Genomic DNA, 71,072 nt, shown 5'->3' with positions numbered 1-71,072 from the left:
TGAATAGTGTATTTAGGTCAAGTTGTGTATTTCTGGATTGGATGGGATCCTTTCCTCAATGAAGGTTGAGGAGTATTTATAGACTTCACCTTTTGTCACGTAGTGGCCAAGTGGCTAGCAGGTGGAAAGACTGATCTACCCCTCGGCCGAGGGACCTATGGCTGGCCGGCGGGCCCTGGTGACCCGCCGCCGAGGGGTCTTGGATATGAGTACGCGGATATGTGTCCCGGCTGGCAGGTTATCATGCCGGGACCTAGGTTGGCAGGCCGATGGGCCGCATCGGCTAGGCTGTCTAAGTCGTTGACTTGCTGTGGACATCTTTGACCTTGCTCAATATGTTGACTTGGTCAGCGGTGCAGAATATGCCCCATCAATACTGTTTCTTTGAATTTGTTTAAACCCTAATATGGGGAATTGGGGGTTTTGTTGTAGATAATGATTGGTAGTGGTTATGTGTATGTATGATAGGAGGAGGATTTGTAGAAGAGGCTTTTTGATACAACTGTTGAGACCGTCTGATTGTTGTGCTTTCCAGGTAGGATTTCCTACTCAGTATTAGTCCCATAATGGGATGATTGTTGATGTGTTGAGATTGATTGTTTGATATAGTAATTGAATTATGATTGTGATTGTGATTGTGATTGTTGTCTATGAATCTCGAGGCGTGTCCTCGACTGAGTGGGGTCACTTGCGGGAGTGGCTTCACGCCCTAGTTTCGCCCTTCGTGGAACCCGCCACGGAAAGGGATATGCACATTAATGGACAGGGTTATCGCTCACTATGTGGAGCGGGGATTTGGTGGGTACGGCCGCGTCCCCCATCGGCGGCTGGTCGGGTCCAAAGGGATCGATGATTGAGATTGTTGGGATTGGCGTGATTGTGTGTGTATGACGGTTAAGCTGTCTGTTTATCTTAATGGTGAATATTTGAAGTGTTTGAATTATAATTAACCCCGTTTAAAGTTTTTAAAAATTTGGTGATCCCTTCGGGGGTGGTGAGCAGTTATTGAGCAGGTATGATATGACGCGTATGGGATAGCCGGATGAGTCATCACGTGGCGCTTAGAAGTCTTCATTGTGTCGACGGTGTTTTGTAGCTTTGATAGTTTTAGCAGTAGACCGTCTGAGAATCTTGTATTTCTTCTTATCAGTTTGGAATTGCTATGTAATCACTTTAAACTTTAATTAATTTTAAAGTTGTTTCGTTATTGTCTTATGAATATCATGCCTCGGGTAACCGAGATGGTGGCATCCTTATACCTGAGTGGTCCTGGTAAGGCACTTGGAGTATGGGGGTGTTACAAATGGTATCAGAGCGACGATCCTGAAACCTGTAACCAATGAATTTATTGAATATAGGGAGTCAATTAAAATGAACCCGGGGTAAAGGTTGTAGGAGCTAATGCAAAGACTTGGGAGACGTCCTAAAGTCGCGAACTCGCCCTACAATTTTGAACCGGTCACCATGGGATATGAGTCGGGATCGCTATGTGTTTATCTTGTTAATTGTGTACCTATATGGTGATGTGTGGCATGAATCAGTGGATGTATGTATGTGGAGAATGGGGAATGTGTAGAAAAGATGGTGATAATGTGATTTCGTATGTTGTTGATTGAAAGCATGTTGCATGATAGTTGGTTTACAATGTTGGTTGGAATTGTTAGAAAAGTGTATGAGAATGATGAGTAATGTGTTGGAAATGGATGAATTGATTGGAAAAGATAGGGTAGCAATTGCATGAGAATATGAATTTTGTGATTATGAATATGTTTGGGTGACGAAGTGTATTTGTAATGTTGTTGTATTAGTAACATGGAAATAAGATTTGTAATGTATGAGAATGTTGTGTTACGAAAAGTTATAAAAATTAAAGTATGCGGTTAGTACATGACTAATGAGTTAAATAATATATGTGCATGATGGATGTTGTTGCTTGATTTTTGAAGATGGTAACATGAGATTAGCAATACTGGTTTTCTGTGTACTGAGTCGTTTTGTCTACCTTGTTGTTGTTTAAGTCGTTTGGGAAGTAAAAATCAATAGTTGTGTTTTTCGTTTATAAAGAGGTTGTCTTTAAACTGTTATAACTTGAGATGCATAAATGATTTTAATGAGATTCCAATTGGAGGTGATAGCTTGTCCTTTTACGATTCTAACGATAGGTCACACGCCCAAATCGACCAAGTAATGAGTGAGTTATGACTGTTTTACGAAAACTGGACAGTGCTGAGAATTGGGGTACTCGATCGAGTATCCTTGGTACTCGATCGAGTAAGGGGGCACTCGATCGAGTACGTTAGTTACTCGATCGAGTAGCTCTGGTGATTTGTTTTACGTGCTTCTGATCTTCACCTACTCGATCGAGTAAGTCACTTACTCGATCGAGTGGCCTGTACTCGATCTAGTGACCCCTGTTTTGGGTCATATGCTTATCTTTTGACATTCGTTGCATATTATGTTTAATTTAAAGGTATTAATTTGCTTCTTTATGCACCGTTTTACATGTATGTTGATCCTGATGCGTAAGTTACCCAATCTTATGTTGTAAAGAGTGGCACCTATGATGAGTATGAGTTCGGTGGGGAGGGCATGATTTATATGTGTTGTGATAGATAGTGGAAAAAGAAAAGGAAGATTGGTATGGTTTAGAGAGACATAGAGCATATTTTGTGAGATGAGATGAGTGATATGTTTGTATGTTGAGTAATGTAAAAGTAAGTGAATATGGACAAGGAATGATGTGAGTCTAAGGAACGTAAGAATGAAAGGATTGAGAGTAAGGATGTGGATAGTGGCAACTTGAGATGTGTAAAGAATTATGGAGGGAGATGGTTAGGAGTCGAGTGGGTCAAGAATATATGTAGTGAAAATTCGTTTTAAAAGGGGTTGAGAATAGTGGTATATAGTGAACTTTATGGAGACATGTTGCGAGGTGGATTTGTAGACAGTGAGTGAGTTTGGAAGATTTGGTTTATTAAGAGGTGAAACTACGTGTGATTTCTTTGGGCATTTAACGGTATGAAATAAATTTTGATTTCTAGAGATGTACGAAGGAGATGCAATTGTTTGAACAAAGGAACGTTGATTTTATGGATAGATTAGTGGCAAGTGTGAGTGATAGCATAATAAGAGAAGATCCATGGTAAGAAAGAATGAGATGATATCGATATAAATAATGGGATGTGAGTCTTGGAGCAATGAGAAAGCAGCCTGAACACTAAAGAGTTAAGAAGAAGTAATAAGGAGTTTTATGGTTAATTGATTTTGTCGAGAGTAAAAGAAAAGAATGAGGGGAGTAAAACTAGGAAAACTGTTGACCGGAGTTATGTGATATAAAAGTAAGGAATCGTCAAGATGTATGATACTATCATGGGGATTTGAGTTAACGGTTACATAGGAGTCTCGGGACAACATGATTATTCATGGGTTTTGAGGAATTACGGGAGTAAGAAGTTGGTAGAATATCTGCACAATATGAGATTTTTGGTGGAAAGTTAGATGACGATACAATTAAGATAGTATTGGTAATAACGTTGAGGTACTTTTGTTAATGGGTTTGATGTTCTTTATTTAGGGATGTTAACCAAAGATAGGTGAAAAACCGTGTTGTTTTGATATGAGTGTAAGAGGTTGGATATACGAGCAGTGGTGGTATTGTGGTGTTGTCACTAGTGGTTAAGGGTGATGATAGATAAGAAAGACAGCAGTCCTAGAGAGGTTGATTTTACAAAGGCCAAATTGATATGTATGGTTGTAAGGGAGTATAAGATGTGGTTATATGAGGCGAGCGCTAGTGGTTGAATATTAGTGGTATGGCATGAGATGATGGTTATGCGAATGGGAAAATATGTTAGGAGGGGCATATGAGTTAAGCTCGGGCGACAGGTAACCTTTATCGAGTGGTAACTTACGTGATCAGGATTGACTAGTTGGATGTGATTGTGGGTCTATGATGTGTATAAATGTTTGTGTGAGGTTCTGACCTCACGAGAAGCGGTATGGTGTGATAGTTATAAAGATGTTATATGAATGTTGGTGATATATGTAGGGTACGACAATCTGATGGAATGAGGCTAAAAAGGTAATAATGTGATTGATCTGGCATAGATAGTTAAAATTGTATGTGTATGGATGATACTTGTTTATTCCGTGAAATGGTAAGGATGATGTTCATGAGATTATTATCTCTGCTTAATTCATATAATATGTTGCTTGTGATTTAGTAAAGTGGATTTTAGTAAGTTTTTCTTGTTCGAGAAGTTATGTTGAGCCGATTATGGGATTGTGTAAGTTGTGATGGCTATCGATGTGGTTGTGGTGCCTCGGGTGGTGATCCGGGCACGATATTTAGTGTTGTGATGCGGGTATTTTTGCACTGCGGTGTGGCTGCTGGTGGCGGTGTTGTGATGCCGTCACCGGATGTGGTGGAGTAGGCAGGATGTTTATGATTCGAGTTTCGAAAGTACATACCAGTTATACATAGATTGTTGTTTTGTTTGATGTTGTTCTTTGTGAGTTTTGGTTGAACATGTAGACTGTTGTTTTGTTTGTTGATGTTTCCTACCAGTTTCAACTTGGGTGTGAGGGTAGAGTATGATATGGGAGAACGTTGTGTATGTTTTGTTGTTGTGATGGTATAGTGATTTTCTGTTGATAGGGCACAGTTGTAAGAGGTTGTACAGAACTTTTGACCTTGTTGTAGATGAAGCATCGGTGCACATAGTCATGGCAAGTGATTCGTAGAACATGTGTGGTAATGATCGGAAAGCTGCAGGTGGTTTTAATCTTTCGTTGGGCCAGTGAGGGAAGGGTGTTTGGATTTAGTGTCTTGTTAAGTCATGTATGAGTTGTGCAGTGATAAAAGAAAAGAACTTGAGGATCTTGTGTGAGTGTACGTAACACGTGTGGATTGTGAGTTATGCTTTTGGCGATAGAAGTTTTATATAGTCTATGTAGAGAGGTATGTCATGTTGCGGTAATGTGGAAGAGTTGGAATATTGGTTAAGCTGGGGGTTTTGCAGTATTAGTTAGATGGAGTGCAGAGTGAATTGAAGTATGAGAACTGTTTAAGTAAGAAAGCCATGGAAATAGGAACGGTTATAGAAATGAGGTTCTAGGCGGTTATCTTTGACATGTGGTGATGATGAGGATGATGAGATGATTTAACTAAGGATTTAGTATTAGTGAGTTACGAGGACGTAACATTTGTCTTAAGAGGAGTAGGATGCGATAAAAGTGAGTTTCATGGTTGTGCATGTTGTAAAATAATTGGAAGTAGAGTGTTAGCATAGCGTAAAGGAGGGAATTGTTTTGTGATTGATGTTGTTAAAAGGCCATGGCCGTGCTTGTAATAGTGTGATGTTTAGGAGTTCGAGAGTTTTGATAGTGGCATGATGATGTTTATGAGTGTAAGTAAACTTCGAGGACGAAGTTCCTTTTAAGGGTGGTAGAATGTAACATTCCGTTTGATGTTAGGGGTATTTTGATATTGGATTGGCTCTGGATGATGTATTACGGAACTAGTTGGTAGTGTATGGAGTTAGTGTTGAGAGAGATATAATGGAGTCGATACGATATCGTGAGCCATGTTGTGGAGGTAGGAATAGTTAGTGGCGTTGGTGTTACGAGTTCATGTTTGGGTTGGAGTTTTATTTTGAGTTCTTAGTCACGTTGTTGTGTCTTGATCGAGTTAGTATGTTTGTTTTGAGTATGGGTTGAACTTCGGGGACGAAGTTCTTTTTAAGGAGGGAAGACTGTAATACTCCGTATTTATGAGTCTTTGGGTACTCTATCGAGTAGGCCTTACTCTGTCGAGTAAGGGTGAGTTGCGTTTTAAAATAGTTTCTGACCTGTTGGGTACTCGATCGAGTAACGTAGATACTCGATCGAGTAAGGGGGCACTCGATCGAGTACCTTAGCTACTCGATCGAGTAGCCGGTTTACGGGGAATGTTTTGATGGGTTTTGCAACGATTGACATCCCGTGGTTGCATGTCCGACACGTGTCTGCACGCTGATTGGTTGACGCTTCATGGGCTGTTTGCTGATTGGTCCTGCTTCATGGGCTTTTCCCTATAAATAGGGCAGTTGCTCCGTGAAATTGGTCACCAATTTCATTCTCTAAAATTTTTCTTCTCTAAACTTTCAAGGGCTTCTGTCTTCTAACATTCAGAGTTGTTATTCCGGCGAGTGTTTTTCTTCAAGGTAAACAAACAAACTTCTTCTTTTTATTTTGTTAAATAATTGTTGCTATTATGTCTCACATCGGCGCCGGACTAGTACTTCTCACGCCGAGGATTCCCGTTGCGTCTTGATGGGGAGGAGATACTAGACGCCATTCCGATAAGGTTTGGGGGCCCTAGGTCTCCTTCTCCCGTAGTCGATCCACCAATTTTGGAGGGACGGGAGGACGAGGTGAGGATGCTGATGAGGATGAGGGGACCCCTTCCGATGGTGGGAGGTCGTCTGCATTCGGATCATGGCGAGCCCCGTACGACCGGTCTTGAACGTGGTTGGTTCCATAAGTTCGGCCGTTGTTCCGGCGAGACATTTTTCGGAGGCCATTTCTCGTTCGGTGAGGGGTATAAGATCGTTATTCCTAAAGAGGGTCAGGCGGTCTGTTGCCCTCCACCGGTCACACCGGCGTGTACATCGTGCATCCGGAGTATGGGTCTGCGGTTTCCTCCGAATAGATACGTCGTTGCCATTATCGAGCTATGAACGTCGCGGTGGCCCAACTACATCCGCCGCCATGAGGACGATAGTTGGCTTTGTGTGGCTTTGTCTCTTTAGGGGGAGATCCCGACACAACTTATTCCGCCGACTTCACAGCTTTCGACCGTCAATTGCTTTGGTAAGGTGGGGTGGTACAGTACGATGACGGAGCCAGCTATGTCTCCGTGAACAAGCTTACTTCCCGCAAAGACCGGCAACGGCGGTGGGTTTATGTCCAAGTGCCGGAGGATTACCCATTGCCCCGGTCTTTCCAGAGCCCTGTTTACTTGCGGTGTGAGAACCGGGAAGAGTATGAGGAGTGTACCTCCCGGGGTAAGGTGAAAATGGACGCTTCAAGGTTCCTCTTCGAGGATGAGGAGCGGGCGTCTGCAAATGCTCGATCTTTGAGAAGGGATGGCTGCCCCGACTCGATTATTCTTCAAGATGAGCTGCTCTGTCACGTCGGCCTCATACCGGCCCTCGGCCCGGGTGAGTGGGGTCGGTGTGAGGCCTATTTTTGCCTGTTATGCTCCCGTTTTTTAGAGCTATGTTCTATTCCCCGTCGTGTAATTCTTGTTTGGTTTTCTTTTTGCACCCGGTTTGGCCAGATCTGTCCGAGAGTACCTTGAAGCGGTTAGGCCTTGATAAGGACGGGAAGGTAGTCGTGCGGCATCCTACGGCTGAATTGCGCGATCGCAGACCGTCTCCCAACGAGCTCATGGATAAGCAGTTAAAAGGGGTGGATCCGGTGGCGGCCTGCAAGGGTTCTCGAGGCGTGCCAAAGAGAACGAAGAGGGCTGCGTCCGTCGACGGCGGCGTCTGTGCCCGCTCCCTCTTCGACCCCAGGTGGTTCGTAGGGGAACCCGTGGAGGTCGTTGATATTACCGGGGGGTCGGTGACCATTGCTAAGGAGCCGCCGCTTGCTTCTACCGTTGTTGGGGAGAAGAGGAAAGAGCCACCGTCTTCTTCCGTTGTTGCCGGGGAGAAAACCGATCCATCCGGCCCTCGAACAAAAAGGGCCCAAACTGGTACGGATCTAACTTGTGGTTCGGATTTAGCTGGTTCGCTGGACATCCCAGATGACCGGCTTTCTGATGTGTCAATGCAAGGTGACATGGATGCTTTGTGCAAATTTTTGCAGATCCTTCCTCGGCGACCGCCGTTCTTATTGAACGACAATCGTGGAAGCGGCCCGAGGGCTATCGAGACGGCGGTGACGGAAATGTCATTGTTGACTCCTCCGCTCGTAACATCTCGCCTCCGAGCTTGTGGCGGAGGGTGTGAAAATGTATAAGAGGCCGGCGAAGTGGACCCAACAAGCCGGCTCCTATATCGCGGAGCAGAGAAAACCATGGGCCAAGTCCGTGCCGCCGATGGCGAAGCTTAGACTTGACCTCTCTCGCCGCAAAGGGGAGGCCGCGAAGTTTAAACTGGATTTCTTTTCGCCAAGAAGCGCGAGGAGGAGTTGAGAAGTCGGGCCGGGGCCGAGAGGGCCAAAGTTGAGGAAGCGATGGCGCTACGCCAAGATGATGGAGGAGCGGGATAGGTACAAGGACGCTCATAACGCCGCGGTTGCCGAGGGGAAAAGTGGAAGAATCGGTTCCCACAACCAGGCGGAGGCGCTTAGGGGACGCGCAGTCGTCATTGCTCAAAAGGAGAAGGATATTGCCATGCTCCAAGATGAACTTCTCCCAAAAATGTGTGCCCAATTCCGGACCAGCCGAGGAGGCGACCAGGGAGGCAATAAGGAAGCTCGTCCCCGAGGGCTCTTTCCCGTGGGATAAATTTGAGAAGCTTTTGGACGAGATGGCCGAGGTCGACGAAAGCGGCGGCGGGGAAGACGGAGGCTGAGAAAGCACTTGAAAATGTAGAGCCCTCTTCCGAGCCGGCCACCGAGAGCCGCTGCTGCTTGATGGAGGACAAGCAGCAGCATAGGAGACGGCGGTCGTCACCAGACTCACCCGGCGTCTCGGATAGCTTTAGCTGTTCGGGCCAACTATTGAGCCTTCTCTCCCCGCCATCTTTTGGCGCTTCAAATCCTAAGTCCAGTAACCTTTTGTTTTCCTTTGTTTCCTTGCTTTTTGTAAAGCTTTGGTAGGTAGAGTTTAGGCTATCCTCATGGGGACTACCGTCGTCTGTACTCTCCTTGCAATCATTTTTAACAATTTTATCTTTTGGTCCTTGGCTTTGGCCGGGACTTTGATCATCATCCTTCATTTGTCTCTTTGCGTTTTTAATTGAGTGCCTTTGTTTTTTACTGCCGGCACGGCCGAGGCGCTAGTACGCGCATCACAACCGTGTTAACGTCTTTAGTATTTACTCTAGCGTACGGCCATTGTGTCCCGTCGCTCTCGGCTAGGGCCGAGGTAATCGGGTTATGGCTCGATAGCATTCGTAACTGTAGGCATATTGACCGCCAGACTCGCGTCTCAACTGCACTGAGTATACGTTTCTTCTAGCATATCGGTCGTTGTGTCCCCGTCGCTCTCGGTTTTGGCCGAGGTAATCGGGGTTACGGCTCGATAGCGCTTATCGGTCATTGTGTCCCCGTCGCTCTCGGCTAGGGCCGAGGTAATCGGGGTTTAATGGCTCGATAGCATTCGTGAATCGTAGGCATATTGACCGCGGACTTGCGTCTCAACTGCACTGAGTATACGTTTCTTCTAGCATATCGGTCGTTGTGTCCCCGTCGCTCTCGGCTGAGACCGAGGTAATCGGGGTTACGGCTCGATAGCGCTTATCGGTCATTGTGTCCCCGTCGCTCTCGGTTAGGGCCGAGGTAATCGGGGTTATGGCTCGATAGCGATTCTTCTAGTGTACCGGTCATTGTGTCCCCGTCGCTCTCGGCTTTGGCCGAGGTAATCGGGGTTAATGGCTCGGTAGCGATTCTTCTCTTTGAGTGACAAACACTTCGACGGAAAAGTTGGGTGATTCATTCGTTTGCTATGATCATGCGTTGGGGTGTCCACAATGGGTTTGGACACCTCCGCCGCTATACAAAGTATTTCCTCAAGTTGTCGGTGTTCCAATGGCTCATCAAAGGCACACCTCCCATGTCTGTCACCGGCAGTATGTGCCCGGTCTCATCTCTTCAATCACCTTGTAGGACCCTCCCGATTGGCCGTCGTTTACCATGAATATTTCCTTTGTTGGTGGCAGCCGACTTCCTTAGGACTAGGTCTCCCACTTTTAAATCCCTCTTGTGGACTCTTCTCATTGTAGGCTCTTTTCATCCGGCTTTGATATACTTTGCCAAGTTGAGGCGTCTTGTATCTCGGCTTTCTTCGACCAGGTCTAAGGAAGCTTTCGCCATCCTCGTTTTCAATCGGGTCAAGGTAGCCGTTCCGAATGTTGGCACCGTTGCTTCAATCGGTAGGGCTGCGCTTCGGAACCGTAGACTAGGTGGAAAGGGGTGTAACCCGTTGCTTCTTTCTCCGTGGTTCGAAGGGACCATAGGACGCCGGGTAGTTCATCGGCCCATCTTCCCTTAAGGTCTTCGATTTGTCTTCTTCAAACCGTTGAGGATCGTTTTGTTGGCCGCCTCCGCCTGTCCGTTGCTCTGTGGGTGGCAGACGGAGGAGTATGCAAACTTGATACCAATACATAGCCTTTCAACTGCTTGAAGGCCGTGCTCTGCTCCTCCCCACCAAGTCTTTATTCCCTTTCAAAACTTTGAAGAATGGGGTGCTCTTGTCGGCCGACCGAGAGATGAAACGGCGAGAGCCGCCATTCTTCCGTCGAAGATCATAACCTCTTTTCGATTCCTTGGCTCCGTAGGTCTAAGATTGCTTGGACTTTGTCGGATTTGCATCGATGCCTCGCACCGACAAGTACACCGAGAAATTTACCTGCCCAGACACCGAAGTTGCATTTCATTGGGTTGAGCTTCATCTTGTACTTCCTTAGTGAACAAAATGTTTCGTGTAAATCGGCCAGTGTTTCGCTTGTCGGACTTGCTTTTTACAATAGCATCGTCGACGTAGGCCTCAATGTTTCGCCCTTTTTTATTTTGGAACACTTTGTCCACTAGCCTTGTATACGTTGCGCCGCGTTTTCAAACCGAACGGCATCATTTTGTACATGTATGTGCCGTTAGCGGTGATGAACGCGCATTTGGGCATGTCTTCCTCACCATGAAAACCTGGTGATATCCTCGAGAAGGCGTCTAGCAGGCTCGGATGGTGTAGCCTGCCGTGGCATCGATTAAGTTTGTCTATCCGTGGCAGAGGGTAACAATCTTTGGGGCATGCTTTATTAAGTTGGGTAAAGTCTACACACATTCTCCATACCCCCGATGACTTCTTTACCATCACAACGTTGGCTAACCACTCCGGGTAGGTGCAAGGCATAATAAAGCCCGCCGTAAGTAGTTTGTCTACCTCGGCTTTGATGGCCTCGTCTTTCTCGGCCGAGGAGTTCCTCATTCTTTGCTTGACAGGGCGGCGGTGGGGAGTACGTTCGGCTTGTGAATAATCACCTCCCGGCTCACACCCGCATCTCGGCCGCCGAGTAGGCGAAGACGTCTTTGTTTTTCCTTAGCGAGTCCAGGAGTTTGGCTCGAATTTTGGCTCCAGGTTGTTGGTACCGACGGTTCACGGTGCGGCTGGGTCAATCTCCACCTCTTCGGTCTCTGCTCCTTCGACCATGCTAATGGTTCGGTCGTGCTCGGGCCTGGGAGTGTCTTTGTATCGGAAGGATTTTAATTTTGAAGCGCCGGCTCTCACCCTCTCTAGATACCTCGTCGTCTTATAGTCCCGAACCTTGTATTCTCCTTTGATCTGGTTGGTCAATGAGAGCGAATCTGTTTTTACCACGACGTGTTACCGCCCCGCGGTTACGCTAGCCTGACTCCGGTTATCATTGCCTCGTACTTGCATTCGTTGTCTGAGGTCGAGGAGGTGAGCTCCAAGGCGTGCTCAAACACATATCCGTTCGGGCTAATGATAACGACGCCGCTTTCGAGCTATCCGTCGTGGAAGGGCCGTTAGTGTGTATCTCCCATACGCCGGGATCCTTCTCGTTCTTCGAGGTGAGTTTATGAGCCTCCCCCCGGTCCGAGACGTATATTAATGTCAAGGCCCGGACGGATATTACGGCTTGGGTTTCACTCAAAGTGACCCGGCCTATGAGGACGTCGTGGGCGGATGTGCCGTTGATGACTATAAAATCGGACATAACGTTCCCGGTCGTAGTTCCCTCGCCGAACCTTACCGGCGATCCGACCGACCCTGGGGTACCAGGCCGGCCGGAAAAGTCATGCAAATGGTTGGTGCGGGGTTCAAATCTTCGACTCTCGGGCCAGAGGTGAAAGCATTCTCTGTACATAATGTTCGTGTAGGCGCCTGTGTCGATTAGGCACCTCTTCACCAAATGGTTGGCTATGTTCGTGGGACTGTGAGTGGGTCGCTGTGAGGAGCAATGACTCCCTCGTAGTCCGCCTGTCCGATAGTCATATCGGGGATTTTGGGAGCGGGGGTGGGCGTGTTGGGCACAAAGTTGACGGCCTGACATGGCTCATTCGATTGCCGTTTGTGCCCATGAGCGGACCCATCGTTCCCACCGCCTCGATGACAACATGGATTACTCCTATCCGTTCAAAGACGGATTCTTTGTTTGACCCGCGGCATTCGGTTTCGGGCCTTTGGCGACATACTTGCCGAGGCTCCCCTTCCGGATCGGCTCTTCAATGGCGTCCTTCGGATGTCGGCGATCGTTGGTTAAGTGTCCGGTGTGGCCGTGGTACTCACGATATTGGCTCGTGTCACCGTCACTCCTCGGCCTAGGGGCCTTTCCCACTTCCCGACCTTCGCTCTTGCTCGGAGCGAATACCTCGGCGGCCGACACGACTAGGGGTGTGATCGGCCGCACCGTTTTTTGTAGTACGCTCCCGAACTCCCCCGGCGCCCGTCGAGTCCTGTCTCCTGGCAGATTTGTCAGACCGCGACCTATTATTGTCACGGCGTCTTTCATCGGGGTTGCCCTCCCGGCGCTCTTCTTTTCGAGTGCTCGGCCTCGTTGGGGCCTAACCACGTCTTGTGATAGTCTTCTACTTTGATGGCCAGTCGGCCATTTTCTGGCGGCATCCAAGCCCAGGCCTCCGCACTTGATGAGCTCATTTTTCAAATCTCCCCTTGGGAGGCCCTTCATCGCCGCCAAGGCCGCGATTCGGATTAATCTCTCGAATCTGTTGGACCTTTCCGTCGAACCTCTTCATGTAGCTTCGTAGAGACTCGCCCCCCTTCTGTTTGATAGTTAGGAGGTCCGATGTCTCCACGGCCCTTCTCTTGTTGCAAAAATCTTGGGCTAAAAGGCGTCCCTTAGGTCGGCGTAGTAGTACACCGAGCCGTCGGGAAGCCCCTTGTACCAACTTTGAGCCATCCCATGCAACGTTGTTGGGAAAACTCGGCACCACACTTCATCGGGCTGCTCCCATACCGACATGTGAGACTCGAAAGCCTCAGCGTGGTCGGCTGGATCGCCTTCCCCTTTGTATGATATGGGCGGCAACTTGAGCTTAGTTGGCACCGGACTTCTAGGACGTGGCGCCGAGGGGTCGTCGATCACATGCCGGATGACACGTGGCGATCGGCTCCTCGCATTCCTAACCCGCTCCTCTCCTCGTAGCGGGAGGGGCTCCTTCTTCGACTTGGACTTCTTCTCCAACTCTGCTGAGTCGGACTCCTCTGGCTCCTTTGGGGTATGCCTCGTTCGTGTTGCGGGGACGCTGTCCTCCCATGAGTACGGGAAGGACTTAGGTCTACCACGCCCACTTTGGGCTCCCAAGACGACTTTGCTTTGGTCGGCTTCTCCTAGCGCTCCGTTCAAATTTCTCGAGTCACATTTTGGGCCCTGGTCTTCCGGACGCTTTCCGCCGCTCTTGTCGGGGCGTGACGGTGTGAGCGGACGTATTACTAATTAGGTCCAGACCATTTTCGGCTTTGCTATGTCAACCACATGCCCCATGATGGTGACCTGGTTGGTCGGTAGCGGCGTGTCTGGTATTATCGGCATCCCGAACTCCGGTTGGATTACCCCGCCGGTGGAGGGCCGCACGACTCGAATTGTTGAAGGTATCATCTTGGTGGAACGCGTTTCGTCGGTCACGATCATGTCTTGTTGCTTCGACATCTTCTCGGCCTTTTTGGGTGGGTTTTTGTTTGTTTTTTTTTTTGTTTTGGGAATGAATGTGACTAGCTTCTAGTGTCGCTCCCCACGACGGCGCCAATTGTTCCTGGGTGTAATTCCGAGCAAGTATAGTTACCACCCGTGGCTTGTTGAATGATGTCTTGAGTTGGATTCTCCCTTGGTCTTAATCGTTCCTCTCGGCCTCTCCTGCAACAATGAACGAGGCGGGGCTTGGCTTTGAGCCAAGCGTACCCACTCCGACGCCCAAGTCGGAAACTTAGATGTATAAGTTGTATGCTAATTGGCTAGGAATATATTGTAGAGAGATAAGGAAGATTATACCAGATGAATAGTGTATTTAGGTCAAGTTGTGTATTTCTGGATTGGATGGGATCCTTTCCTCAATGAAGGTTGAGGAGTATTTATAGACTTCACCTTTTGTCACGTAGTGGCCAAGTGGCTAGCAGGTGGAAAGACTGATCTACCCCTCGGCCGAGGGACCTATGGCTGGCCGGCGGGCCCTGGTGACCCGCCGCCGAGGGGTCTTGGATATGAGTACGCGGATATGTGTCCCGGCTGGCAGGTTGTCATGCCGGACCCAGTGTTGGCAGTAGATGGGCCGCATCGGCTAGGTCGTCTAAGTCGTTGACTTGCTTGTGGACATCTTTGACCTTGCTCAATATGTTGACTTGGTCGGCGGTGCGGAATATGCCCCATCAATCTTGTTTCTTTGAATTTGTTTAAACCCTAATATGGGAATTGGGGGTTTTGTTGTAGATAATGATTGGTAGTGGTTATGTGTATGTATGATAGGAGGAGGATTTGTAGAAGAGGCTTTTTGATACAACTGTTGAGACCGTCTGATTGTTGTGCTTTCCAGGTAGGATTTCCTACTCAGTATTAGTCCCATAATGGGATGATTGTTGATGTGTTGAGATTGATTGTTTGATATAGTAATTGAATTGTGATTGTGATTGTGATTGTGATTGTTGTCTATGAATCTCGAGGCGTGTCCTCGACTGAGTGGGGTCACTTGCGGGAGTGGCTTCACGCCCTAGTTTCGCCCTTCGTGGAACCCGCCACGGAAGGGATGTGCACATTAATGGACGGGGTTATCGCTCACTATGTGGAGCGGGGATTTGGTGGGTACGGTGCGGTCCCCCATCTGGCGGGCTGGTCCAAATGGACGATCGGTGATTGAGATTGTTGGGATTGGCGTGATTGTGTGTGTATGACGGTTAAGCTGTCTGTTTATCTTATTGTTGATATATTGAGTTGTGTGATTAGTACTAACCCCGTTTAAATGTTTTAAAAACTGTGGTGATCCATTCGGGGTGGTGAGCGATTATTGAGCGGTATGATATGACGCGTATGGGATAGGCCGGATGAGTCATCACGTGGCGATTAGAAGTCTTCCGCCGTGTCGACGGTGTTTTGTAGCTTTGATAGTTTTAGCGATGAGGCAAATGCGAGAATCTTGTATTTCTTCTTATCGATTTGGAATTGCTATGTAATCACTTTAAACTTTAATTAATTTTAAAGTTGTTTCGTTATTGTCTTATGAATATCATGCCTCGGGTAACCGAGATGGTGGCATCCTTATACCTGAGTGGTCCTGGTAAGGCACTTGGAGTATGGGGGTGTTACAAATGGTATCAGAGCGACGATCCTGAAACTCGTAACCAATGAATTTATTGAATATAGGGAGTCAATTAAAATGAACCCGGGGTAAAGGTTGTAGGAGCTAATGCAAAGACTTGGGAGACGTCCTAAAGTCGCGAACTCGCCCTACAATTTTGAACCGGTCACCATGGGATATGAGTCGGGATCGCTATGTGTTTATCTTGTTAATTGTGTACCTATATGGTGATGTGTGGCATGAATCGGTGGATGTATGTATGTGGAGAATGGGGAATGTGTAGAAAAGATGGTGATAATGTGATTTCGTATGTTGTTGATTGAAAGCATGTTGCATGATAGTTGGTTTACAATGTTGGTTGGAATTGTTAGAAAAGTGTATGAGAATGATGAGTAATGTGTTGGAAATGGATGAATTGATTGGAAAAGATAGGGTAGCAATTGCATGAGAATATGAATTTTGTGATTATGAATATGTTTGGGTGACGAAGTGTATTTGTAATGTTGTTGTATTAGTAACATGGAAATAAGATTTGTAATGTATGAGAATGTTGTGTTACGAAAAGTTATAAAAATTAAAGTATGCGGTTAGTACATGACTAATGAGTTAAATAATATATGTGCATGATGGATGTTGTTGCTTGATTTTTGAAGATGGTAACATGAGATTAGCAATACTGGTTTTTACGTGTCTTGAGTCGTTTTGTCTACCTTGTTGTTGTTTAAGTCGTTTGGGAAGTAAAAATCAATAGTTGTGTTTTTCGTTTATAAAGAGGTTGTCTTTAAACTGTTATAACTTGAGATGCATAAATGATTTTAATGAGATTCCAATTGGAGGTGATAGCTTGTCCTTTTACGATTCTAACGATAGGTCACACGCCCAAATCGACCAAGTAATGAGTGAGTTATGACTGTTTTACGAAAACTGGACAGTGCTGAGAATTGGGGTACTCGATCGAGTATCCTTGGTACTCGATCGAGTAAGGGGCACTCGATCGAGTACGTTAGTTACTCGATCGAGTAGCCCTGGTGATTTGTTTTACGTGCTTTTGATCTTCACCTACTCGATCGAGTAAGTCACTTACTCGATCGAGTGGCCTGTACTCGATCTAGTTACCCCTGTTTTGGGTCATATGCTTATCTTTTGACATTCGTTGCATATTATGTTTAATTTAAAGGTATTAATTTGCTTCTTTATGCACCGTTTTACATGTATGTTGATCCTGATGCGTAAGTTACCCAATCTTATGTTGTAAAGAGTGGCACCTATGATGAGTATGAGTTCGGTGGGGAGGGCATGATTTATATGTGTTGTGATAGATAGTGGAAAAAGAAAAGGAAGATTGGTATGGTTTAGAGAGACATAGAGCATATTTTGTGAGATGAGATGAGTGATATGTTTGTATGTTGAGTAATGTAAAAGTAAGTGAATATGGACAAGGAATGATGTGAGTCTAAGGAACGTAAGAATGAAAGGATTGAGAGTAAGGATGTGGATAGTGGCAACTTGAGATGTGTAAAGAATTATGGAGGGAGATGGTTAGGAGTCGAGTGGGTCAAGAATATATGTAGTGAAAATTCGTTTTAAAAGGGGTTGAGAATAGTGGTATATAGTGAACTTTATGGAGACATGTTGCGAGGTGGATTTGTAGACAGTGAGTGAGTTTGGAAGATTTGGTTTATTAAGAGGTGAAACTACGTGTGATTTCTTTGGGCATTTAACGGTATGAAATAAATTTTGATTTCTAGAGATGTACGAAGGAGATGCAATTGTTTGAACAGTGAACGTTGATTTTATGGATAGATTAGTGGTAAGTGTGAGTGATAGCATAATAAGAGAAGATCCATGGTAAGAAAGAATGAGATGATATCGATATAAATAATGGGATGTGAGTCTTGGAGCAATGAGAAAGGCCAAGGAACACTAAAGAGTTAAGAAGAAGTAATAAGGAGTTTTATGGTTAATTGATTTTGTCGAGAGTAAAAGAAAAGAATGAGGGGAGTAAAACTAGGAAAACTGTTGACCGGAGTTATGTGATATAAAAGTAAGGAATCGTCAAGATGTATGATACTATCATGGGGATTTGAGTTAACGGTTACATAGGAGTCTCGGGACAACATGATTATTCATGGGTTTTGAGGAATTACGGGAGTAAGAAGTTGGTAGAATATCTGCACAATATGAGATTTTTGGTGGAAAGTTAGATGACGATACAATTAAGATAGTATTGGTAATAACGTTGAGGTACTTTTGTTAATGGGTTTGATGTTCTTTATTTAGGGATGTTAACCAAAGATAGGTGAAAAACCGTGTTGTTTTGATATGAGTGTAAGAGGTTGGATATACTGACGGTGGTGGTATTGTGGTGTTGTCACTAGTGGTTAAGGGTGATGATAGATAAGAAAGACAGCAGTCCTAGAGAGGTTGATTTTACAAAGGCCAGATTGATATGTATGGTTGTAAGGGAGTATAAGATGTGGTTATATGAGGCGAGCGCTAGTGGTTGAATATTAGTGGTATGGCATGAGATGATGGTTATGCGAATGGGAAAATATGTTAGGAGGGGCATATGAGTTAAGCTCGGGCGACAGGTAACCTTTATCGAGTGGTAACTTACGTGATCAGGATTGACTAGTTGGATGTGATTGTGGGTCTATGATGTGTATAAATGTTTGTGTGAGGTTCTGACCTCACGAGAAGCGGTATGGTGTGATAGTTATAAAGATGTTATATGAATGTTGGTGATATATGTAGGGTACGACAATCTGATGGAATGAGGCTAAAAAGGTAATAATGTGATTGATCTGGCATAGATAGTTAAAATTGTATGTGTATGGATGATACTTGTTTATTCCGTGAAATGGTAAGGATGATGTTCATGAGATTATTATCTGTTTAATTCATATAATATGTTGCTTGTGATTTAGTAAAGTGGATTTTAGTAAGTTTTTCTTGTTCGAGAAGTTATGTTGAGCCAGTACTTATGGGATTGTGTAAGTTGTGATGGCTATCGATGTGGTTGTGGTGCCTCGGGTGGTGATCCGGGCACGATATTTAGTGTTGTGATGCGGGTATTTTTGCACTGCGGTGTGGCTGCTGGTGGCGGTGTTGTGATGCCGTCACCGGATGTGGTGGAGTAGGCAGGATGTTTATGATTCGAGTTTCGAAAGTACATACCAGTTATACATAGATTGTTGTTTTGTTTGATGTTGTTCTTTGTGAGTTTTGGTTGAACATGTAGACTGTTGTTTTGTTTGTTGATGTTTCCTACCAGTTTCAACTTGGGTGTGAGGGTAGAGTATGATATGGGAGAACGTTGTGTATGTTTTGTTGTTGTGATGGTATAGTGATTTTCTGTTGATAGGGCACAGTTGTAAGAGGTTGTACAGAACTTTTGACCTTGTTGTAGATGAAGCATCGGTGCACATAGTCATGGCAAGTGATTCGTAGAACATGTGTGGTAATGATCGGAAAGCTGCAGGTGGTTTTAATCTTTCGTTGGGCCAGTGAGGGAAGGGTGTTTGGATTTAGTGTCTTGTTAAGTCATGTATGAGTTGTGCAGTGATAAAAGAAAAGAACTTGAGGATCTTGTGTGAGTGTACGTAACACGTGTGGATTGTGAGTTATGCTTTTGGCGATAGAAGTTTTATATAGTCTATGTAGAGAGGTATGTCATGTTGCGGTAATGTGGAAGAGTTGGAATATTGGTTAAGCTGAGGGTTTTGCAGTATTAGTTAGATGGAGTGCAGAGTGAATTGAAGTATGAGAACTGTTTAAGTAAGAAAGCCATGGAAATAGGAACGGTTATAGAAATGAGGTTCTAGGCGGTTATCTTTGACATGTGGTGATGATGAGGATGATGAGATGATTTAACTAAGGATTTAGTATTAGTGAGTTACGAGGACGTAACATTTGTCTTAAGAGGAGTAGGATGCGATAAAAGTGAGTTTCATGGTTGTGCATGTTGTAAAATAATTGGAAGTAGAGTGTTAGCATAGCGTAAAGGAGGGAATTGTTTTGTGATTGATGTTGTTAAAAGGCCATGGCCGTGCTTGTAATAGTGTGATGTTTAGGAGTTCGAGAGTTTTGATAGTGGCATGATGATGTTTATGAGTGTAAGTAAACTTCGAGGACGAAGTTCCTTTTAAGGGTGGTAGAATGTAACATTCCGTTTGATGTTAGGGGTATTTTGATATTGGATTGGCTCTGGATGATGTATTACGGAACTAGTTGGTAGTGTATGGAGTTAGTGTTGAGAGAGATATAATGGAGTCGATACGATATCGTGAGCCATGTTGTGGAGGTAGGAATAGTTAGTGGCGTTGGTGTTACGAGTTCATGTTTGGGTTGGAGTTTTATTTTGAGTTCTTAGTCACGTTGTTGTGTCTTGATCGAGTTAGTATGTTTGTTTTGAGTATGGGTTGAACTTCGGGGACGAAGTTCTTTTTAAGGAGGGAAGACTGTAATACTCCGTATTTATGAGTCTTTGGGTACTCTATCGAGTAGGCCTTACTCTGTCGAGTAAGGGTGAGTTGCGTTTTAAAATAGTTTCTGACCTGTTGGGTACTCGATCGAGTAACGTAGATACTCGATCGAGTAAGGGGGCACTCGATCGAGTACCTTAGCTACTCGATCGAGTAGCCGGTTTACGGGGAATGTTTTGATGGGTTTTGCTAATAACGCGAGTTTGATATAAAAGGTTTCCGTCAGTTTATTTAATCACTTTTAACCTTTCTAAACCCTTCAAAAGAAAAAGGAGTTACGTAGTTCTCTCTCGTTGCGTTTTTGGCAAATCCCCAAGGCTAGGAGTGTCGGATCATCTTGTTCTTTGCATCATAGTGTTCCTTGCGTCAAGGGTAAGATCTACATACCAATTTTATACTGTTTCTTTGAATTTGTTTAAACCCTAATATGGGGAATTGGGAGTTTTGTTGTAGATAATGATTGGTAGTGGTTATGTGTATGTATGATAGGAGGAGGATTTGTAGAAGAGGCTTTTTGATACAAATTTGTTGAGACCGTCGATTGTTGTGCTTTCCGGTAGGGATTTCCTACTCGGTATTAGTCCCATAATGGGATGATTGTTGATGTGTTGAGATTGATTGTTTGATATAGTAATTGAATTGTGATTGTGATTGTGATTGTGATTGTTGTCTATGATTCTCGAGGCGTGTCCTCGGCTGAGTGGGGTCACTTGCGGGAGTGGCTTCACGCCCTAGTTTCGCCCTTCGTGGAACCCGCCACGGAAGGGGATGTGCACATTAATGGACAGGGTTATCGCTCACTATGTGGAGCGGGGATTTGGTGGGTACGGCTGCGGTCCCCCACTGGCAGGGCTGGTCCAGTGGACAGTCAGTGATTGAGATTGTTGGGATTGGCGTGATTGTGTGTGTATGACGGTTAAGCTGTCTGTTTATCTTATTGTTGATATATTGAGTTGTGTGATTAGTACTAACCCCGTTTAAATGTTTTAAAAACTGTGGTGATCCATTCGGGGGTGGTGAGCAGTTATTGAGCAGGTATGATATGACGCGTATGGGATAGCTGGGATGAGTCATCACGTGGCAGTTAGAAGTCTTCCGCTGTGTCAGACGGTGTTTTGTAGCTTTGATAGTTTTAGCAGTAGACCGTCTGAGAATCTTGTATTTCTTCTTATCAGTTTGGAATTGCTATGTAATCACTTTAAACTTTAATTAATTTTAAAGTTGTTTCGTTATTGTCTTATGAATATCATGCCTCGGGTAACCGAGATGGTGGCATCCTTATACCTGAGTGGTCCTGGTAAGGCACTTGGAGTATGAGGGTGTTACAAATAGACCCTCTATACAATCAACAGTACTGAGTAGACGAACCTAGCTTTAGCAAACCGTAGCGATTCCGCATCCGATCACAAGACAGCAATCAACCAGCAAGACCATCTATACAAAGCAATCCGGCGTCAATACCGCTACCCGACTCAAGCATCCCATCCCAAGGGTGTACTCATTCACAAGGGCATCAAGGGGGTGAACCATGGTGAAGGAGAAGAGAGATAACATTTAGGTTTAGGAAGGAGATAGAGAAATGATTTGGGGTTTCACGATTTACGATTTATAATTCCCCGCTGCAAACCCGTTACTCGATCGAGTAACCAACTTACTCGATTGAGTGACCTCTACTCGATTGAGCTCCCAAGCTACTCGATCGAGTAACCTCAGCTAGATCGAGTTACAAGCGCACAAAGACTCACATCGTCATAAAACATCACTCGTAAGGTTTCCGAAGGTCAAGAAAGGTGTCTAAGGTCAGTCAACGGGTCCCTAAAAAGACGGGTATTACAAAAACAAACGAAGACTTTAAATCAGGAAAAACGTTTTGCAAATACTTAAAGAACAAAGCTTTAAATGCATAAATGATTTGCAAAATTTCTCAATAAATGCTTTGAAAAGTCTTAGGTAATAAATGAAGCAAAGACTCTCTATTTATAGTGGATTTGATCATCTAAGAATTACATCTTAGAGTAATTAAATCCAATAGTTAAATAAGTATCCTTTGAGGGATGGTAAGTATTAGGTTTAGACCTAAGCACACAATGCTTTAATATTTTTCAGAAAACTCTTCCCCAAACACTCAACATGTGACATTTTACCAAATTGGCAAAAAAAATTTCTAGCTTTAAACTTTGACAAGTTCAACCTTACTATTTTGGTAAAAAATAAATGCACAAATCTAGAGGATTAAACTTGAAAGATTTGTGATTTCATTTTTCAGATTTGTTTTCAAACTTTTATGGTTCAAATGTTAAACCTTTGAAAATGTGAGGTTTGTAAAGATTTCAACACTTAAACATTTCGTATAAAATTCCTCCATACGGTAGTATCAGAAACCACAATGCAGCGCACTATTCCATGGTCTTGCAGCCACTTTGACAAATGAGAATGTTACACTTACTCTTACAACATTTGACTATGACTAGGAAATATCTTTGTCTTGCCTTCAATCTTGATCATTTGAGCCTTCATGGGACGTCCTTTGTTTGGTTCAAACACTAATCAATTTTAACTAAGAGCAAACAATAAAATAACAATTAAACTTAGCATCATCAGCCAAGTGTGTTCTTACAGTATTCGTGGTGTTGGTAACCGAAGATGGTCTGGGGAGGGAGGCGACTAGGGTAGCCGAGGCCGGTGGTGGTCGGAGCATGAGGAGGGTACTGCGGGAGAGGGGACTGTGTGAAAAGGGAGATGAGCGATGGGAGGAGGTCGGATGACGATTGGACTGACCGGAGGAGGTGGTTTCCGGCGACTGACTGACCGGAGGTGGTGTTGATGGTGAAGGGAGATATGAAGAACTGGAGAAAAAAATCAATTGAGTTGGGGAATTTTAAAAAATGACAAGGGTAAAGTCGTAAAAGACGTATGTAAAAGGGTAAAATTCGTATTTGAGAAAATACATCCCATTAAAAAATCTCATTATAGAAGGAGGATATCCGTCTATAGTTATAGACTGGTCAAATATCCACCCACTTTAAGCATAAGACAAGCAACAAGTTGCATAGTGGGGCCTAAAAATGTCACTATTTTAAGTATATTTGACCCGTCTTTTACTTTAAACGGATATATTCATCTATAGTGAGACTAATTGTTAAAAAATAATGGAATTCAAATTGACTCGACTTGAACCGGAGCCGGCTCATCCGTCTACCGGTCTAGTAAACGACACATCATTACATAGGCAATGACTGAAATGAACACGTCAAACGAACTCCAATTTTCTCCAAATTATTTGGCGCCCTAAATTCTACGCCACGAATAAATTCACCTTCCATTTTCCAGACTATTTGCTGTTTTCATTCATTTTTAGTTAATCTCTGACTTACTGGATGCCTCACGCGCCACCGTCGACGTTGTTTCCGGCGGCCGTTAACGGCGGTGGTTTCGACAATTCGATGTCGATGTCGAATGAAGATGAGAGAGTTGATTATCGGAAACCTCCGAATTTGTCGGATTTTAATTTGAGTTTGACGGAACGCGCTCTCTCCGCCGCCGGCGCCGCCGTCATCTCCGCCGTCATCGTTAACCCTCTCGACGTCGCTAAGGTTCCTCCCCCCTTTCTATGTTCTAGGGTTTCGATAAACTCACTTTTTTTTTCATTTTCCGATGTGATATTTGTCGTCAAACTGATGCCTGATTTGATTTTTTACTTGTTTAAGTCATTTTCATATGCTTGTTCAAATATCATCACATGATGATCATTTCGATAAATGTTTTGTCATTTGTTTACCTTTTATATTCTTTATATATGAGGAGTATTTTAATCGAAGTTAAACAAATTATTGGGACGAAGGGAGTATTATTTCTGTATTCTCCTTCGATCACGTCATTTCTCTTGTATTTTGAGCGCGGAAATTATTGAATTCAACCTGTGTATGCGTTTTTTCTGTACATTCGAGTAATAGTGTGGGTCAGTGAAAGGACTTGTGGCCTTTGTGGATACACGATCTTACCCCTGTGTTAGAGTGTATATAGAGTTTGTTTTCGATTGAGTTGTTGACTCGTGGCGGTAATTTGGTTAGGAGTTGTATCTTCTTGCTGCACACTGCAAAAAAATGGAACTAGTTTGGATGAAACTTACTGCTTTAAACCCAATATCAGAGCCGAATAATAATGAGCCATTGGCTCCATCAGATATGGTGAATATTACCAATGATCACTCAAAAATGTCTCTGGAAAATCAAAAGCAAAGTTTTTCTTTAGTATATGGAGGCAGCTAAATTATTGCTATGTTCTGAATTGTATTTCCGTTCTTTTGTGTGTGTTGCTATTCAGTTTGCAAAAAAATTGATGCTGTAAGTATTTGTGGTATTTCGTTTCAGTCTTGCCATTAATTGATTCAAGTGACTGATTGCTAATACATGAACTTATTGGCAGACAAGATTACAAGCACAAGCTGCTGGTGTTCCTTATCAAAACCAATGTTTGCCGACATGTGACGATGCAAAAGTGGTAATTAGATATTTCACATTTATTTCGCTTTGTTAGTCCTCAACTCCTCATTAAATGTGATTTTTTAAATTGCGTAATTACTTGATATGGAGTTTCACGATGAAAAAGAGTTGAAGTTACACAAGCTGGATTGTCTTGCCAAAGAGTGGCTGAAGTAAACTTGGAAATTGCCAAAATAGTGAAATAAAATCGGATATATTTTTGAAATGGAGATGGACACTGGCTGCTAAGAAGCGATATTCTTCAGGAAGTGTTATTGTTATTAGATAACATGTTCATCCTCAGAAGTTGGAACCCCTGCTCTAAGCAATAAAGTTGAAAATATTTTGGTATTTTGATTTTAGTTACACTAGCACCTCATGGTTCTCCAGGATGCGTGTGTTTTTACCACACTTGATCTTGTCTATTAATACCTGCAACTTAGTAACAGATAGACAATCTTCTTACAATTTCGTGTGCACTGATCATAGTTAAGCTTTCGATTTTTTGTTGTTCACTCATATATCAGTGGTAGCCTATCGGGAAAATGCCCTCCTTTTCTACTTGACTGCAACACAAGCCTGATCACAGTGCCTTTTTCCCTGTTTTATATATTGATCTTTACCTGCGGTATTAGATACATCACTCTAGTTAAGTAGCATATCGACATGACACACTGACACTTTCTAGACAGAAAAGGACAGACTATTTTTGCTCAAAATAGTTAGTTCTGGCACCCCGACATGCACTTAGGTACCGCACTGGCTTTTGAGTCTAGTAACATAGCTTCGGTGTTCTTCTCTGGGTTTCGTTCATAACCTGACAATTTTCTTATCAGACCTAGTTAGTTCTGGATGTGTTGTAATTTTGTTAAGGGAGTTGGCATTTTAATATCAGCAAAGTTGGTTATTGCCAAATTGTCCAATTGACATTTTCCTAGAGGACATTCTTGAATCGTTTGGTAATAGTCCAAATGTCATATAGTGATATCTTCTGATCAAGTCATTGTCACGTATGTCAGGACTCAGGTGGCACACTGTAGCTGTAAGGCAGTGTTTTTTGCAGTAGGTTTTATGAAATATTTGCCTATATAGGTATGCTGTTTAGGGATGACATCTTTAAGCCTTAACAAACTATATTAACTGGACATTTGAAGCTAGCAAAATTCCTTGTGGACGCATACAATGCCATTACGCCTTGTAGAACTTTAAGCTTTCTTAGTATGGTATGTACTACGTAAGTTACAAGCATTTTAGAGTTCAGATATAAACAAGATTTTATTGAGAGGTTCGCCTCCAGTTTAGGAAAGCTATTGCCTCTCTTTTACAACAAAGCATACAAAACGATAGGCAAGTGATTAGTTTTCTTTTCCTCCTTTTAGCTTGAGGCACTGCATACCATTGAAGCAGGTGTCTGTTTTTGGCTCCTCAGAAAAGGTTCTTTATACCTATCTGTAATCTAGCATAAACAAAAGAATGGTCTACTTTTGGAATTAATACCATCTCCTATCTGCTTGTCACTAGAACTCTAGAAGTCAAGCTGATCGTCAGTGTATACATTTCTGCTACACCACTGCATTGTAAGGGCCTAAGGGGTGTGATGTTATAAGTCTACAAATCTACAATATATATGTGACTATGGTATCCGATAGTCTGTATTGTGTGCTTTATTATTGTACTGTGTTTTGGGCACTTCAGAACACGTAATTTTCTGGCTAATGCAGGTTATACTGTTTTCTAGATGCTTCCAGACGTGAAAATTACCCGGTCGCGCAATGCTTCAACTCTTAGAGATGGTCTAGCATGCTCTGAATGCTCTCAGTATAAAGGGACCTTTGACGTTTTCACCAAAGTCACACGCCAGGTTGGAAAGTTCCTGCAACTTTTATGTACATGCTTTGTTAGACTAAACATTAAACAGTTCCCAGAAGTATCAATTTGCCGATTGCAGTCCCCAAGGCAGGATCACAGTTTGCAATTTCTATGGATGCTTTTGTATGGTGTTCGTGAAATCCTCGTGTTGGATTAATAAACTTATAATTATAAGATATGTCAAAATACTTATAATTATAAGATTTTTGAAAATAGGACACTTTGGAAATAACTATTTAGTGGTCATGTTTCTTCTATAAGGGATCTTTAGTGCATTTTCCTCAACGATTAACGTCTTCCATCTGTTTAAGCTTTGATTCCGATTTAGAATCTTTAGAAAGACTTATCTGGCAAGCTGTATAAAGTTCCATCAAATAAAATAGTTTGACTGAAAATTACGAAGGTGAAAGGAGAATTGTACTAAACACCAATGATCAAAGAAGTGCCAACTTTAGGGCCTGTTTCTTACAGTAGAACAAGTATTCCTTATGCCATAGCCAGTGCTGACACATGACACCTAGGTATCCCTTGATTTTCTCTAACCATGCTTAAAGACTAGGACAATTCTAAGTTATAGGATAGGTAGCTGTCTCGACTGTCTGTTGTATATTAAAAACGAAATTGACAATTCAAATCGTGGTCATGCCATAGCAAGAATTTCCTTTCCCATTGACGCGTCTTTTCTACTCCCTCTGTGTCGCAAAGACCTTCCCATTTAACTTTACGCGGTCTCCAAGACGACACCTTGACTATAGCTTTCTATATGTATACATTAATTATTTTTGTTGTAAATATAATTTCTTGAAAGTTATTTTGATGTTAAATAGAAATATATTAGTTTCATAATATAGTTTTTTTTTTTTCATATTTTTCTGCTTATTCGTGGTCAAAGGTTTACAACTTTGACCCCGAAAAGTCAAATAGGAAAGTCTTTGTGAAACGGAGGGAGTACTATTTAAATTTTAAAAGTTAACTTTCTCTTTTGAATATTGTTAATAATTATCAAGCTTTAACAGTTTTTGTCGTGCAGGAAGGATTTTCTAGATTGTGGAGGGGCACAAATGCTAGCTTAGCGCTGGCCATTCCAACTGTAAGTGTCTTTTTATCAGCAAACTGTCAAGGCTTATCGTTTGAGAAATTTTCTTACATTGTCAAGGCTTATCTTTTCTCTCGATTTAAATTTTAAGTTTTTATAAAAGAAATCTGGAATTCGATTTTAAAACCCGTAAGTTTACCTTGACTTTGCATTACATTTCCGCTCTTCCTTTTGTTTTTCATTTTCCCTTTTCTATTCGCATTTTGAGGTGTGCGTTCACCCATGGACAGTTCTAAAGGATGATTCATGTCAGCCGACCCCAAATCATTTTGGGATTAAGGCTCTGATGTTGTTGTTGTTGTTGTGTGTGGCTGTGGTGCAGGTGGGAATATACTTACCTTGTTATGATATTTTGAGGAACTACTTGGAAGATTTAACCGAACAACATGCATCAAATTTGACTCCATATTCTCCATTGGTTGCTGGATCTGCTGCCCGTGTTCTGGCTTGTATCACTTGTTATCCAATAGAACTGGCACGAACCCGTATGCAGGTATATTTTCAGTCTTCAATATTCCGCCAGTGTTTGTCATTTGCATATGGTTGGTGACTAAATGTTATTGGTATCCACTATCCAGAATTATCTTGTCTTATAAAATATGCTATTTGCCAGGAACTGTACATAACTTTTGAAGTTTCGAATGCTAATTTGTTAGTTTGATCTCACTGGGGCTAAAGTTTAGATTGATGCATTATTTTATTGTAAATTCAAGAAGTAAACTCCTTAATGGATGCTAAAACTGTCTCATTTTGTTGATCTATTGGTACTTCTATAGTTCATTAGTAGACATATAGTATTTACTGTTTTCATCAATAAGGTTCATAATTACACCCCCTCCTTTGTCAACTTGTAGGCATTTAAGGACGTCCAGGCTGGTGTCAAGCCTCCAGGAGTTTGGAAAACCTTGCTGGGGGCAGTATCTCCTGTCAGAAGTGCAAATCATTATCAAAATTGTAAGTGGAGTCTCATGACTGATTAAATTAGTCCAGCCCCAGGCACATATAAAACTTCATAGCCGAATTGAAGAGTGGACTTAGATATGGAATCTGTAATAGACTATTGTTACCCTTGGTATGCGGTGGATGTTGATTGTCTGAGAAACAAACTAATATAGCCCAATCCGATCTGGCATGTTCTTTGATTGTAAATTTCCCATCTCGGATTTTTTCGTAAAACGGAATTAACCAGATTTTTTTACTGCACTACTGTACTACTATGCTTCATTGATTGCGGACCACTTGTGTTGCAAAACTTGCATTATATGATATCTAAGCTAGATCCAGGAAATTCATTGGTTTGTTCTGTCAATTTTCAGCAATTATACAACACATTTTCTTTCATTGTACATAACTTCCGATTACTATTACAGTGCAAAATTATCGTGTTTGGTGGACCGGTCTTGGAGCTCAACTGGCTCGCGATGTTCCTTTCTCTGCTATTTGTTGGGGAGTACTTGAACCTGTAAGACACGTACCTATCATCTTGTGGTGTTAATTTGTTATCAACAACCACTTGTTTAAGATAATGCTGACTCCTGTCATTTCAGATCCGCAGAGAAATTCTAAGTCTTACTGGTGATAAAGTGAATGCAGCTAACATTTTAGGAGCAAATTTCGCTGCTGGCTTATGTGCAGGTAGTCTTGCTGCCTGTGCTACTTGTCCGCTAGATGTTGCAAGAACACGGAGGCAGATAGAGGTTATTCATCCTTATATCTTTGTCATCTTTGTTGATATGTGTTACTTCACTATAAGACAGGTATGGATAATTTTGTCCCGTTCGTGTCTTGCAGAAAGATCCTGTTAGGCAGATGAAGATGACGACTAGACAGACATTGATGGAGATATGGAGGTATGTTGTATCTGCTCATGTAAGATTAATTGTTTCTGTTGAATTCCGTGTTCGCATTCTAGTGTTGTACTGAATCATATTTTGGTTTCCTTATTTTTAGGCTTATATACCAAAAATGTTCCATAAGTTCTTCATTAAAGTTCAAAAGTTTTAAATTACTTTAATTAGCACTGAGAATTACATGAGTGTTGCAAGTTTTGCGACGCACTGGCACACCAAGTAGATAAATGATGATGAGTGCCCCCATGCATCACAATTCACAACTGTGCTTGTGGTGAATCAAATGCATGCCTTGGTGCATTTTGTGCACCCCATGATCCTCCACATGCATCAAAGCCTTGCATACTAGTTACCACAATGATCAAGTAAAAAGCATAACTGAAACCTAGTACGCTTCCAAAGTGCTCATAATGTGAGTATGTGACTACTAGTTAGTCTCAGAAACCAAATAATCCTAATATGTTCGGTTGTTACGATATTTTCGAGCATCTCTAAACCAAATAATGTGGACGTCAAAGATACCGTATTTGTCGCCATGTCTTCCCATACATGTTCTTTAGAGCATTTATCAGTGTCAATGTCGTATTTGCACTCATCACATTGAAAGCGACGTCAGAGCTTGCCTGACAAATATGTTCACATTCAGCCTTCCCATGGACCCAGGTGTACTGCCTTCCCCGTGAAGATTTATTGATCTGATCATTAACCCAACCAAGAATTCTCTCTTCAACTAAACCACCCTTTTTCTTGGGTGGCTCATGTGCGCCTATGACATTTGAGGAATTGTACATAGTCGTCCTACTCGGAGTAGTCATGTGACTCATGTTTGCCTCTTTGAGACAAAGATTAGGTGACGGTACCTGGTATTCTTATAGCCGTACTAAACCTAGAGGTAGTGTTTACAACAAATATTAAACACTCGTAGAGATGCATTAATTAGAGGTAAACCTTGCCAAACTGACCCGGTCTGGATGACCCGATCCGTACCCGCCCTGACACCTCTGAGAACCCGAACCCGAACTTGACCTGTAACCTGTATCGACGCGATTAAATATGACCCCGGCCCGAATGTTTTATTGTTGTACACGGTCCATTATCCCTAAATAACTTGGAAATAGCTGACCTGAATATGACTCGGCCCCGGCATGACCTGAATTTTTGCAAACCGAATGTGATCCGACCCTGACCCGGTTCACCCGTTTGCCGGGTCTAATTAGATGGTCTTTTACCAAATGTCCATATTGTTAAAACTATTTACCAATTTAACCATTTTGTTAAACCAATTGCTGAAAGACGGAATTCGATTTTAAAACCCCTAAGTTCACCTTGACTTTCCACTACATTTTCGTTCTCCCTTTTTGTTTTTCATCTTCCCTTTTTTTATTCGCATTTTGAGGCGTGCGTTCACCCATGGACGGTTCGAAAGGATGATTCATGTCAGCCGACCCCAAATCATTTTGGGATTAAGGCTCTGATGTTGTTGTTGTTGTTGTTAAACCAATTGCTAAACTAGCCAAAATCACACATAAATCCCAGAAAATAAACGAAGAAAATCTAAAAGACGATTAGTCTTCCGTCCTTGAGAAGTTCTACCCATAAATAAGCAAGAGCTAAAACCTAGACGACTAGACCATGAGATGTGTTGCTTCAATGATAGATTCCTTGAAATGCTTGTTCGGATGTATATTTTGGGCATATATGCCGCCGTCTTCTACCTTTTAAAATTGTCCCATAAAAAAAGTTAATGGTTTATATGTTCCGCATTAGGGTCCCAGTTATGAAAAATTAAATTGCACTGTAGACGAATGCTAATAACATCTTGTGGTGCTGTTGATTTAGCACAAGTCATGATTGATTTCAGTGATTTGCCATTACATTTTCGCAATATTTTGTTGAGGTTTCTATATGTAGATAGGGGAATTTAAAGGTCAGAGACTGTACTCTGTAGAATAATGGAATGGATCTCTAGCGAAGGAAACAGAGGGACGGTGCGAGGCAGTATAGGAATTTTGTTTCAAGGTTTAATGATGGTTTCCGTCATTTTGGAAACTAGTTTTGAACCTTAATTCGGAAAACAATTTAATTCCAATGGTCGTTTTGACAAAAAGATCCTTAACTAGACAACAAAATTGATGTAGCTTTTCAGATGCTGTCATGATTCTTGATAGCTGCAAAATTGATGCATCATTTAAATCTTTACCTTAGAACGTCCATAAGTTTTTAGGCTTTCCAATAACGTTCCTTAAGTTTCATGTTGCGAGTATATTAAACTACTTTGATTAGAACTTGGAAAATAAACATTTTTGAAGCTTCACAAGCACCAGGCAAAGGTATATAAATCTCTCTTCCCTTAAAAAAGTAAAATAACCATTTGTTAACTTGACAGGGATGGTGGTTGGAGAGGGCTCTTTGCGGGAGTCACTCCTCGAGTTGCTCGAGCTGGTCCATCAGTTGGGATTGTGGTCTCATCTTATGAGGTGGTCAAGTATGCCTTATATCATCGACATGTGACTGGCCAAGATACTTGGGGATAATGAACACTCCCGGATTGCGCAAACGCTTTTCTGGGAGCCACTTTGCCAAATCAATTTCCGAAAGTGGAGGTTGCTGGATATTTGCTCGGTTAGTTGGTTTCACTGCTGTAACCTAACCTTGTTCTCCTGCTCTCAATTTCTCTGATTCTTTACTTCCCCAGCATTTTTGTAGTTTTTAACTTCAAAAAGAGAATGAACTCGCAGGAAGCCGCCATACAGGAAAAAAAAAATCTTTTAGAAATGTGCAACAGTTGTATAAATAAGTATTTCATTTGTAAATGAAAGCAATATTCTTATATAATCAATTGTTTTTCCATTAGGTTATTGGTAATTCATATGGTATATTGGTATTTATACTATACTTTACATTCCAGCCAATTATATAAATTTTCAATTTCTGTTGCATATTTTGGAAAATCAAAATTTATTCAATTTGTTGTAATGCGGAGAGCATGAGCTTCGATGAAGAACTTGAGAATAAGCATAACGAAAGCTGAATTATGTGATATGCAACCGTACTTTTTTTTGTAAGAGAAGGTAAAAAAGTTTAGAACATCAATCTCGGCATTACTACCTTTGGACCTATTCTATAAGCAACTGCTTTAATCCAAGACCTTGTCCACTCTGCTGAGTGTTTGTCCGTTTAACAAGGGTAACTAATATTCTTACAGTAAACTGTCATTTTCCGCAATGCTTCCTAATTCTTCTACATCATCGATTTATCTGTAACACTCAAGAGCACTATATGCCCCCAGGAGAAACTTCCGGGAAGCTAAAAATCTATAACCGTCAATTTACTTGGGTTCCGGAAGCTAAAAATCTAAAATCGGCATTTTACTTGGGTTTGGATCAAAATAAAGTTGCCAGAAGCTAAAAATCCAATTTGCAGAGCTATTAACAGTCAATGTCAATGTCAATGCTCCCGAAACGATCAAGGTCGTCAATTGGCATTGTTTCTAGTCATTAGCATTTGCCATATTGCTATTTACTTGTATGAGGACCTTGAAAAAATCGAAAATTTCTCGAGATTTGGCAACTTTTCTTTAGTTGTGACTCGTGAGTGACCATGCAATGTCACCAATACGCACAATAAACATTAAACCCAAAGGCTAAACTCAAACTGAGCACAAGTAGAGTTTGCGTAATTCTGTACATAACTTTATATAATAGGCAAAGTTAGTCCCACGAGATGTTGACTGAACGAACGCACACCTAAGAAAAAAGGGGGAAAAAGAGAGAGAACGGCTTGTATTAGACCGGCATGTTTGGATCGACCATTCCAGCGGCACTTCCTTCCCCAGACATAAGGTGGTCTGGATCCTGAAAAATAACGTGTTTGTCAGCATAATTAGAGACGGAAAAATACTTAAAATAGTTAGTAATTGATTAGATAGAAAATAAAAACTAGAATACCTCCATTCCCCATTTGATATAATCTGGGGATTCACAAGCTTTGTATTCATCAACCAAGGTTTCGAGTATGTCCCTTGCTTCATCAAGTTCGGATAAATCATTGTCCTGACCATGTTCCATATGTAAGAGATTAGAGCAAACAGAAGAACTTATACCCACTACAAGATACTGACGGCCATTATCAATAGCGGGAGTTAAAAACTGGTAGTGCCGTTATGGAAATTGATCACTCACGAACAAGATTAAGCAGAATGCAAATGTCTACTAGATTGATAACCACTTCACGGTAGAGCAGTAGAGCTAGCAAAAACTAATCCGACCCGAGAAACCCTACCGAAATGCCTATAACTCCACCTCAGGCAATACAACCTGGAAATTTGGTGAACCGAAACCGTCTGAACTTGAACTGAGGCCAAACTGATAACCAATAACAGCCCTACTTGCCAACCCTAACCTTAACGAAAACCAACTGAAGACGACCCGTGACCCGATTTTGTCTAAACCCAATGGATGACCCAATAACAAGGTTATATCAGCTGTGGGATTAGTGTAATATTTTCAGATGTGAGATTGGTCTATAACATTTTCTTATGAGCTGCTGAACAAAGATGGATAACAGTGTGAACTTGAAAATACAAGCTAAAATATATGCTAATAAGCTAACCGATAATAAACCGGACTGAACCTGACACGACCTCTCACTCAGTTAAAACCTGATCTAGAGATGATTCAACAACCACCCCACTCGATTCAAACAACACTATTGACCTGACAAAATCAAAACCCAATATGACCCAATTTGTAACCGACCCGATTAACCACATTGCCACCTGAACGCATGGATCATTGGACCTAGACAAATATCAGAAAGAACGAACTGAAAATGCAAAATGACGTCATGATCGGTGGTTTTAATATCCTAAGTTTGGATACCGTAAACATCAAAACTGCCCTTGTGGCCTTTTCACTAAATTAAAAAATAAATAAAGGCAAACTAATAAACTCAAGGTACATTGACAGCGGTCAGTTAAATTAAATAGGCAACTGCATGGTTTACGTTGACTTACTGCAAACATTGGAAACTTTCGGTAGTTGTCCAGGAAAGCTTGTTTCTTCCGCAGCTTATCATATTGACCCAGACATTTGCTAAAGAGATGTCGAATGCTAGTGTGGCTTGCCAACATGAGACCGCTTACCTAATAAACACAAACATTATACTTCACTTGAGAAACAAAACACATAAATCAGATAGACTGTGTGTCGTATGCAATGGCTTGAGAAAGGCGAAATAACCAGGAGTCCAAGACGCTAATGTCTTACCCGATGAGCTGTTTGGACATATGGTGATTTTCTCGATAGAGCAACCTGGAACACCAGAAAAGTGAAAGACAACCAATTAGAAGGTAGGGATTATAACAAAGTAAATGAAAAAGAAAACACTGATACATTTCATGTATGTCAATTTAAATTAAGACCTGGATGCTAGCAGGGCCCCACTCAATAAAATTGACTAGCTTTCTTTCACGGATTCGCTGCAAACTCTCATGAACCTGGTCACAAGAAAGGGAGATCAGGGAGCGAAAGAGAGAAATGGTGCTATATATATATATTCGGAAATGAACAAAAAACAGCTCAAGCCAATGTATTACTACTATAAGACATATGTACGCATGCATAGAGCAAAATGACTGAGTGCGTTTCTGTAGGTTGCTTACATTCTCAGTTCAGAAGTCTAATGAACATCAGCCCCTTAAATCACAAAATAGCAATCACACAGTAGCTAGAAGCCTAGAATACAAGATATTTAAATTTTACCTGTGTTGGGTCCACTTCTCCTTGGATAATGTTTAAAATTGATATATACTTTGCCTGACTAGCTTCTTTGGTACGAGCATACGAAGAAACCATAATGTTCTTGGTCTGCAGAAAATATTATTGTCAGGGCAAACCATTATGTATGTTACTGAGCTCAGTAGAGTTTTAAAGCAAAACATGCCTGAAGAAGTCTTCTCATGACATCGAGTACAGTTGTTTTTCGAATAACATTAGCCTGCATCAGATTATTATAAGATCTAATCAGTAACCAAGTGAATAAACTAAATCCGACATCAACGAGTTCCTAGCAAAATTACATGATGGCCTAGATATAAAGAACAATTTAGTGTATCTGTAGATTCTGAAATTGAACTAGATTTCTCTCACGAGAATTTACCTGCCGCTCGACAGTCAGTGGTGTATATCCCGTCATTAGGAAATGGCATCTCGGTGTTGGAATTAAAGAAGCAAGAAGACCAACCAAATCATTATTCATGTATCCAGGGTAACGTAATGTGGTGGTGCTGGCTGACATTACGGTAGAAACCAGTGAATTTGTCTCAGCGAAAGTAGGATTGGACAAATGGAGTCGTTCTACAGCAATTCTATTAAGTGCAGTATTGTCGAGAACAACAACACAGTCCGCATTTAGTGTTAGCCGCTTAAGTGTTAGCAGAGAGTTGTATGGTTGCACCACAACGTCACTGATCTCCATCTGATTTGGGAACACGCTGTATGTCTGTATTAACTTTTTGCTATAACGATCATTTAGGGTCTCCAGGAGATATGAACCCATACCTGCAAAAAATAAGAGTTAAGTGAGAACGATATGCACTGGAAAAAAGAACATTTGATCATCGGTGATAATGGCTTCGCTCACTTATATGCATCATATGCAAGCGTAATGTAGTGACAGAATTTTTCACTCCAAAATTCAAGATCCATAGGTAAAAGAAAAAAAAACCTTGCTACACTCTTCTATCTCTTCATTGACGTTCATGTAGAGAATAGATTCGTTTAGAACTGACCTGACCCTGTTCCTCCAGCAATTGAATGGCACAGAACAAAACCTTCAAGGCTATCACTTCCATCAGCTTCTCTATCAATCATATCCATGATATCCTCCTCAACTTCCTTCCCCTAAATGCACAAGACCAACTATATTTAATGAAGGACTCGAAATAACAATTCTCAAGAGTAATACAACAAGCTATAAGAAACACCAGCCAATATTGAAGGATAAGAAACACTTTCGGAAGATGACAAGTATGAGCATACGACAGGAATCCTGCTAAACAATTAAGAGAGAAGAATAAAACAGACTGAAGAAAGAATCCAGAAACGCAAAGAAATTTGAACAAGATGTCAGACTTGGTGAATAGAGCTAATGAAAATCACTCAATACATTCATACTTGCCTGAAATCACCAAAGTATTTTAGAAAATACAATTTATGACAATGTTTCTTTTAAATACAAACAGATACACTCAATCAAAGATACTGCTACAAGGGACCTGAACCGTCAGCAAAAGGCTTCAATAATTTGAGTTATCGTTGTGAAAAGAGCATATTCCACTAAACCACAATAGTTGAAATGTGAAATAAGTAAGAGAGCTGACGAATCACAAAATGTCAAAAGAATTCATCTCATACTCAAACTGAGTCAAGTGTTGAAGCAGTGGACAATTAAAAGAGTCCAAAAAAATGTGTCGCGCAGAATAAAAGCCAGACCTATGGTATAAAATTTGAGGAACGTTGAAAACGAGAATTTCGTATAACAAGATAACAGATAGCTGGTGCAGGATGAACAGAGATCAATAAAATCCGTATTTTAAAAAGGAAACGGACCTGATGATATCCACTAGCCCAATTGTTCCCAGCACCTCCACCATGATCGGACAAAAAAACATTTTCATGATTGTAGAGGTTTCGGTATTCACTGTTTTGTATAGTATTAATTACTCGAGGCTCCAAATCTATAAGTAATGCTCGCGGTATGTAGTGCTGATCGTCAGCTTGGTAGAAGAAAACATCTTTCCTGTCACCTCCCTGCAGACATGACAACAGGTCAGAATTAACAATAGATATTCTAATTCTAGAATCATAAGCAACAGACAGACTTAGACAGCCCAGTTAATCTCATTCTCAATTATGAGCAAAGCAACTATAGCAGTACACATTGCTCAAAAGATGAATTAATAAACTGAGCAGTATAGCCCTATTTAATTTTTTCCATTTCACACAAGCCCGGTCTTTGAACAGTGTTTTATTCCTCATATGTTCATGAAGAGGCACATAAGCCAATAGATGCAAATGCAAAAGAACTGGGGAAATTCCTTTAAGGATATATAGTTGTATAGTTTCTACCGAACTCATAGCACCTAATGCCTTTCACAACAACCTACCTCATATCCTCACTCACTCTTTGATCTACTTTAAAATTGAAAAACACATCACAACAACATGATCCCGGTGCCTCACGACTCAAGAGCCTTGCAAATAGCGTGGTGAGGTGGCCATATATACACAGCCTCGCCCCTATTCTAACGGCACAAAAATACTGTTTTGAAACAATCCAAAATGATTAGTGCGATAAGATTTTTTGTATCAAGTAACTCTGCTACATGAACAGGGTAATCTGCAAACTACTCATATGTTCCTTAGTTTGACAAGCTAGGGGACAACTTAGCATTCACCTAAAATTCTGAAACTATATTAGCAGTCGATATTATAAGCTTACAGCTTCATACTTGAAACAAATGATGTACCAATCATATCAAGTTGTCCATCTGACAACATCCTTTTTCTTTACAAATCAAATACTCCCTCTAATTCTTAGGAATTGCTCCATAATTTACTTTTGGCCTATTTCTAGAATCGCTCCTTTTCCATTTTGAGCATATTTAACGAGGCTAAAATTTAATGTTGAGACAGTGAGACCGACTACCTCCTCACATCCTAAGATTTCATCTTTTTGCAGAAAGTAAATGGAGCAATTCCTAAGAACCGGGAGGGAGAACCAAACAACATGATGAATATAGTAATATTTGCAACTAACAAACGTGTAGGTGACCTAGCCAGTGAACATTAAACGCAACCTAGTACGATATCGTCCGAAATGGGAAGAAAAACATCAAACATAAAACTTCCGATTCTAGCGACAACAAACGTGATTAAAAATTGCCATCTAATCCAAACCCAATTAACCATAATTTTACACTAAACTCACTTAATCGCAATTGAATTTTATAATCGCAAACCCTAATTCGTCAATACAAATTCACAACCTTGATAATTTCTAACATCACGAAAAATTACAATAAATTAATAATAATACAGAAAATGAAAAGAAAAGCGAGAAGAAACCTGAGTAGCGAAATCTTCGAGGATGCCGTCTTTACTAATACCATGTTCAAGACAAAGTTGTTTCCAGAACTCCATTCCGATTTGATTTCCGCATTGTCCTACTTGTAATGTTATGATTTCTCTCGGCATTTTGGGGGATTTAGGGTTTAATGTTCGTCGAAATTGAAATTCTAGGGTTTTTGATTTGGGGGTTTTGTATTTTGCACTCCCTCACTAATCGCTACCCTCACTCCACTAGTAGACCGTACTATTATATTATTATTTTTATTGATTTTATTAAAATTGGCGCGGAATTGCTTTTGAAAAGAGAGGGGAAATTAATGATGATGATTTTAGTTAAAGTGAGGAAAGTAGTTTGCTAGTAGTTGTCCATTGTGATAAAGAAAGGCTAACTAACCAAAAGCAATTTTGAGTATATTGATTTTAATAATGAATAATGATTGTTGTATAGAGATAACTAAATATCGAATTTGGGTTGCAATTATTTCACCTGAATTCAGTTTGAATATGCGAGATTAAGGTTTTATTTGAACGTGCATTGATTTTGACGGATATTTTAGCTAGTTGTTTTTCATGCAAGTAATATACTTTGTATAGCTTGCTTTATGAATGCCATTTGGTAGAAGACAGTCGTACAAGTCAAAAGTAATTTACCTTCGTTTGGATGCAAGTCGGAAAGAAAGGGGAGAGTACATGGATAGCGGGGAAAAAAGGCTTAAGAGGGTCATTTTATTTACGTATATAAGTATATAACGGTGATTTATATTTTTATACGTATACGTATAAATTTGACTAGACAAAAGGAAGGGAAATTCATCCTTCTATTTTTCAAATCTCTATTTACCGAGTGATTCAACTTACTAATTAACCAAATAACGAAAAAACATCGGCCTCTTGTTCCTTGGAAATTCGTTCATCCAAACTTTTCATCTCTAATTTTCCCCGATCACCTTATTACTAATCAAATAACGGAAAACATCTGCCTCTTTTTCCTTAGGAATTCATTCATCCAAACATCGCCATAGCCCATAACTGACGAACCCATAGGTTTTAAGCTCCAATGACAAACTTTGGACTGTGGTCAGCATCACCAGAAGTAGGAAGCCCATCTAGAGAAAGCAAGCAATCAAGCTTCCCTTCAGGCATGGCTTCGTAATCGGCTCGGGTGTCCCTTGGGGTAGTTCAGTGGCATTTTAAAGATGTGCATCCTCCATCCCATTGATGACCTCCTTGCTCACCATTAATACTCCGTCTTGATTCTTGCCTCGCCGTGCTACATGCTCCATTTTTCCTTGCTGCTTGTCTATTCATGTAACATACAGAGTATAAAGTTGTCACACTTATATACGAATAGTTATTTATAGGCATATATAGTTTGCGAAGTAACTTAGTTGTATCTATGACTTTGGTTCAAACCCGCCACTATCAAATCATCATTGTGCCGTCTTTTACATTAGGAAGAGACGGAAAGAGTATGACTTAATATAATTAACAAGCAACTCAGACTAGTACAATTATATCTAAATCTAGGACATGATTTCCCAATACATGTAATCTTAGCCAATAGATTCACGACATGACTATAAAAGTCCAACACGAATGTTATTTGCGTATAAACATGAAAATTTTGTAAATTTTCCATAAATGAACATCCACGGAGTCACCGCTGCCAAAAAAAAAAAAAAAAAAAAAAAAATCCACGGAGTCGTGTTTTTAAATCAATGATTAAAGATAATCCTTCAGTATACTGTATATATATGAATTATGAGGCAGACAATAGGATTTGCTCAACGCCTAACGGCCCTAAACCAGTAGTGTAACTTCATATAATCAGTTTATCAGTGAATACAAACTTGTGCAAGCTACCAAAAAAAAAAAATTACAGCAAACACGCCAGGTGACGTGTTCCTTTCCAAACCTACGGGGCTGTGGCCCAAATTTCCGATCCTATGTGGACCCTATTTCGATAAATATTTTTTATATTACCACATTTTGCTATTTTTTTATTTTATTTTTGTGCATTATTTAAAAATAAAAAAATAAAAATTCAAAATATTATAGTAGTAGTTTTAAGTATGCCAGGTGAGCATATAGAATATATAAAAAAAAAACCACAAAACCATTCTACATTAGGTAAAAAGTGTAGTGAGATTTTTAACAATTGCTAAAAATAGAAAAATGTTAACATCTCGCCGTGGAAAATTAACTGAAAAAATGAACAGAATAGCAATGAAAAGATATTACAGTGCAGAAACAAATTTTAGTTTCAAATAAAAATCCTATGATTTCCAGATTTCCATCCCAATATGATCAGAATTCTTCTGTAAATTTGCTAAAGATAGTTGTCAGTTGTCACTACAAGTTCATAAAAACTCACATGACATTACAAAATCCTTAAAATCAATAACCACAATATCAGCAAGAAAAACTTGTTAATTCTAGCAATCAAATCTTTAGAGGGGAGGGAGTGTTTCCAATTTCTCCTTAATGCTCCAACATAATTGGAGTATAACTTCTGATCATTCGTATTTACACGTTATCCGTAAATCCAAATTGCGTAAAACATATTAATTACCATACCTGTGTTCAGAATCCTGCAAAACATGGAGCAATTCCGGCAGATAGGCGAAGTTTTGGGAAGCCTAAAAGCGTTGATGGTATTCCAACACGAGATTCAGGTGAATCAAAGGCAATGTTGCTTTCTCCTTGATGCTTTTACATTGGCTTACGAGACAATTGCAGAGGAAATGAAAGGAAACTTGAGATTTGAAGAAAGACATACCAAATGGAAAGTTCTTGAGCAGCCTATGAAAGAGCTCTACAAGATAAGCCGAGAGGCTGAGGCATATGTTAGAAAATCCTTCGAGAACAAGGATTGGTGGGCTAAAGCCATAACATTGTACCAAAACCGAGATTGTGTAGAACTCCACATTCACAATTTGCTGTCTTGCATGCCAAATGTAATTGAAGCTATAGAAACTGCTGGAGAATACGAACATGAATGGTCAAGGAAATACCAACGTGAATGGTTCGATTCAAAGCTCTTCCAGTGGAAATATGGGAAGCAATATCTGGTTTCTACGGAAATCTCCAACCGTATTGATGGAGTTTGGAATGAAGACAGATGGATTCTACTTGATAAAATTCGGGAAAAAAGAATACCTCGGTCTAACAAGTATACTGAGCAACTCGCGAATCTTCTCCTGAAAAACTTGGAACCCATGGACGATAAGCTTTTACCGTGTTCATTTTTACTTGGTTCGAAGGACTACCAGGTGAAGAGGCGGCTGGGAACCAGTGGTGAATACAAAGAGATCTCATGGTTGGGTGAAACTTTTGTTCTTCGACATATTAGAGGGAATGATCAGTATTTAAATCCTGAATTGTCCCATCTATTATCTCTCTCTCACCCAAACATATTGCAATATTTTTGTGGTTTCAATGATGATGAAAAGAACGAGTATTTCATGATTACAGAGATGATGAGCAGGGATCTTGGTAGCCATATAAAAGAATTCTATAGTCCGAGAAAGAGAATACCACTTTCTGTACCGGTTGCAGTTGACATAATGCTTCAGATTGCAAGAGGGATGGAGTATCTTCACTCGAAGAAAATATTCCACGGGGATTTAAATCCTTCAAACATACTCGTCAAACCAAGAGGTAGCTCTTCAGAAGGTTTTGTCCATGTAAAAGTTTCAAAATTTGGTCCATCATCAGTAACGACCCCCAAACATAAGAAAATTAACTCAAGTGAGGCACTATCATATATCTGGTACGCCCCAGAAGTCCTAGCAGGACAAGAGGAATCAAGACATGACGTAGATACCAAGTATAGAGAGAAGTCGGATGTGTACAGTTTTGGTATGGTATGTTTCGAGCTTTTGAGTGGAAAAGTCCCTTTTGACGATGCTCATCTGCAAGGAGAGAAAATGACTCGAAACATTAGGGCCGGAGAAAGACCACTTTTCCCACATCACTGCCCCAAATTCATGATAAATTTTACAAAGAAATGTTGGCACTCGGACCCACATCAACGGCCAACTTTCTCATCCATTTCCCGAATACTTCGATACATAAAAAGGTTCCTAGTAATGAACCTAGATCATAGCTATCCGGATGCTCCTGTACCTCCAGTTGATTACTGTGATATTGAGTCAGCCTTTCTAAAGAATTTTCCTTCTTGGATGATCAATGAGGCACAACCTGTTTCGGAAATCCCACTTCAGATGTTTGCATATCGAGTCATGGAAAGAGAAAGATGTATGAGTCATTTCAGAGATATCAACGAATCTAGCAGTGACGGAAATTCAATGTCGGGAGATGAGCATGTGGCCAATGCAGATGATCCTTTTATACCTGTCTCGGAGACAAAAATTACAGTTCGTCACGAGTCTATTAATGAAAGGCTTTCAACCGCTAGGAGATCACCAGATACAAAAGCAAATAGAAATCCAGGTATGTCAATTTACCATTGGATATTATATATGTAAATATGTAGTTGTTACTCCTTGCTCCACTGAATATTGAGCAAAAAGGGAGTTGGGAATAGCTATTTTAATTGGGAAGTAGCACTTCTTTTAATGCAACTCCTACGCAATTTTTATTGCGAGGGTTTCGGAAACAACCTCTCAGTGTTCAAGTGTTGTAAATAAAGGGGTAAGGTTGTCTACATCCAACTCTCTTATTTATCCTACTGGCAGAAGCATGAGTCATTAGGATAATAATGTTTTTAGGGAGTTGGAAGAAGTTTCAAAGAAAGACTACAACAAAAACAACCTACGAGATTAGTAAAAAGCTAAGTTTTATTTATCTATTGCAGGAACACCAAAAGGACGATTATTGAGGCCTCCAACACTTGCAAGGAATACACGTAGTTTACATTCATCGCCTGAAAACCACATGACTGTCGTAAGCCCCAGAAAATGGAGGAAGTCTGGGCATGCATCAGACTCTGAGCTATCGTAGGATTCAATTACAGTGTAGTGCTAATCAACTGTAACATATTCCATTCTACGAGCTAGTTTTCATAGTTCTCTGTACACTTTGTATATAAAATATGAAAACACTTCACAAATTCTAATTGTTCTCTTCTTGTTTGACCTGCATAATTAGTTAGGAAAAGAAACTAGTTTACCTTAGTGTTGCTAGTTTATAAGTAGGTTTGAGACAAGAAAATCCTATACTAGTATCAGTTTGGAATTAAAGCTCATTACTAAAACGAGCCAAAACACCTTAGATGAGCAATTTGCATAAGGCGCAACTAATGAGGCTCACTACTATGTAAATTTCCATATTTTTTCATCTAGTTCGCTGTAGCCTACCCTTTGCCCACTATACCAATATTTTATTCTTTACAAGTTAACCCCCTCTCAATCCTAAAAAAAGGGTATTTTTGAACAATTTTATTCAAAAATATATACAAATTTGTTCGCAAAAGAAGCGTGCCTTGTGTGCATGAGGCTCACACCTTGATCCCTTGACAACGTGGTGCGCCAGGATCCTTTTAATACCAAGCATTAGGACTTCTTTTTTTCACGTCAGCGGATATATGAGATATAAGCTTGAACTTCAAAGCTAAGCTGCAAATGAATTCTACATCCACTGACCCAGAAGATCATGTAAATACCACCAAGTATTTCCAGGGCAGGGGGTGTATACAGGAGTTACTGTTACTGCTTGCTGAGTATACCTATAATTCTATAAACTTGCCCTACAGTCAAGAATCAAGAATGTTCCCTGAGGCCATTCCCTCACAATGCTTTACAAATCGTTACAGAATAACGTATCATAGATTCCTAACGTTTTAGGGTGTGTTTGGATAGCAAAAGTGGAGGGAAATGGATGTGGGTGTTTGGATACAATTTCCTTCCAAATCTTGCCTATTGTGGAGAGATTTTGATTTGCCTTTGAGGAGGGAAAATGGATCCCTCTAAATCTCTCCCCCTCCATTTCCCTCCACCCTTATTTGCTATCCAAACAAGGGATTTTAAATCCCACTCTCCCTCCTTTTCTTTTCCCTCCAAATTCCTCAATCCAAACACACCCTTAAAGTTGGAGTAGTATGAATATTTTCGAGTTTCCACAAAGAACAGCAAAACGTCAGGATAGTCACAGAAAACGTTCAACAATTCAGTATACTCGCTACTCAGTACCTCTCACCTTGAAACACCATTCAAGTGGTGTTTTGTACCCTCTCGGATCAGAAAGTGGATTTATTATTATTACAGTATCAAACTGAAGGTATAGATGGGTTGATACCTTAAACCCCATTCCTGATAAATTAGTCAAATCAGTGATTCTTGTGTGAGACCAACTCAAATTTTTACAATTCTCCATTTAGTTATACGGTTCAATAGTGATTTGATGTGTGAAACCGTCTCATTTGAGTTTTTGCCTTGACTTATCAGGCAATATCTACAACCACCAACCAATACACATCTGACAACCTAAGTCATTTTGCTCGAGATCGTCCATAACTCTACCTTCCTTCTCCCTCATTACAATTACCAAAGTCACAAGTTTTCCATTCCAAATTACCCTAAAAATCACAAATTCTCATTGAAGACATGACAAAATAATCACAACCCGAAAAGCGTAAAACTTCAGTCACAAAATGTGTACTAATCACTAATTCACACTACTTTTCAGGCATGCGCTTAATCAAGCAATTCCATTCCAATACGGTCATCAATAAATCATCAATGAAAGCCTGCAATTGCCTGAAAATGTCAGTGCACCGCGATAAATTATTGAATAAGACTGTCTTACACAATAATTATTGGCACACCACATAATCCTCCCAAAATCCTTCTAAACTCTTAAATTAACATTAGAAAATCATAACTTGAAATCTTCAACTAATTATCCCCAAAGTGCAGTAATCATTACTCATGAATTGTGCAATTAATCGTAACAAAGTGCATCTCAATTCACAAATTCACAATCATAATTATTCCACAATCATAATTCATATTCTCAATCAACAAAAATCCAAATATCAAATATTCAAAAGTAGAATAAAAAACCGATGTCTAAAAGTTTACCACAAAAAATTAAGAAGGTAATTAGGCTAACCTGATGAACAACTTCATGTTTTCTAATCAACTAAGATCAGTGTAAATTATCTTAAGATGGTAAGTGAAAGTGAAAGTATAATATTTGCTCGATATTCTGCGTTCCTTTTTTCGGTATTGCTTTTTCACATACGGACTTTACTTTTTCACATACACTTTTTCATTATATTTCCATTTAATACCCTTCTTACTTACAACTAAGTAAATTAACTCTTAGATCAAATTTTTCCTAAAGACTTCATCTAATTGTTTCAAACTTTCAACTGAACAATGTATCACAATTCTCCAATTAATGAGATAATTTACTTATTTATCAATTATTAATATTATTTAATAAGTTTTATTAATCTAATCAAATTTAATTTGTTTGTCAAATAATGAAATTAGGGTTTGTTGAGTTGTGCGATTTCGCGGTGGCTGGGAATGGGGGATAAATTTTACTAAAATGTCAGTTGGCACTTTCTGCTTCTAGATCGTGCGTGGTTTGGATGAAGTGAATGTCTATTAGCAGATGCACAGAGAACATGACTTCATAGAAAAGAGATAAAGGGCTTATTGTTGCTTGCAATTTTTACAATGTAAACGTATTTGAATTTGAATGATCATTATAGCTTTTTAATTGTTGTGATTCGTGTTGTAGTCGAAAAGAATTGAGAAGCAGATGTGAAAACCAGGAAGTTCTTGTACAGTCAAGTAGCTTGATTAAGTCTGGTAGAATAGACCTATCAAGAGCAATGCAACTGTCATGGCAGCCAAGGTATGCCGGAGGGGTGGTACGCCGGACAGAAGGAAAGAAAGGAGTAGGTTAATTGGTTTGAGTTGGGGAGAAGAAAAAAGTGATAAGGGTAAAATCGCAAAAACTGTATGTAAAAGAGTAAAATCCGTATGTGAAAAAGCAACAACCTTTTGGTTACCCAAGGGAACACCGGATACCCTGCAAATCTGGGGACTAGGTAAGTCATCAAAGTTGCCCTGGTAGGTGGATACTGCAGCACTTCCGTGTAGGGAGTCGAACCCGGGACCTCTCAATTCGTTGCTATTTTGCAATTCTTTGAGGCACTCCCGCGCTCCACTACACTCAAGCCACTTTGGTTTTGCGTTCATTGTTAACCCACCAATTCTTGTTTAAAACCGCTCTAATTTAAGGGTACACAAGTCTCAACTCTCAACCGATTGTTTGTCTTAAAAAAAAAAAAAAAAAAACTCTCAACCGATTAAAATAGAAGTAAAAATAAAAAGACATTGGGAGATATTTTAAGTTAAACTATCTTAAACACGGTTGATACTAGGGATGGCAGTGGATTCAGGACCCTATCCATATCCGCTGGATCGAACCCTGATGAAGCGGATATGGATCTCATTTTTATGGGTCCAATGGATATGGGTCGGATATTGATCTAGAAAAATTTACGTGAATATGGATATGGATCTGGTCGCTAAGATCTAGACCCTACCCAGATCCATATTTTTATTTTATTTTTAGATTATTAGATACTCCCTCCTATTCCAGATAATCGTCCCATTGTCCATTTTCGTCTAGTCGGGTAACTGTCCCATTGTCTATTTTTGGTAAGTGTTGTGTGGTCCAAATTCAATTCCATTTCCGTCTATTCACATAACTGTCCCATTGTCCGTTTTGTGTGGTCTAAACTCACTTTCTTAATTTTTGTGCCATTTTCACAATGGGACGGTTATGTAGAATAGGAGGGAGTATATAAGAATAATTAACGTTTATAAAAGTCATGTTTTCTTATCTTTTATTCAATTCACTTATGTCAGTTTTCTTATTTCATAGTCATTAACGAATTTAAAACCTAATTTAAATATTCGAGAAACAAGAAATAACTTTTTCATCGTAAAAATAATAATTTACGCAGTAATTTGTTACTTTATCATGATAAATATCGACATATTTTATATCCATAATTCTATTAAATAAATACGTTTTATGTAATTTTAATTGTGAAAATACATTTAGAAGATGAGGAAATTAACGAAAAAATTTGAAAAAGATCGACCCATTTATGACCCATATCCTACCCAGGTTCTGTGGATCTTATGGATCTGGATATGGGTCTGAAAATTTTGGACCCTGTGAATATGAGTCGGATATGGATCCAATATAAAGTATATAATATGAATATGAATATGGATTCTATAGGACCCTACCCAGATCTATCCATTAGCATCCCTAGTTGATACAATAGATGTGCTTTATGATTATAGAGTGAATAGTAAAAAAAAGCATACATGATTAAAATAAATTGTGTATGTGAAAGAACATTCATAAATAAGAGTTAATTTGATCAAATGATATCCATCATTTTTTTCATTTCGCCGGACCCATGGGCGGATTCAGTCCGAATTTACTAGGGCTATAGCCCTAGTAGATTCTTGGAAACATTGTTCATATACTTGCCAAAGTTGTAAAGTATCAGTTGTATGTCTGTGCCATAGTGGTTTGCAATTTACTTCCCAGTTCTGAAGACCGAAGCTCGACTCTCACTGCAAACAATGCCTGCTATTTTTTTGATTTTTTCTTATTCGCTTTTTGTTTTCATATTTTTTCTTCTTAACATCTCATATATATACATTATCTTATTCCCTATATATACATTATCTTATTCCCTTTTTGTTTTCATATTTTTTCTTCTTAACAACTCATATATATATCATCTATTTTGAGAGGCTTTCTTTTTGTCTATCTTAGTTCCTAAGACCGTTAGATATGAATCTTATTTCTTTATTGAAGCATAGGTCTCAATTTCGACTTTTTATCTCGTTTTAATGTCAAGTACACCATTTTATGTACAACAAGTGAGTTACAATCAAATTACATAATATTTTGTGTAATTATGTACATCATAAAAATGGAGTTCACTAAAATTATCTTACAAACTCAATTAAGTAAATATTAGTAGCAGAAATAACTTTAATAATTATAAAATATTCCAATTAGGGGTATGAATAATCGAGTATTACAGAGTTGATAAAATACCAATTAAAATATTTTATATCTCATGTTTAGCCAAAAATATTATGAAAGTGAAACGTAAAATATACCGTGTATATTAATATCAGGAAAAAGGCACCCTTCTAATATAATTCCAACCTCGAAAAGAACTTATTTAGCCCTAGATAGATACGATTCCTGGTTCCGCCCCTGGCCGGACCCTTACATTATCCTCATTAAATTTTTTTGCCCAAAATCAAGAAATAAATAAGAGGTATGTTTTAGGAAATACTCTGAATAAAAAGAGAAAAAACAACTTTTATTTAAAAGTAAAAAATAATTCATTAATAGAACGTCATATATACGGCACTTGAATAGCTATAATCGAAAACCAATCTTATGGAAATCAAAGAAAAATAACTTTCTTATAAACTATGAATCTAAAAATATGATCTGATAATTCGGCTCGTCCTCGCTATCTTTATGTAGCTTTTGAGGGGATCTTTCGTTATTATGAGATAAAATTTACCACTAACTTAGTTCCAAATATTTGATAAATCACTTGCACCCTTTAAAAAAACACGCTGCGAACCATCAACGAACTACTCTTGACTATATTATTGACGAGACTAAACTCACGAATGAATGGAAAACCCCCGAAATAAGGAACGGAAAAACGATTCTCACCAAAAGGGAGACTTTTATTGAATAGTAGAAGATAGATATGCATACTATTGATTGAAATTTGAAACAATTTTGGAGTTTACTATCGATCATTGATAATCAATGGAAGCTCCGCATATAATTGATGGACGTTAGGATTTTTACGGAGAGTTTTTTTTAGAGAGAATTTATTATGAATACGGAATATGTCTTAATCGCTTCACAAGTATTTGGATAAGAGAAAAAACAACTTGAATATACCCAAAATGTAAATGTATATATATGATGAAAGTCCTGTCCTTCTGGGTTAAATGGAGCTGAATTGAAGTGAGTTGTATAGAGTTGGATGGAAAATGAATTGACCAGAGATGAATAGAGCTTAAATGAGCTTAGTTGAGCTGAATGAAAGCCGAAAAACACCGGGCCTATGACATGTAATTTAGAAAACCGTAATTAATTGATGAGGACAGATGCAAAACGAAGTATGGAATATTATTTTGTTAAGAAAATGAGGTGACAAGATCAAGTAGTATCGAGTCTCGATATCACCCTCCTACGTATAACATGTAAATTCACAATGACGGACCTTCTTAGTTCTTAGACTTCTTACATACATAATGGCATGTGACAGGATTGTACCTAACCTACATATAAACATGTCCATTTTATTAATCTTTTACTCCCTACATTCCACTTTTATGATTCTCTCTCTAAAATTTAGTAGGGAGAATTTATAAACTACCAATATTACTGTAAATAACCAATGCTTATCTCAATTGAATCATAATTTTCTTTAGTTTAAGGGGCATAGATAATAGTTTACCGATTTTTCTTAAAATCAGAACAACAAGTCTTTCTTGTGACGGACATATCTGTCACAAACTTCCAACGAGTCAAGTGATATCTATGTGGGTAGATAAGACAAAACAGATTGCTACTCCCTAGTTATTATGCTTTTGTCTTATCTATCTACATGGGTAATACTTTATTCATCTGCAATATGTCCGTTATAAATGAGAATTTGTGATCATCTGAAATAGAATTGGGAACAATAAAAATACACAAATTCTCATTTGTGTCAGGTTTGGTCGTCGCAAGCTTGCGACGACCAAGTATTATCTATATGGGATAGATAAAACAAAAGCAGAATGCCTAGGAAGTAACAATCTGTTTGGTCTTATCTAGCATGGATATTATTTAATCCGTCGCAAATTTGTGACGAAAATGATAGACTTGCTAATAAAAATAAAAGGATGATTCCAAGAGGTATCATTCAATGAAATCATTGAACTTAGATACTTTATTGGTTTGAGTAAGCTCCAAGCTTTCATGATTCAATTACTTGCACAAATGTCACAATAACAACCTTATATATTTCAACATTTACAGCTTAACTACTCCCATTTTATTATTACCACCATCATCTTCCTTCCTTTTCCACCCCTAATAATCTAATTTGATCTAGGAATATATTTATCATTTCTATAATTTTTGCATCTTTTATTTCTGAAGAATTCTTCTCTTTTTCAAAATTTATTTAGATATAATCTAATTTTACTTTTTTTTGTCCCCTTCTTTGACAACCGATCTCTGCCTAGCTACCTTCCTACTGATCCGTTAAGGTACGCAAGTTTATTTTTGTTAAATATATACTCTTAATTATGCATCAATATATTTTCATGAATCGATACGATGGATTTATGTTAGCCGACCCCAAATCACGCTGAGTTATTTAAATGGGATAGAAAATTATAAAATATGGTTATTAAATACGTAGTTTGACTTGAAATTATGTCTCAATGGTTGATATTATTATTATGTGCGTGTTTTGCATGTTATCACATATATTTAAGATAGCGGTTGAGGGGTCAATCCTTATTAAAACAAAAATGGCCGAAATAACCGAGGAAGTTTGTGACGGTGATCAAATTGTGGCAATGGAAAAAGAAGAAGAAAAGGAAGAAAATGTAACAAGTTCAATGATGGGAGATGAAGCATTCCTTTTAGAGCTAAACTTGGTCATGATCATTGCCTCGTTGACTTTATCCAATCAAGAGGTTTCTGAATTGGAGGACATGGAGAAACACAATGTCAAAGATCAGGAATTAAAGGCCTTTGTGTCGAAATGCCGAGGCAGAAAACGGGACATTGATGAGCTTAGAATCCCTGATAGACGAACAACAAGAATACAACCACCAAGGATCTTAGACTCAAGGTTCACAACTACTACCTTTTACATTTTTACGAGTTTTAACCCTGTCAGCTAGTTTAGCTGATAAAGTCGATATTTACTGATATTCAGAAAAAATATGTTGCAGTTTTTTCATAATGATATTGAGTTTACTTATCTTGGTGCTTTGTGTCTTTTATTCAGGCACGGCCGGAAAATGTGATAATCTTACACACTGGTGCTAATTTATGACTTTGTATATAAATGTTGTCATGGTACGATCTTAAATCTTCAGGCGTCTAGGAGTAATCTAATAATACCCGAGTTTTGGTTCAATTAAATCAGTTTATGTCAGCATCCCCTGATCTTTTTGGGACCAAGTTTTTGTTGTTGGTGTTTGATTTTTGAGACTTGGAGACAACCACAGAGAAAGGTGGAGAACATTGTATGCCATAGTTCCCTTATAGATACAGAAAAAGTTCTTGTAAGTTGTAATATTCAGTTAGTAGAGACGGATCGAGTGAGGATGTTGCATTGTATGATAGAGTTCTTGTAAAACTTGTACTCGTATAGCCGTTTAGGCGATATAGCTATGTATAAATAACAGCATTAAGTACCAGTTTCTCCCCTGTAAAAATCTGCCGGAGAAACTGATGAAGAAGATTGTATGACAGTTTCTGTAAATTAATGTAAGAAGTACTATATACACAATTACACATATTTCATCTCTGCCCTTTTGCATTGTTTTACCTCACATCAACGGTTCCAAAGGATGATTCATGTTAGCATGAGACTAATTAAGGTAAAGCTGTAAGGTGAAAATGAGCGTATACTGTATACAAGCCTGATCTGTTGAATTTTATGAGGAAAAACTCACAGGATTATTTTTCTGAGCTAATAATGTGGTGATGCAGTGGTGATATGCTCCACTTTCATCTCTTGAACTGTTGGAACTTGAAAATTTCCATCTGCAATGATCGGAAGTCGCTTATTTGGTGGGCAATGGAAACCAGATACATTGACCTGAGCAATGGCATGATCCGGTACTTGATAGGGTCAAACATATCACAATATTGAGTACTTTACAACAATTCCATAATTTGTACAGATGAAAGTTGTGAAAAAAAAATTGTAGGCAAAAAAGAACTCTGCACAAATAAAGCAATCCCTTGACTCCTCCTTATTGCCTAATTTCGGCGTCCTCTATGATACATGGCTGATAGACGATTAAAAACCTCGTATTTTCGTACCAAGTTGCCAATCAACGGTACTGCAGTAGGCAGGATCGATGTGATGACAATGCTGAATATTTTGGCACTCTGAGGGGAAGTAGCTATCACGGCAAGATTATACGTAAAGTATATACTGAATAGCAATACTCGAAGATCCATTGCCAATGGAAACTTGCTCGTCAAGATAATTATCATGTATAGAGAAACATTCAATCCAAGCGAGTTAAAAGCAACCAGCAGAACATAGGACCACTGACTATCATACCCCAAGATTGAAGTTCCGGCAACATGGCCTTTATTATCCTGCCATGTACCACCAGGAGGAGTAATCCCAACCTGGTACGTTGCTGTCGCCACCAAAACAGCTATCACTAAAAGGGTACTCCGAACATCACTTGGAGAGTCTCTTCCGGCATGAAATTTGAAGTATTGAAGTAGATTAGATGAAGAACTGTCATTCACAGGCGTGTTACGAGTACTGCTGGAAGGAATTCTGATACGGGTGGCAAGGTCTTTAGCTTTTAAGGCTCCAGCGCCTTGAAGTTTTTCGTGGATTTCCCGATCACCGGCTTCACTTGGGAAAATTAACAGCAAATCTAATGCTGTTAAACCACTATTGTTGATTGCATTTACCTCCAGGGCCACAGGATTACTTTCTACAAGAAAATCCAAGACCTGCATTATTTATTGTTTCAGTCAGAAGATACAACTGATCAAAAGCAGCACCAAATCCGGTCGACGAAACATAAAAACATTCTCAAGACAAGAATAGAACCAATAAACTAATCTATACTGGCCAAAGCTATTATAAGACGGCCTCGTCGTTACCTGCCTTTGTTTCTTCCAGACTGCAAAATGAAGGATAGTATTGCCATGTTCATCCTTCTTGTTCAGAATCTCCCATAAATTCTTTCTCCGTATCCAATCCAGTAGAACCTTCAAACTTCCAAACTGAATGCTCTTAACAGCAAGATGCAAAGCGGTCTCTTTTTGAAAACTCACATCCTCTAAACAACCTTCACAATTTTCTAGCATTTCACGAATAACATCAACCTTCCCTCTTAGCACTGCAGCATGCAGAGGTGTGTTCCCGTCTTTTCCTTGTCGACGACAGATGCTTGGATCAACTCTTATGAACTCTTTCACAGTCTCTATATCCCCATTTGCTGACGCCAAATGCAACGGACTGTAACCATCTGCATTTAAGTCTCCTGCAAATTCAGGCTTCATCCCTAGCAATGCTTTTGTGAAGTCAAAGTGCCCGGAAACACAGGAATAATGTAAAGGATTTTCGGAGCCTGTTATGGAGACTTGGTGGAGGCTGAGCGGTTCTTACATAATTGCATGAGACTTGAATGCACATGGTTATGATTCCTAACATTGAAACACATAATTTTGAAATTTCCTTACATTCGTAAAACTGGAAATTCGGTTCTTACATGAAAGGACTTAATAATTGCGCAGACAAAATGACCCGAACATGAGCTAAATAACTCATTGGTCAGGTTTACCACAATATAAGAAGTATAAACTTTAACAAGTCATTTTTACTTGCTCACTATATTCTGAAAGTCGAAGAAAATACTCGACCATAAATGAAGAACTTGCTAAGCTGAGAAGTAGAAATGACAGTGTGCACCAAGTTCCAACTGCTAATTACCTAATCTGCCCTGATCTCAACGGAGGGTATATGTCGGAGCTCGGCCCAGTCCTCCCCATCGGGTTCTTGGAATCTTTCAGCTACAAGTGGACAATTCCTCACCTCCAGAAACTGCAAGGACGTGAGGTCCCGCAATATACCTGCAGTTAATTGGAGGTTCTCACAGTAATTTATGCGAAGGGATTGAAGAGAAGACAAGCAACCTATCCATTCTGGAAGGGCTTTAAGATTAATGAACTGTTCAAGTCCTAAGTTTTCAAGGGAGGTCAAATATCGCATCCCGTTTGGGAGGGTCTCCAATTTCAGCCATGATAATTTAAGGGTTCGAAGTCTTCCCTCTATGGATCTCCACGGCATCCCATCATTATCATCATCTTCTTCTGTAAGATTGGATATTGCCCTTAATTCTAGTGATTCCAAAGATGTTAGATGCTCCCACCCTGCTCCTCTCAAAGATCTCAACCTCCGACAATTAATGAATGTAAGGCTCCGTAGGGAAGGACAGGCCTTGAACGTCTCCCCAAGTTCTGACAAACTCACTATCTCATCATTTCCAGCTATACTAATGCTAGTTAGACCTTCCGTGGTCAATGATTTCAGGTAATCAAGGTCGCTTAATTGCACTTGCCTTAATTTGATCGACTCCTTCTCCTTACCCAAATTCGTGATCCGTAATTTTTTGTTCACACCCCATAAAGTCAGCTTTTCAAGGCTTCTACAAGCAGGAAATGATGTCAGATTAAAACTCAAAAAGACATGCAACTCAGAGAGCCGGGGAAAACAGGAATGTGAGCAATTGTTGCAGTCTATGTCTTCCCCTCTCCACCATCCTTTCAACTCCTCCATATGTGAAATTTTAAGTTTCTCGAGGGAAGGAAAAAACACTGGACTATAACTGCCATTATGGGTTGAATCCTCCATGTACTCCAATTTACCTAAATACTCAAGTGAAAGTGACTTGAGATGGAGTAGTTCGCTCAAACAAGGCAAATGCAGCAACTTGAAACAACTGAAAAGCTCAACCTCAACAAGATTAGGAAGAAAGGCGGCCCAATTATCTACTTTTCCCGCTCCCCACCACCTTAACGGGAATGTAGCTTCTAGGTAATAACATAACCGGAGAAACTTCACAGAAGGAGGTGGCTCGAGTTTTTCAATCAAAGTTTCATAATTTCTAAAGGGTGAAAACCCTATGGTCAACGCCTCAAGATGCTTCATGCCGCTCAAATATCCTCTGCTACTTTCCATATCAACCATGAAGTCTTTATGGATTTGAATTCTAATGCTTCCTCTTAGGTTCTTTAATGCTTGCAGATTTTCTAGAACTCCAACTGAACTTTCTCCCGTCGCTACAAACATGGTAAGAACACATAGACAACTCAATTGGTCTAGACCTGAAGGCATGTGACTCAAAGAATCGCAACCAGATATATCCAAGTGCCTAAGATTTGCCAATTTGGCCAAACCCTTTGGTAACTCTTTCAAGTATATGCATCCGACTAGATCTAAGGTTTGCAGATTATACAGCTTTGTAATCGAATCAGGTAGAGCCACTAGACGCCTATTACGAGATAGATCAAGATACCTTAAATGCAATAGTTTACCTATTGAATTTGGTAAACTTTGGATGTCTAGGTCATGCAGATCTAATGTCCTAAGAAACTTCCAATTTTCTACCAGTTCAGCTACCTGAAAGTTGATTTCAAACCCATCTCGAACATAAGAACGGATTTTACACTTTGAGAAAATACTTCCTTTACATTTACTTCCTATGTGAAAAAAATGATGAGCTTCATCTACAAAATTGGTTTGGATAGAACTTTCTGCCACAACACCCTTTCCTGCTACCTTTTGAGCAACATCGTGAATCAAGTCGTGAATTTTAAATGATTCAACACTTCCAATATTATTCTTTTCTACATCTTGAAAAAAACATCTCCGTAGCAAGATTGAGATATACTCCTCCCCAGCATCTTCCAGGCTCTGACCCACATCCAAGGGAACTATGTATCCCTGTGCCATCCAAAGCCTAATCAATTTCTCCTTGTTTATTCTAAAATCCTTGGGGAACAATGCGCAATAGGTAAAGCAAGTCTTTAATGGCGATTCAAGGTTATCATAGCTAAGTTTCAATATGGACATAATCTTATTATCTCCATATTTAAGCTTGGCTAATCCACATTCTTGAAATAATCTCCACTTACTTTCATTTTGACCATACAAAAGTGTTCCCACAAATTTAATAGCAAGAGGAACATTAGAGCATTGTTCAACAATCTTCTTACCAAGCTTAATCAATTCAGAAGAACGCACATCGTGTCTACCTGCTTCCCCAAATGCTCCAAATGCTGTCATCTCAAATAAACGCCAAGAATTTTCAGGAGACAATCCTTTTAGCTCGTATTTATGTTCCACATCAACCACCACTGCAGTCCTTTCAGAACGGGTGGTTACCAAAACCCTACTTCCTGCTCCACCCCCCATCAAGAATTTTCTTAAACCAAGCCACTTCTCACGATCTTCATTCCATACATCATCCAGAATTATCAAGTACTTCCTCCCTCCAAGAAAACCTAGAAATTTCCGCTGTACAAAATCCATTGTAAAACCATCGTGCTTGTCATCAGACGCTGATTCTAGAATCCTAGCAAGAATGGTTTTGACATCAAATTCGTCCGCATTTTCATCAGACACGCATGTCCATAACCTCAAGGGAAACTCGGTCCTAACTCTCTCATCATTAAACACAAGTTGGGCTAGAGTAGTTTTCCCCAACCCTCCGACTCCCACTATAGAGAGGAAAGAAACTCTATCTCGCGTACCAGAATCTAAAAGCATATGAACAACCTTATTAAGATCATATTCTCTCCCAACAACCTCGTCAGAATACACATAAGAACAAGTCTCTTCCCTTCTCTCCCTAATAGGTTGGGAGTCGACACTAAACCCAAATGTGTTGTGATTACTAGCAATATCATCCAGTTTCTTCCTAATCTTCTTAACACCTTGAGACATAGAATACGCGACACTAAGGGTATTTTTCTTAGAAGAAAATAAGTCGCGTACCTTTTCAAATAGTTTACCATCCTTATTGTGTTGCTTAAGCTCAACTAGGGTACGAAACTCGTCAAACAAATCATCAGCATCATAAACAACATCATTAAGCTTTCGGATATAGTCTTGTGCTTCGTGGGAGACTTGATTCTTAGACTCGGCATCAATGAGGACTTTCCTGATAGTCGTGATGGTGTTTTTGAGATCGTCAAGCTCTGATTTGTAGCCCCATATTGAACAAATCTCTCCAATGGCCTCAGACCCCACCACCTCAATCAGTTTTCCTGCAAGACTGATCCCTATATCCGCCATGTAAGACACTGGTGGTGATTTTCTACTCCTCTTAACCCAAAAGATTTGTTAAATAATCACTGAAATAAGAAGGGGAATAAAAAATGCATATGAGTAGGATTATGATAATGGCTGGAATGATATGAATGCTATAACCAAATAACTAACTAATAATGGAGTATTCAATAAGCTGATAGAACAGTTGATACTGACATTTACTCCCTTAGTCCCCGTCATTTGTTGTCATTTTTCATTTTTATTTTAAGAATGAACTTAATAAACAATTTGATCCTTCACACTCAATTTATTCCACTTCTCCTCTAGTAATTGACCATCTTCTCTTTCCTTGGTCTTTGTGCCTAAATCAAAGGACAGCAATTCACTGAGACGGATGGAGTAGCATGTATATACAATTATTCAACAATGACCCAAAAGAACCCAATGAGTTTGTATGCATTTAACCATTGACTTGTACTCCCTCCGTCCCGGTCAATTATTGTCCTTTGGTTTTGGCACAAAAACCAAGAAAAGAGAATGGGGCAATTACTAAATAACAAGTGGACCAAATTGAGTGTGAATGATCAAATTGCTCATCAAGTTCATTATTAAAATAAAATGGACAACAATTGGCTGAGACACCCAAAAATGATAAAGGATAACAAATGATCGGGACAGAGGAAGTAATCCTTAGAAACAAAGCAGTGGTTTGTAAATATCAAACTAACTTGCAATTGGTAAGTAACATCGAATTTACAAAACTATTTATCGGAAAAAACAATATTAGTTCTGAATTTACATTGTGTCGGGTGTACATGAATTTACACATATTAGTATTAACAGTATATCATCCATATCTCCTCAATCAAGCAAAGTATCTCCCATATCATCAAATAATATGCAATGTATTTCCTACCATTATACTTACTCAAATTAAGCACATAATTATCTTGTAAATATTAGGATTATCTTTCTTGCACAAGAGTCCATCCCCTTGTATAAATAGGATAGCATTCTACTGTAATTTATCATTCAATACATACACAACATTTCTCATCTTATATGGTATCGAGAAGTCACAAACGATCCCTAAAAACACCCGCTACCCACCTCTGTCCACGCTCCGCCACCTTCAAACACACCAAACCCGCCACTGTCAAAACAATTTCACCACCCATCACCATGTCTACCACCGAGAACACAGTCCCAAACCCTCATGATGCCGCCTCTCCTCTCACCTCACTCAATCTAAACCATTGTGTGAAACTCACCTCCACAAATTACACCTCCTGGAGGTTTCAATTAACCCACATCCTTTTCGGCTTTAGCCTACTAGGATTCATCGATGGCACCAATCCACCACCATCCAAAACCCTTGTCTCTGATGATAAAACTGGCCGTCCTAACCCCGCGTATTTCACGTGGCTCAAGCAAGACGGTCTCATCTTAGGTGCCTTAATGGGTACCTTATCCACCACAATTCAAGCGTTAATCGTCCGCGCAACCACCTCGAAAGAGGCGTGGGACATTCTCGCTCAAACCTATGCAAACCCAAGTCGCACTCACATATTACAACTCAAAGATCGGCTTGATTCGATCATGAGAACCGCTGACCAATCAATCACCGAATATATGCATGCTATTAAAGCATGTATCGACCAGTTAGCCTTAATGGGCAAAGTCCTCGACCCCGAGGATGTCGTTTTCAAGGTCCTTAAAGGCCTTGACTACAACCTTTTCAAACCCGTAATCGATGGAGTCCGAGCCCGTGATACCCCGATTTTATTCGAAGCCCTTCACGAGAAATTATTACAACATGAACTTCTCCTCAAACAAAACCCCACAACCGATCCATTTCAACCCACAACCAACATCAACTATCGTCAAAACAACCAATTTCGTGGAAATTACCGTAACAACTACCCTTCCACCAACACCTATTCCAACCACCCTGGAAACCCGCCACCATCAACCAACCCGAACCCTAGACCCTTCAAGAGTCGATGCCAATGGTGTAGACAGGTAGGCCATGTCATAGCCGACTGCCCATTGTTTCAAAAGCTCTTTCTGTAACACCCCCATATTCAGAGGAGCCTTAACTAGGCCTTCCTTAGCATATAAGGGCATTACCATCTCAGTTGCCCGAGGACAGTAATAATCAAATGTCGATAAAAGAACTATTATGTTATATTACAAGTGAATTAAAACCAACAACGATATAAAAGATACAACTCAAAGACTACTCTCTAAAGCTATCGAATCTCGTGAAGACTCATCCCTGCCCGGACTCCGGCTATCAACAACATCAACACCTGCTAAGACCGACTGCTCACCATAAGGGATCACGGCAGACACACAACAAACAAAACAGCCACACAAGGTCAGTTGTAATACTCCGTATTTATAAGGGGGTACTCGATCGAGTACCTTAGATACTCGATCGAGTAGCCGGGTTTTACGGGGAGTTTTCTCGAGTTTTGTTAATTATGCGATTAAGGTATAAAAGCTTTGTCGTCATTATTCTAAATCACTTTTGCAAAACCTAAATTACTGTTTAAGAGAGAAGGCAAGCAAGTTCTTCATCCTAATCGCATTATTAGCAATACCCGGAGTTTGGAAGGTCAGTTCTCGTCGTTGGTTATACCGTTGAGTTCCTTGCGTCGAGGGTAAGATCTAAGTACCCTTTTTATTGTCTTTCCTTTAATTTGGTTAAACCCTAATTTAGAGATTTGGGGGTTTATGTGTAGTATGTGATTTGGTAGCCTTTATGTGTTGTATGATAGGAGGAAGGGTTCATAGAGGAAGCCTTTTGATTCAGCAGTAGAGACCGTCTGATTGTGTGGTTACCAGGTAGGATTTCCTACTCAGTATTAGTCCCATAATGGGATGATTGTTGATGTGTGAGATTGATTGTTTGATATAGTAATTGTATTGTGACGGCTGTGATTGTGATTGTGATTATACATTGTTGATAGATTCAGACGGTTGTTGATGTTGTGATTGTGATTGGTTGTCTATGGTTCTCGAGATGCGTTCTCGGAAAGTGGAGTCACTTGCGGGGAGTGGCTTCACGCCCTAGTTTCGCCCTTCGTGGAACCCGCCACGGAAGGGGATGTGCACATTAATGGACGGGGTTATCGCTCACTATGTGGAGCGGGGATTTGGTGGGTACGGCTGCGGTCCCCATCGGCGGGGTGGTCCAGGTGGACGATCGGTGATTGAGATTGTTAGGATTGGTGTGGTTGTGTGTGTGTGACGATTAAGCTGTCTGTTTATCTTATTGTTGGATTATATAAATTGTGAGATTAGTATCTTGACCCGTTTAAATGTTTTAAAACGTGGTGATCCATTCGGGGTGGTGAGCGGTTCTTGAGCGGTATGAGACGATGCGTATGGGATAGGCTGGGATGAGTCACCACGTTGCGATTTAGAAGTCTTCCATTTGTCCGACGCTTGATAGTATTTTGAAAGTAGATAGTTTGAGAACTTGTATTTCCTTTTATCAGTTTTGGTTTTGAACATGTAATCACTTAAACTATAATTACTTTTAAAGTACGTTTCTTTATTGTCTTATGATATTCATTGCCTCGGGCAACCGAGATGGTGGCATCCTTATACCTGAGTGGTCCTGGTAAGGCACTTGGAGTATGGGGGTGTTACAAATGGTATCAGAGAGACGATCCTGAAACCTGTAACCAATGAATCTAATGAATCTAGGGAGTCAATTAAAATGAACCCGGGGTAAAGGTTGTAGGAGCTAATGCAAAGACTTGGGAGACGTCCTAAAGTCGCGAACTCGCCCTACAATTTTGAACCGGTCACCATGGGATATGTGTCGGGATCGTTATGTGCTTATTGTGTGTTGTGTGTATCTATGTAGTAGTATGTTGTATGAATTGATGGATGCATGCATGTGGAGGATGGGGGATCTGAATTGAAAGATGATGATGACGTGAATTGTATGTTGGTTGATTGTAAAGCATGAAAGTATAAGGATTGATACATGTAATTTGGCATGTTATAATTATGTAAGGAAAAGTGTTTTGTCTATATATATATAAAGCGATGTGTAAGTATACATGTTGTTGTTGTTGTCGTGTTGAGTAAAGGTACAGAAGGTTGGGAGTGTGAATTGAACATGTGCTGAGTGAATATGTTGAACGAATATGGTGGATAAATATGTGGTATGATGGATGAATTAGTGGGAAAAGATGAATCATCGTGGTAGTAACATGTGAATAGGGGACTTGATGTCATGTATTTGTGATTTTGTTTACGAAAAGTGATAGAATAAAAACATGTGGGTAAGTCATAATTGGCAAGTTAGATAAGCTATGTGCATGATGAATGTTGTTGCTTGGCTTTTTAAAATAGTAACATATGATTATGAATACTGGTTTTATGAGTTTTGGACTGGTTTTGTTTGCTTGGTTGTTGTTTAAGCTGTTTGGAAGTAAAAATCAAATAGTTATGTCGTCGATTCACAAAGTTGTCTTTAAACTGTTATAACTTGAGATTCATAAATGATTTTGATGTGATTACAATTGGAGGTGATAGCTTGTCCTTTTACGATTCTAACGATAGGTCACACGCCCAAAACGACCAAGAAATGAGTGAGTTATGACTGCTTTACGAAAACGATCTTGAGAATTGGGGTACTCGATCGAGTATCCTTGGTACTCGATCGAGTAAGGGGGCACTCGATCGAGTACCTCAGTTACTCGATCGAGTGGCCCTGGTGATTTGTTTTACGTGCTTCTGATCTTCACCTACTCGATCGAGTAAGTCCCTTACTCAATCGAGTGGCCTGTACTCGATCTAGTGACCCCTGTTTTGGGTCATATGCTTACCCTTTTGACTTCGTTGCATATTATGTTTAATTCAAAGATGCTATTTTGCTTCTTTATGCATTGTTTTACATGTATGTTGGTCTTGATACGTAAGTTACCCAATCTTATGGTGAAGTGAGTGGCACCTGTGGTGAGTAGGAGTTCGGTGGGAGGACATAAGTTATAGGTGTTGTGATAAATAGTGGAAAAAGAAAAGGAAGATTGGTATGGTTTATTGAGACATAGAGCATGTTTTGTGAGATGAGATGAGCGATATGTTTTTATGTTGGGTAATGTAAAAGTAAATGAATGTGGGCAAAGGATGGTGTGAGTTTATGGAACGTGAGAATGAAAAGATTGAAATGAGGGACGCAAATGGTGACAACTTGAGATGTGTAAAGAATCATGGAGGGGGACGGTTAGGAGTCGTGTGGGTTAAGAATATACATAGTGAAAGTTCGTTTTAAAGGGGTTGAGAAGAGTGGTATATAGTGAACTTTGTGGAGACATGTCGCGAGGTGGATTTGTAGACAGTGAGGGAGTTTGGGGAGATTTGGTTTATTAAGAGGTGAAACCACTGTGGGATTTCCTTGGGCAATTAACGGTATTAAATGAATTCTGATTTCTAGAGAGGTACAAAGGAGATGCAATTGTTTGGACAGTGAACGTTGATTTTATGGATAGATTAGTGGCAAGTGTGAGTGATAGCATAATAAGAGAAGATCCATGGTAAGAAAGAGTGAGATGATGTCGGTAGAAAATAATGGAATTTGAGTTTTGGAGTAACGAAAGGGTAACTGGATTACTAAAGAGTTAGCTAGAAGGAATAAGGAGTTGAGCTATTAATTGTTATTGTTGAGTGTAAAGAGAAAAGAAGGATAAAAGTAAGCTGAGAAAAATGTTGACCAGAGTTATGTGATATAGAAATAAGGAATCGTCGAGATTTATGATATTATCATGAGGATATTAGTTAATGATTATATAGAAGTTTCAGGACAACATGATTGATAATGAGTTTCGAGGAATTAAGGGAGTAATAAGTTGGTGGAGTATTGGCAGGATACGAGATATTTGGTGGAGAGTTGGATGACAATACAAATAAGACAGTATTGGGTATAATGTTGAGGTAATTTTGTTGATGGGTTTGATGTTCGTTATTTGGGATGTTAACCAAAGATAGGAGAAAAACCGTGTTATTTTGATATGAGTGTAAGAGGTTTGATATACGAGCAGTGGTGGTATTGTGGAGTTGTCACTAGTGGTTAAGGGTGATGATAGATAAGAAAGACAACAGTCTTAGAGAGGTTGATTTTGTAAAGGCCGGACTGATATGAATGTTTGTAAGGAAGTATAAGATGTGGTTATATGAGGCGAGCGCTAGTGGTTGAATATTAATGGTATGGTTATACTTGGCATGAGGTGATGGTTATGCGAGCGGGAAAATATATTATGAGGGGCATATGAGTTAAGCTCGGGCGACAGGTAACCTTATCAAGTGGTAACTTACGTGATCAGGATTGACTGGTTGGATGTGATTATGGGTCTATGTCATATATAAATGTTTGTGTGAGGTTGTTATCTGAATTTTCTGTAATACATGTTGGATACGAGAACGTAATGGAATGATGTTTAAAAAGGTAATAATTTGACTGCTTTGGCATGACTAGTTATGCTTGACTGTATTCATGGTACATGTCAATCTGTGATATGGTAAGGGGATGATATTCACGAGGTAATTATCTATTTAATTCATAAAATATGTTGTGTTATGATTTAGTAAAGCGTATTTAAGTAAGTTTTTCTTGTCTGAGAAATTATTCCGAGTCAGTATTTATGGGAGTTGTATGCAGTTGTGATGTCTATCGATGTGGTTGTTGTGCCTCGGGTGGTGATCCGGCACGGTACATAGTGCTTTGTGATGCGGGTATTTTCGCATCAAGCGGTGTGGGTTTTGTTGGTGGCGGTGTTGTGATGCAATCACCGGTTGTGGTGGAGTAGGTGGGATGATTATGATTCGAGTTTCGAAAGTACATACCGGTCATACATAGATTGTTGTTTTGTTTGATGTTGCTTCCTGTGAGTTTCAGTTTGTACAGATAGACAGTTGTTTTGTTATTGATGTTTCTTACCAGGTTAAGTTGGGAATGAGGGTAGAATATGATATGAAAGAGAGTTGTATATGTTTTTATTGTTGTCATGGTATAGTGATATTCTCACATGATGGACACGGTTGTGAGAGGTTGTTACTGATAATTTTGATCTTGTTCTAGATAAGGCTTTAGTGGACATGGTAATGGCAAGTGATTCCTAGAACATGTGTAGTAATGATCTGATATATGCAGGTGGTTCATAATCCTTTGTTGAGACAGTGAGTGTAGGGCGTTGAGTAAATAGTGTCATGTTAAGTTGTGTATGAGTTTTGCGGTAATGAAGGAAAGAACTTGAGGATCTAGTGTGAGTATACGTAACGAGTGTGGATCGGGAGTTATGCTTCTGGAAGATAAGTGCTTTACATAGCGAGGTATGTTGGTTTGCAGTGATAATGGAGAGTTAGTATGGTGATTTTGCTACGAGCCTTATGGTATAGGTTAGGGGTGTGCAGATTGATTTGAAGTATGAGAACTGTTGAAGTAAGAGAGCCTTGAGAAATAGGAGTGGTTATGGAAATGAGGTTATAGGCGGTTATCTTTGACATGTGGTGGTGATGAGGATAATGAGATAATATAGCTAAGGATTTAGTATTAGTGAGTTACGAGAACGTAACATTTGTCTTAAGAGGAGTAGGATGCAATAAAAGAGAGTTTCATGGTGGTGCATGCGGTAACATAATTGGAAGTAGAGTGTTAGCGTAGCGTAAAGGAGGGATTTGTTTTGTGGATAATACTTATAAAAGGCCATGGCCGTGCTTGTAGTAGTGTGATGCTTCGGAGTATGAGAATATTTTATATAGTGTTGACAGTTGGAGGATGATGTTATGAGTCTGAGCAAACTTCGAGGACGAAGTTCCTTTTAAGGGTGGTAGAATGTAACATTCCGTTTGATGTCTTTGAGTGTCTTGCTATTGGATTTGATAGTGGATAATATTATGGAGCTAGCAGCGTTAGAGGATGGTAGTTGGTTATGTATGGAGTTAGTGTCGTGTGAGATATATATATGTGGTAGATACGATATCGTGAGCCATGTTGTGGAGGTAGGAATAGTTAGTGGAGTTGGCGTTACGAGTTCATGTTTGGGTTGGAGTTTCGTTTTGAGTTCTTAGTCACGTTGTTGTGTCTTGATCGAGTTAGTATGTTTGTTTTTAGAGTATGGGTTGAACTTCGGGGACGAAGTTCTTTTTAAGGAGGGAAGACTGTAATACTCCGTATTTATAAGTCTCTGGGTACTCTATCGAGTAGGCCTTACTCGTCGAGTAAGGGTGAGTTGCGTTCTATAAAAGTTTCGACTGTTGGGTACTCGATCGAGTAACGTGGGTACTCGATCGAGTAAGGGGGTACTCGATCGAGTACCTTAGATACTCGATCGAGTAGCCGGGTTTTACGGGGAGTTTTCTCGGGTTTTGTTAATTATGCGATTAAGGTATAAAAGCTTTGTCGTCATTATTCTAAATCACTTTTGCAAAACCTAAATTACTCGTTTTAAGAGAGAAGGCAAGCAAGTTCTTCATCCTAATCGCATTATTAGCAATACCCGGAGTTTGGAAGGTCAGTTCTCGTCGTTGGTTATACCGTTGAGTTCCTTGCGTCGAGGGTAAGATCTAAGTACCCTTTTTATTGTCTTTCCTTTAATTTGGTTAAACCCTAATTTAGAGATTTGGGGGTTTATGTGTAGTATGTGATTTGGTAGCCTTTATGTGTTGTATGATAGGAGGAAGGGTTCATAGAGGAAGCCTTTTGATTCAGCAGTAGAGACCGTCTGATTGTGTGGTTACCAGGTAGGATTTCCTACTCAGTATTAGTCCCATAATGGGATGATTGTTGATGTGTTAGATTGATTGTTTGATATAGTAATTGTATTGTGACGGCTGTGATTGTGATTGTGATTGTACATTGTTGATAGATTCAGACGGTTGTTGATGTTGTGATTGTGATTGGTTGTCTATGGTTCTCGAGATGCGTTCTCGGCTGAGTGGAGTCACTTGCGGGAGTGGCTTCACGCCCTAGTTTCGCCCTTCGTGGAACCCGCCACGGAAGGGGATGTGCACATTAATGGACAGGGTTATCGCTCACTATGTGGAGCGGGGATTTGGTGGGTACGGCTGCGGTCCCCCACTGGCAGGGCTGGTCCAGTGGACAGTCGGTGATTGAGATTGTTGGGATGGGTGTGGTTGTGTGTGTGTGACGGTTAAGCTGTCTGTTTATCTTATTGTTGGATTATATAAATTGTGAGATTAGTACTGACCCCGTTTAAATGTTTTAAAAACTGTGGTGATCCATTCGGGGGTGGTGAGCGGTTCTTGAGCGGTATGAGACGATGCGTATGGGATAGCCGGGATGAGTCACCACGTTGCGCTTAGAAGTCTTCCGTCGTGTCGACGCTTGATAGTATTTTGAAAGTAGATAGTTTTGAGAACTTGTATTTCCTTTTATCAGTTTTGGTTTTGAACATGTAATCACTTAAACTATAATTACTTTTAAAGTACGTTTCTTTATTGTCTTATGATATTCATTGCCTCGGGCAACCGAGATGGTGGCATCCTTATACCTGAGTGGTCCTGGTAAGGCACTTGGAGTATGGGGGTGTTACATCAGTACTGAGATAACATACGACAACAACAACATAGTTATCGACACGACGCAACGCGAACAATCTCACACACAATCACAATAATCCAATCAACCTCTGTCACCGACTGTCCACTGGATCAGCCCTGCCAGTGGGGGACCGCAGCCGTACCCACCAAATCCCCGCTCATCATACCGAGCGATAACCCTGTCCATTAATGTGCACATCCCCTTCCGTGGCGGGTTCCACGAAGGGCGAAACTAGGGCGTGAAGCCACTCCCGCAAGTGACCCCACTCAGCCGAGGACACACCTCGCGAACCAGAGACAAACATTCACAGACAGCTGAAACATAACAACCAACAAACTGTATGTACCAACCAACTACAGCATACACGCTGCCACACAACGCAGCCATAACGCAACAACAACGATACGACGATCGACACACTAGACTATCTACAGAAACTGAGTAGGCGAACCTACCTTTAAGCAACTGCAACCAATCCATGCCAACATATGACATATCCAGCAATCAAGCAAAGCCTATAACCACAACACAACATCTATTACTACCAAGCAAACCCTAACTGCAAAGATGAGGATACGGATGATGATTATGACATACCTATAAGGAGAAACCCGGCAAAAGACCGCTACCCGACTCAAGTAACGCTCTCCTAAGGCACAAGGATCTTCAAAAGGCTTCCATGGAGGTTTTATGGTGAAGGGGAGGGAAAGAGGCGACCAAAGGATAGGATGAAAGTGGCGGAAATGATTTGCGGGTTTAACAAAACGCGATTAAAAACCCTCGCTGAAAACTCGATACTCGATCGAGTACCCGACATACTCGATCGAGTGGCCCCCTACTCGATCGAGTAACCTAGCTACTCGATCGAGTAGCCTCTACTCTATCGAGTACCACTCTTAACACGTAACCCAAGATAGTTTTGGCACGCACTTCTAAGACTATTCCCGCTCCCAAGGTCAGTCAACGCTGGTCAAAGGGTCTCTAAAAGGGCGGGTATTACAGTCTTCCCCCCTTAAAAAGAACTTCGTCCCCGAAGTTCAACTCACCTAACTCAACGCACAAGACACGGGGAAACACGACATCACCATTCTTCCTACTCAAGTCATTACTCCCCGGAAATACCACCCCCCATGTCATCATCATCACCGTCTAACGCTCTATTCAAACCGACTCCTACAACTATCATGCAAACATTATCATCATCAACTATCACTGTATATGTATACATCAACTCTTACCAACTATCATATATAAAACATCAACCTCGCAATACGAACCAGTACAAACAACGATCACCCATCATATGATAATAGCTATCAACCCGAAACATACCTCATATCAACCTCATATCAACTTCATGCTGCACAACTAACACCACCGTGTTACTCACTAATTCATTCTATTACGACACCTTGCACCACAGCTAGCTCTTTATGACCGTCAATAAAAACATACTATCACATTCACTTCAATGAACTAAAGTAACCACTTACACTTCATATAAGCAATGTTATCAAAGTACTAGAAAATTTTGCAATTAAACAACAAAACATTATAAACAAACAACCACATAATTTCAAAATCAGCCTTTTTATTTTGCGACATTACTCTTCCTCTCTAAAAAGGAACTTCGTCCCCGAAGTTCACCACCAAAATTAGCACACATATTATCCATTACTTGCTTCATAACATAAATTAGAACCATATTATTTATTATGGACATTACTCGCTAAGCATATACTCGTTAATTTATAAATCATACACAAACCACCTAATAACTAGCCGTCGATAAAGCATGTTAATGTCGTGTGCACAAACGTATGAAAAGATGTAACTTCGATGGATAGATAGTAATATGGCATATGTAATATTAAAACAACAAGAAACCGTCACCACTTCACTACTTGTTACCAATATGCATATAAAACCGAAACTTGACTTCCAACATATGAAATTAACGGTTCAAAGGTGTTACTACGCACTAATAACCACATTAAACATCAAACTTGCAATTATAAAACAATTGCACACTTCTAATTTTCGAAAACTTCCTGTAACAGTGCTACTCGATCGAGTATGTAGTGGTACTCGATCGAGTGCCATGCTACTCGATCGAGTGTCTTGGCTACTCGATCGAGTAGCCCAGAGATCAGAATGCTTTATTTCTTTCCTTCTTTGCAGCTACTCGATAGAGTACGGGGTACTCTGTCGAGTACTTACAGGCCAAAATGCCTTATAAAACCTGTCATAAACCAACATATATATACATAGCCGTCACATAGCTTGGGTCGAGATGATTTCCCGACCCCAAAATCAATCCTGCAACAATGTTAACTAACAAATCCGGCCTTATGGCCAACAATACATATCCATAACCAAAGTTTCGACGAAAATAACTACTAAAATCTAACGACACTACCAACATCTACTACCAACGACCATAAACCAAGATAAAACAAGGAGCATCACTCCTGCTGTTGCTGCTGCTGCTCAACCATCACCTCATCATCACCACCACCTCCAGAAATACCCGCTCCTGATGAACCAATACCCGCATCACCTCCTGCTCCGGCTCCCGGACTCACGTACCATGGGGTCAAGCCACCGTAGGCAAAGGACTGAGGTGTCCCCCACGTCGACTGATCCACCCCGTAGGAGTGGAAAACCCCACTATAGTCCCCTACTCCACTCCACCAAACCGGATGCGGTCCCTCGGTCCCTATCCCCTGAGTGTACGCCATCTCGTGCATATTCCTGAGTGTCAAACTAGATGACACTCTCTCCGCCAAGTAGCTAGATCGCGTCTCCGGGGTGTCGAGGTAAGGGTAGCACGGAAAAGGACGCTGCTACTGCTGAGGTGCTACCGGCTGTGGCCTAGTCTCCGAGGTCCTCTCCCTCACTCGACGGGGTCCTCTCCCCAACCTGGGTCTCTCCACCACCACAACCGCCGTGTTCTCGCCCTTCGTCGGCTCTGGCATCACCTCGAGAATCGTGTCGTCAATGAGGTAGGTCTGCAGCTGGCGGAGTCTATCAACATCCTCCTCCTCCTCCTCATCATCAGAGTCCATAGTCACTACTGCCGGCTCTAATGGCTCCGTTGGTGGGAGGTGCTCAGGAGCTGGAATCTTCATCCAACTCATGCCACACACCCTCCAGGCTAGGCTACCGTCAGCCAAAGTTCTCAACCATTTCAGGTCGAGATAGTAGTCACGGTCCATGGTAGGCACTGGGGTAGCCAAAGGTACGTAGTCCGAAGAAGCCTCAAAGGAGGTTAGCTTTTCAGCTAACTGAGTGGCGATAGCGCCACAGCTCAAGTACCGCGAAGAAGCGGAGCCATCAAGGCAAGGGCGGCCACAGGCGATGGAAGGAGCATTATAGACCACTTTCCTGGCCCGCTCCGGGTTGAGGTAAGATATCGAAGCAACACCTCATGATTATTCGGTTCGATATCCTTTCTGTCATAAAGGAGGTTTGAAAGAGAACGGAGAAAGACCCTCAAGGTAACATGTCGAACATCATTAATCGCATGTTGCTTGAGGTGGGAGCCGGCTTTCCGGTCAAGCAAGGCATTAGGCGGCGACACACCGCACTCTGCAGAATATCGTGATAGAATCCTTGGGAGGCTTGGCCAACCCAAGGTGAGACGTAAATGATCCATAGTCAACGTAAAATCGGTGTTCATCAACCGAACTCAACGGTGCAGGGCAGTGGTCATAACTAAAGGAGCTCATAAACTCCAAGGTAAGAAAAGGATAAGAGTGTTTCCTCAGCCTATACAAACCCGTAAAGCCCAAAGTCTTGAATATGTGACGGACATCCATCTCTATTCCCAAATCCTCTAACAGTGTAGTATCTATACACCTCGTTGGTCTCATCTTACGTTTTTGCAAATCTATAAAACGCTCTCTCTGTTTGAAATCTACAAACACAACAAAAGGGTACTCCGGAACTGCAGGTACCACGGGTCCACTCCCTTTCCCCATCTCAGGTTGGGTAACCCTCCCCCGTTTA

At 40.4% G+C, this 71,072-nt stretch overlaps 6 protein-coding genes and 1 long non-coding RNA gene across 8 annotated transcripts; 3 read left to right on the top strand and 4 right to left on the bottom strand.

Moving 5' to 3' along the window:
• Positions 1–23,199: 23,199 nt before the first annotated feature.
• On the top strand, positions 23,200–32,133 carry LOC141596633 (mitochondrial carrier protein MTM1). 2 transcript variants are annotated; one of them, XM_074416837.1, is made up of 10 exons: positions 23,200–23,554; positions 24,387–24,461; positions 26,181–26,303; positions 27,342–27,401; positions 27,730–27,900; positions 28,262–28,361; positions 28,778–28,869; positions 28,955–29,104; positions 29,199–29,257; positions 31,644–32,133. In XM_074416837.1, the coding sequence occupies exons 1-10, from the start codon at positions 23,339–23,341 to the stop codon at positions 31,789–31,791; spliced, it is 1,194 nt and encodes a 397-aa protein (XP_074272938.1). In that variant the 5' UTR covers positions 23,200–23,338; the 3' UTR covers positions 31,792–32,133. The 2 variants fall into 2 exon arrangements, with proteins under 2 accessions (XP_074272938.1, XP_074272939.1); XM_074416838.1 differs by having other exon boundaries at positions 23,350–23,554; positions 26,164–26,303.
• A 695-nt stretch (positions 32,134–32,828) lies between these two features.
• LOC141596632 (tubulin gamma-1 chain) lies at positions 32,829–38,634 on the bottom strand. The gene is made up of 11 exons (XM_074416836.1): positions 38,386–38,634; positions 36,868–37,068; positions 36,048–36,159; positions 35,417–35,817; positions 35,201–35,254; positions 35,020–35,124; positions 34,680–34,754; positions 34,525–34,569; positions 34,272–34,400; positions 33,205–33,309; positions 32,829–33,111 (listed from the first exon to the last, which is right to left on the bottom strand). Exons 1-11 carry the CDS (start codon positions 38,512–38,514, stop codon positions 33,043–33,045), a joined length of 1,425 nt encoding a protein of 474 aa, XP_074272937.1. The 5' UTR covers positions 38,515–38,634; the 3' UTR covers positions 32,829–33,042.
• Positions 38,635–39,093: 459 nt separating this feature from the next.
• Positions 39,094–45,573, bottom strand: LOC141596629 (uncharacterized). The gene is made up of 4 exons (XR_012522523.1): positions 45,463–45,573; positions 41,548–42,744; positions 40,087–41,364; positions 39,094–40,051 (listed from the first exon to the last, which is right to left on the bottom strand). It is a non-coding gene; the product is annotated as an uncharacterized LOC141596629 (long non-coding RNA).
• Positions 40,989–43,448, top strand: LOC141596628 (uncharacterized). Its single transcript, XM_074416832.1, has 2 exons — positions 40,989–42,843; positions 43,208–43,448. The coding sequence occupies exons 1-2, from the start codon at positions 40,989–40,991 to the stop codon at positions 43,351–43,353; spliced, it is 2,001 nt and encodes a 666-aa protein (XP_074272933.1). The 3' UTR covers positions 43,354–43,448.
• Positions 45,574–50,377: 4,804 nt separating the features above from the next.
• LOC141596627 (uncharacterized) lies at positions 50,378–51,969 on the top strand. The gene is made up of 3 exons (XM_074416831.1): positions 50,378–50,699; positions 50,931–51,292; positions 51,452–51,969. Exons 2-3 carry the CDS (start codon positions 50,967–50,969, stop codon positions 51,468–51,470), a joined length of 345 nt encoding a protein of 114 aa, XP_074272932.1. The 5' UTR covers positions 50,378–50,699; positions 50,931–50,966; the 3' UTR covers positions 51,471–51,969.
• Positions 51,970–52,310: 341 nt separating this feature from the next.
• Positions 52,311–53,713, bottom strand: LOC141596626 (uncharacterized). Its single transcript, XM_074416829.1, has 2 exons — positions 53,308–53,713; positions 52,311–53,154 (listed from the first exon to the last, which is right to left on the bottom strand). The coding sequence occupies exons 1-2, from the start codon at positions 53,707–53,709 to the stop codon at positions 52,435–52,437; spliced, it is 1,122 nt and encodes a 373-aa protein (XP_074272930.1). The 5' UTR covers positions 53,710–53,713; the 3' UTR covers positions 52,311–52,434.
• A 54-nt stretch (positions 53,714–53,767) lies between these two features.
• LOC141596625 (putative disease resistance protein RGA1) lies at positions 53,768–57,704 on the bottom strand. The gene is made up of 2 exons (XM_074416828.1): positions 54,140–57,704; positions 53,768–53,853 (listed from the first exon to the last, which is right to left on the bottom strand). The coding sequence occupies exon 1, from the start codon at positions 57,503–57,505 to the stop codon at positions 54,140–54,142; it is 3,366 nt and encodes a 1,121-aa protein (XP_074272929.1). The 5' UTR covers positions 57,506–57,704; the 3' UTR covers positions 53,768–53,853.
• Positions 57,705–71,072: the final 13,368 nt, after the last annotated feature.

The sequence above is a fragment of the Silene latifolia genome, chromosome 8, assembly GCF_048544455.1.
Source record: "Silene latifolia isolate original U9 population chromosome 8, ASM4854445v1, whole genome shotgun sequence".
NCBI classification, from domain to species: domain Eukaryota; kingdom Viridiplantae; phylum Streptophyta; class Magnoliopsida; order Caryophyllales; family Caryophyllaceae; genus Silene; species Silene latifolia.
The sequence above is the reverse complement of the archived record's forward strand: the minus strand, read 5'-3'. Positions and strand labels throughout refer to the sequence as shown.

Bases quoted from the DNA above. Each gene is read 5' to 3' on its own strand.
- LOC141596633 (XM_074416837.1), top strand. From the start codon at position 23,339: ATGCCTCACGCGCCACCGTCGACGTTGTTTCCGGCGGCCGTTAACGGC. The intron at 23,555-24,386 runs GTTCCTCCCCCC...ACTTATTGGCAG, and splicing joins ACCCTCTCGACGTCGCTAAG to ACAAGATTACAAGCACAAGC. The intron at 24,462-26,180 runs GTAATTAGATAT...ACTGTTTTCTAG, and splicing joins CATGTGACGATGCAAAAGTG to ATGCTTCCAGACGTGAAAAT.
- LOC141596627 (XM_074416831.1), top strand. From the start codon at position 50,967: ATGGCCGAAATAACCGAGGAAGTTTGTGACGGTGATCAAATTGTGGCA.
- LOC141596626 (XM_074416829.1), bottom strand. From the start codon at position 53,709: ATGAAGCCTGAATTTGCAGGAGACTTAAATGCAGATGGTTACAGTCCG. The intron at 53,155-53,307 runs GTAACGACGAGG...TAAATAATGCAG, and splicing joins TCTGGAAGAAACAAAGGCAG to GTCTTGGATTTTCTTGTAGA.
- LOC141596628 (XM_074416832.1), top strand. From the start codon at position 40,989: ATGGAGCAATTCCGGCAGATAGGCGAAGTTTTGGGAAGCCTAAAAGCG. The intron at 42,844-43,207 runs GTATGTCAATTT...TATCTATTGCAG, and splicing joins AAAAGCAAATAGAAATCCAG to GAACACCAAAAGGACGATTA.
- LOC141596625 (XM_074416828.1), bottom strand. From the start codon at position 57,505: ATGGCGGATATAGGGATCAGTCTTGCAGGAAAACTGATTGAGGTGGTG.
- LOC141596632 (XM_074416836.1), bottom strand. From the start codon at position 38,514: ATGCCGAGAGAAATCATAACATTACAAGTAGGACAATGCGGAAATCAA. The intron at 36,160-36,867 runs GTCCGTTTCCTT...TTGTGCATTTAG, and splicing joins GGGCTAGTGGATATCATCAG to GGGAAGGAAGTTGAGGAGGA. The intron at 35,818-36,047 runs GTCAGTTCTAAA...TATTTTTTGCAG, and splicing joins TGCTGGAGGAACAGGGTCAG to GTATGGGTTCATATCTCCTG.